The sequence below is a fragment of the Rhinopithecus roxellana genome, chromosome 1 (assembly GCF_007565055.1).
Source record: "Rhinopithecus roxellana isolate Shanxi Qingling chromosome 1, ASM756505v1, whole genome shotgun sequence".
NCBI lineage: Eukaryota > Metazoa > Chordata > Mammalia > Primates > Cercopithecidae > Rhinopithecus > Rhinopithecus roxellana.
The window spans coordinates 18,918,953-18,991,041 of record NC_044549.1 but is presented as its reverse complement, the minus strand read 5'-3'; the positions used below and the strand labels follow the sequence as shown (position 1 = coordinate 18,991,041).

Genomic DNA, 72,089 nt, shown 5'->3' with positions numbered 1-72,089 from the left:
CATAGAACGATTTAGGGAGGATTCCCTCTGTCTCCATCTTTAGGAGTAGTTTCTGTAGGATTGGTACCAATCATTCTTTGATTGCTTGGTAGAATTCAGCTGTGAATCCATCTGATTCTTGAATTTTTTTTTGTTAGCATTTTTTTAAGTACTGAGTCAATCTTGCTGCTTGTTGTTGATATGTTCAGGGTTTCTATTTCTTCCTAATTTAATTAGGAGGGTTGTATGTTTCCAGGAATTTATTCTGTAGTACTGGTTGTAATGTTTCTAGTTTCATTTCTAATTGAGCTTATTTGGATCTTCTCTCTTCTTGGTTAATTTGGCCAATTGTCTATCTGTAAATTTTTATTTCATTTATCTTTTGTACTTTTTTGTTTCAATTCCATTTAGTTCCGCTCTGAACTTTGTGAGTTTCTTCCTTTGCCTTTGGGTTTAATTTGTTCTCCACTTCCTTGAGGTGTGACATTAGGTTGTCAATTAATGCTCTTAAAGACTCTTTGAAGTAGGCATTTAATTCTATGAACTTTCCTCTTAGCACTGCTTTCGCTGTATCCCAGAGGTTTTGATAACTTTTGTCACTATTATTATTTAGTTTAAATAATTTAAAATTTCCATCTTGATTTCATTGTTGATCCAAAAATCATTCAGGAGAAAATTATTTAGTTTCCAAATATTTGTACAGTTTTGACTATTTCTTTGGGAGTTGATTTCTAGTTTTATTCCCCTGTAATCTGAGAAGATGCTTGGTATAATTTCAGTTCTCTTAAATGTATTAGACTTGTTTTGTGCCTATTGTATGATCTCTTTTGGAGAATGTTCCATGTGCTTATGAGAAGAATATATATTCTGCAGTTGTTGGGTAGAATGTTCTGTAAATACCTGTTAAGTCCACCTATTCTAGAGTGTAGTTGAAGTCCACTGTTTCTTTTTTCTTTTTCTTTTTTTTTTTTGAGATGGAGTCTCACTCTGTCTCCCAGGTTGGAGTGCAGTGGCACGATATCAGCTCACTACAACCTCTACCTCCCAGGTTCAAGTGATTCTCCTGCCTCAGCCTCCCAACTAGCTGGGATTACAGGCACCCGCTACCACATCCAGCTAATTTTTGTATTATTAGTAGAGGCAGGGTTTCACCATGTTGCCCAGGCTGATCTCGAACTCCTGACCTTAGGTGATCTGCCTCTCTCAGCCTCCCAAAGTGCTGGGATTATAAGTGTGAGCCACCATGCCCAGCCTAAGTCCATTGTTTCTTTGTTGACTTTCTAAAATCTCAATGATATGTCTAGTGCTGTCAGTGGAATAGTAAAGTCCCACACTATTATTTTGTTGCTGACAATCTCATGTCTTAGGTCTAGTAGTAATTGTTTTATACATCTTGGAGCTCCAGTATTAGGTGCATGTAAATTTATGATTGTAATATCTTCTTGTTGGATTGATCTTTTTATCATTATAAAATAACCTTCTTTGCTTTTTTTTTTTTTTTTTTTTTTTTTTTTTTTTTTACTGTTGTTGCTGTGAATTCTGTTTTGTTTGATATAAGAATAGCTACTCCTGCTCTCTTTTGGTTTTTATTTGCATGGAATATCTTTTTCCACCCCTTTACTTTGAGTTTATATGAATCCTTATGTGTTAGGTGAGCCTCTGGAAGACAGCAGATATTTGGTTTGTGATTTTATATACATTCTGCCATTCTGTTATCTTTTAAGTGGAGCATTTAGGCCATTTATATTTAATGTTAATATTGAGATGTGAGGTACTGATCTATTCATCATGTTCATTGTTACCTACATACTTTTTTTTTTTTTTCTGAGTTTTATGCTTTCAAGAGGTTCTATTTTGGTGCATATCAAGCTTTTGTTTCAGGATTTAGAACTCCTTTTAGCATTTATTGTAGTTCTGATTTGGTAATAGCAAATTCCCTCAGCATTTGTTTGAAAAATAACTATTTTTCTTTCATTTATGGAACTAACTTAGTTTTGTTGGATTCAAAAATTCTTAGCTGACAGTTATTCTGTATAAGGAGACTAAAGATAGAACCCCAATACCTTTTAGCTTGTAAGGTTTCTGCTGAGAAGTCTGCTGTTAGTTTGATAGATTTTCCTCTATAAGTTACCTGATGCTTTTGTCTCTCAGCTCTTAGTATACTTTCCTTCATGTTGACTTTAGATAGCACAATGACTATGTGCCTTGGTGACAATCTTTTTGCAATTAATTTCCCAGGACTTCTTTGAGCTTGTTGTATTTGGATATTTAAACCTCCAGCAAGGCCAGGGACGTTTCCTCAAAAATTTCCTCAAATAAGTTTTCTAAATTTTAAGCCTTCTCTTTTCCCTCAGGGACAATGATTATTCTTAGGGTTAGCTATTTTACATATTCCCACATTTCTTTGAGACTTTGTTAATTTCTTTTGTTTCATTTTCCTTACAGATTGGGTTAATTCAAAATCTTTTTATTTCAGCTTTGAAATTCTTTCTTCCACTTGTTCTAGTCTATAGTTGAAACCTTCCACTGCATTTTGTAATTCCCTAAATGAGTCTTTCATTTTCAGAAGTTCTGACTGGCTTTTCTTTATACCTATTTCTCCAGAAATTTTTTATTTGTATCCTGAATTTTTAAAATTTTCTTTATGTTGGTCTTCACTAGTCTGTAGTATCTCCTTGAGTAGCTTAATAATTGGCCTTCTGATTTCTTTATCTGGTATTTCAACAATTTCATTTTGGTTTGGATTCATTGCTGGGAGGATCTTTTCAGAATGTTATAGAACCTTGTTTTGTCATATTTATTACCAGAATTATTCCTCTCATTCTTCTTATTTCAGTAGACTATTTCTTCTAAGTGTTCTTGAATTTGTTTTTGATTTGGCTTTTTCTAAAATTTCATTTTTTCTCCCATAAGGATGTGACTTTAATGTTTATAGATTTTTTATGCTAATTCGGTTCTTGGTGGTGCTTTTAAGGGTGACTCTGAGTTCCTTGATTATAGTCTTTATACGATGGCTTCCTCAGATATTAGTTGTAGTAGCAATGTACTTGGTGTGTGGGCAAGTTTACTATCTCCTATAGAATTGGAATGGAGAGGTCTGCTGAAGCTTATCTCATTCCCCCATGGTATGTACTTTCTAATTTATTTAATTTACCCCCAGTATTTTATTTACTTAATTGATGGTTCAGGCTTCAGGCCAGTAGGGGAAGTGTCCCTGGGTAGGAACTGGTTGTAGCTAAAGCATGTGGGTAAATGCAATACCCAATGGTGTGCAAAAGTCCTAGCCTTGATGAAGGTGGCTGGAGGAGCTCTCAATTAGACACACTGAGGTCTTATCAGGGGGAAGGATGGGAGTCAATTCAGTTCTTCCACCAGGCCAGCGGTAAAGTTATCCACCTCCAAGACTCACTTGTGTCCCAAGAGAGGCACCTCTTTTCATCTGTAAGGATGTTGATATTCCAAATAGAGAGAAATTGTGACTCTGACTCTCATTCAAACCTGAACCTTGGGAGTGCTCCTTCTGTGGGAATGCAGTACCCTGAAGTGTTCTAGGAAGACTTTCTATAGGTGCACCCATGCTGAGCTCCCATGGGAGAAGCCCCAGCTGTGTCTGCAGTGGTGGACAAGGAAGGAAAGAATTCCCCTTCTCTGAGATCTTTCATGAGCACCAAGGCTACCTGACTGTTGGAGTAGAGTTGCAGAATTTCCCTCTTGAGCCCTGCACCGCAATTGTGTCTCTGCTGAAAGAAACTTCCCACCAGTGGAAAAATCTTGGATTTAAGGCCTGCCATCCAGATTCTTTTGTCTCAGGTATTTTAATAACTCAAGTTAAGGAAATAATAGGATTTTTATAGAGATGCTCCTGATTCCATTGAGAACTTTGTTTTCTTTGCTTCAGGATCCTTCATGGTAGGTAGGGACTTCTTTATTATGAACCTAGACAATCAGTTCAAAAGTAAGTGTGGGCCGTCTTGGCATTGCGTGATTCCAATATGCACAGATTTCATACTAGTTGAACATAGATGAAATTACAGAAAAAAATAGCTGACCAGGGAAATGTTGACGTGGTTGCCTTTTGATTTAGATATTCACCCAGAAGAACTGGATTCTTTTGTCCCATGGGGTGTTCCATTGATATGGTGCTGTCTCCCGTACCCTACGAGTATGAGTTCCTGAAAGCCAGACTGTAGTGACTGTTCTTCTGGGTCTAACCACTCAGTGGGGCTGCTACACTCCAGGCTGGCTTTGGGGAAAGTCTGTAAGGCTTCTGGTGATGTTACCTTTCCTCAAAACCACAGCAGTTGGCACCAGCACCGGCTGTGATGGGAGCAGCAGGGGAGTGATGTAGACTCTGTGAGATTCTTTGATTATACATAGCCTTAGTGTGTTGTTTTTCTTGAATGTTGATTATGATGGTAGTGAACTGGGCATGTGGACAGACTCAGACCTCCTGGTTAGCCAGTGTGTTGCAGGCAATGGTGGTAGCTAAGGTCAGATACCAGTTTTCTCATTTCCGGGCACAGTCTTATTCTATCTAGAGATGCTGTAATGGACTGTGTTGGCTGGCCTCCAGCCAGGAGGTGGCACGTGCAAAAGAGTACCTGCTCCTGTAATAGTAGAAGGATTTGAACTTGCCCTGCTTTGCCCAGAGGAGATATTCTGGTTTCTCATGTGATAGGCAGGGCCACAAAGCTCCTAAATGTTTCTGTCATTTGTGTTACACTACCAGGGAGGGTGGAGGGGCACAGCCAGGTTGGGGCTGTGCTCTGACTCCACATGAGTGGCAAGCTGCAGCCTCTCTGAGGGTCAGAGGGCATTTATCAGGCTGCTGGGGTAATGCTCCAGAGGGGAGTGTAACTGCCTCTGTTGCACAGAAGAGAGTTTGCACAGGGAGTGGAAAGTAGCAGGTGGCAGTAAGCCTCACCCAGATCCCACACAGTTGGCAAAGTTGTTCTGACTCCTGAAGTGTTCTGCTAGCAGCACTGAGCTAAGCTCCAGGAAGCCTTGGCAGCCTGGCTCCTGCACTCATGACTGCAGTGTACTTCCCACTTGCCCCCTGGGTTCTGGCCAAGGGAGTTTGCTCCCACTCAATATTATCTTCCAAAATTCAACTGGGGTTTTCTTTCAACCTGTGACCACTGCCTGAACTACTTGGCTGACTTCCCTGAGTCCCTGTGAGATATAATAAGGAATGAATGGTTTCCCTCAGTCCATGATAGAGATTGGGAATGCCTGCAAGGTAATTTCCACTACTGCCTCTACTTTTATATTTCTCACTATTCCCTGAATTAGTCCCAGCTCTGGGTCGGGTTAAGGCCTTCCCTGGTGGCCTGGATTTCAGGTTCCCTGCTGGGGATGTGTATCCTGGAGGCAGTCTCTCCCCTTCTCACACTTTGGGGACTTAGAGTTTTTTGGCTGTTTCACAGTGTAGGCTGTAGCCTGCCGCTTTTCTCGAACAGCCTGTGCTTCTTTCAGTTTTCTTGTTAAGTTCCTGTGTTGCTTCTTGAAAAAAGTTCACAGTGTAAATCTCTACATGCTATTCTGTCCTTTCAAGTGGGAGAGGTGTGCTAACACTGCTTCTAATCCTCCTTCTTGGAAGAAAAAACCCAGTAGAGCAGCCTCTGGTGTTTATCATTCTGTTTTTCTTTATGGGTATCCTCTCATTAAATGTCTCATTGATCTCACAATACAATTAGCAACCTTCACCAGGTACCAGCAGATGGTTTTGCTGGTCATAAATGAACAAACTGGAGGAGAAATAAACTTAAGGGAAGAATGCCTCTTTTTCCCTTGAACAAACTATAGTCAGCCTTCTGAACCTTCTCTTAGGCTCACTTGTGTACTTTCTTGCAAAATCTACTCCTAGTAAATAATGCAGAAAGACAATTTAGCAAGAATCCCCCCATCCGCAATACCCGATGACCTTCTATATCTGATCAAAATTCTTTACTTCCCATTCTTGGTATCTGAATACTCTGGCTTGCCTTCAGCAAAAATCTTGTTAGGATTCAGGTGCTGTGGATTCAGTGGGCTATGATCATACCACTGCCCACTGCACTCCAGCATGGGTGACAAAGTGATTTATTGATCTCAAATATAAATAAATAAAAGAATAAATAAATCCTTTTAGATTGGTTCAACCAGAATTCTCCCTAGACTTGATGTCTCTTGTTAATAATTTTTCATCTGCTGGCCACATCCTGCTTCTTGGCTATAAGACCTCCCTTTTCCCTACTGCATTTGAAATGAAGCCCAGTTCTACACTGAGGTTTTTCTGCCCCTATGGCAATAGTCCTGAATAAACTTTATATTTAGCACTCTAACTTCTGTCCTGCTCTGGTTTTCTTTGACACTAGCTTAGTGCATAGCAAGATAGCAAATTCTCAGTAAATTATTTTTCATATTTGTGTATTTAATAAATAAATATTGTTTAGATGCTTAGAATCCCTATATTTTGCATCATTTATGCAAAAAATACAGCATCTTCGTGCTTTGTTATTGCTGTAAGCCCATCAGTAATTTACAATTATGCCGGGCGCAGTGGCTCAAGCCTGTAATCCCAGCACTTTGGGAGGCCGAGACGGGCGGATCACGAGGTCAGGAGATCGAGACCATCCTGGCTAACACGGTGAAACCCCGTCTCTACTAAAAATACAAAAACTAGCCGGGCGAGGTGGCGGGCGCCTGTAGTCCCAGCTACTCGGGAGGCTGAGGCAGGAGAATGGCGTAAACCCGGGAGGCGGAGCTTGCAGTGAGCTGAGATCCTGCCACTGCACTCCAGCCCGGGCGACAGAGCAAGACTCCGTCTCAAAAAAACAAAAAACAAAAAACAAACAAACAAACAAAAAATAATAATAATAATAATTCACAATTAAAGTAGTTCAGGTTGGTGGAACTGCTAATAACAAGCCAATGCCCTATTTAGATGTTTTGACTATTAAACATTGTATCTATGTATATATATATTAAGTATATGTATATATGTATTATATATATTTATGTGTATATGTATTTAAATATCCATATGGACATGTAATACGTGTACATTTGTATTACATTAATGTATGTATGCATTATAAGTATGCATATAGGTATTATATACCTATATACACATCTGGTGATAGGCAAGTATTGTAAAATGTTAACAATTGTTTGATTGTTTAATTGGCTGGCTAAAAGAAGTATATGAATATTAATCATACTTTTTTCAACTTTTCTGTAGGTTTGAAATGTTTCAAGATAAATTTGGAGATAAATGTCTTTGATCCATATCTCTTTTGAATCTCTGCCCTATTTCTCTGCCCACTTCACAGCTTAGATTTTTAAAATGTTTCCTCTCCTGATGCTTTTAGTTTGTGCTATATACAGTATGACTTAGTGGTTAAGACCACGGATTCTGGAGCCAGATAGCCTGGGTTTGGTTCCTGAGCTCTACCATTGTATTTCTGTAGACAAGAAATTTCTCTGTCTCTCAATTTTTTAAAAGTAAGGTTATTAGAAATTAAAAGAGTAATAGTAAAAAATCTAATAAATTTGGTAAACAGTAAAGTGGATACCACTGAAAAGTCTTTTGAAAACTAAAAGATCACCTGTGGATTAATTTAAAATAAAATATAAAAAGACAAATATGAGTGATAGTCAACAAGCATGAATGTATCTGTTAGTATTTATTCAGTCATGAATAAAACATCTTTGCCAAATAAGCTTAAAAGATAAGAAGGTCTACTGCATTATACAGTCAGAGGAGATGGTTTACTCCAGAGATTTTGGGTCTATTTCTGTGTGATTTCCTCAGCTACGCCCTCATTTGAGTATTGACTACATCCCAGGCTGGTTTCCTTCTTGATGGTGAAATGGAATTGGCTCTGCTAGATTTCATATCCACATACCATAACATTCAGAGAGAGAAAAACTATTTTTTGTGGATCTCTTTTAAAATAAGAAAATTCATTTTTCAGGGAAAAAAATCACCTTTTCTGTCTCACTGGCTCCATATAAGTCACAAACTCTTCCAACAGTAGATGTCTGGGATTCAGTGTTACTAAGAGTTGACAGTGAATGACACAGAAACACACTATTTATTTATTTATTTATTTATTTTGAGGCAGAGTCTCACTGTGACACCAAAGCTAGAGTGCAGTGGCCTGATCTCAGCTCACGGCAACCTCCACTTCCGGGGTTCAAGCGATTCTCCTGCTTCAGCCTCCTGGGTAGTTGAGATTACAGGGACACACCACGCCTGGCTAATTTAAAAAATATTTTTAGTAGAGATGGGGTTTCACCATGTTAGCCAGGCTTGTTTCAAACTCCTGACCTCAGGTAATCCACCTGCTTTGGCCTCTCAAAGTGCTAGGATTACAGGCACAAGCCCAGATTACCACGCCAAGCCCAGAAATACATTTTTTAAATTATGACATTACATAAAGGGAAAAGAAATCAATGCAGGTACTGTGTTTCATAGAACTTGAGAATGTAAAATGACTAATGACTAGCACTAAATATGAAAATACTATTGATTAGAGAATACATATTCTGCATAAATAATTTTTCAAGCAATCTCTTGAAAGAACTCAAAAAAAGTTAGAATCAAATTCAAACAGACAATTTACTTCTCACAGATGATTCTGCTTAAAAAGGGACTAATGTTTGAGAACTTGGAATGTGCCTGAGTTTGTAAAATTATGCTTTAGGATTCCAGAAATTTGCCAACAATAGTAAATGCACACTACCGTTATATGTACTGACATTTATTCCTAGTATTTGTTGGATTTTCTGAAAATTATAACTAATTACACTCTGACACAATCTGAGACTTCATGAACAATTTAGTTCACTTTTGATGAATGCTAGTAGCTTAGATTTTGAAATATATTTTACAGGAATTTCTCCTTTCTGAACATTTTGAACTCATATATCATTATTTTAAAATAATTTAATATTTTATATTCAAAGTGACCTTGTCCACTTCCTCACTATCCCTTGATTTAAAATAAAGTATTATCAAGTTGAAATCAGTTTTCCAGAGGGGATGACACTTGTTTCAGAATGTTACAAAATTTTCTCTTCTTCACAATTTTTTTCATAACATTTATTACTTCCTTATTTCTTAGACTATAAATAAAAGGATTTAACAAAGGAATAACTAAAGTATAAAATATAGCAACAGGTATGTCTTTATCTCCTTCATTAACTGCACCTGGTCGAGCATACATGAAGAGAAGGGAACCGTAGAATATTGACACAGAGAGAAAGTGAGATGCACAAGTAGATAAAGCTTTGCCTCTTCCCTCCTTGGATTTCATTGTAAATATTGTGAAAAGGATGTAGAAATAAGAGACTAAGACTATAGTAATAGTAAAGATTTGAATGGACCCTGCCAAGATAAATAACACCAGTTCATTGATGTAAGGGTCAACACAAGAAAGTCTATATAATGGAAGAACATCACAGAAAAAGTGATTGATTTGATGAGACCCACAGAAAGTTAACCTCAACAGAAACCCTACTTCAATCATGGGATGCAGGTTTCCAGCTATGTAGGCTCCTGCAGTCATCTGAATGCAGAGTGTCTTGGACATCATGGTGTGGTACTGCAGTGGGTTGCATATGGCCACATAGCGGTCATAGGCCATTGCCGCCAGAAGAAAGCAGTCTGTAGTTTCAGCAAGACAGAGAAAATAAAATTGTGCCATACATTCATACAGTGTAATCCTTTTGTCCTCAGAAAAGAAGTTCTCTAACATCTTGGGAGTAATAGCAGAGGAACAGCAGGAATCCATCAGAGCCAGGTTGCCCAGAAAGATGTACATTGGTGTGTGAAGACGATGCTCTATATAAATCAGTGCCACCAAACCAGTGTTCCCCACCATAGTGATCAGATAGATGGCAAAGAACACCACAAACAGAAGGGTCTTCAGCTTTGGATGATATGTAAATCCTGTGAGGATGAACTCAGCTGTCAAGGAATGATTCTTCTCATTCATCTCCACCTTGTCTGTTGAGAGATGAATGAGGGGTTATAATATTGTAATTGATTGTAATTGAGAGCATATTACTGTTCCTTCAATTTTTTTTCCCTTTTTTACAACAGGTAGAGGAATTTCTTTGTCATATTTCCCCTGCTGTTTCTAAATACATCCTCATGTACTTCTAGGGGACATTTGTTCTTTTAAAGTGTCAGTGTTGGCCGGGCGCGGTGGCTCAAGCCTGTAATCCCAGCACTTTGGGAGGCCGAGACGGGCGGATCACGAGGTCAGGAGATCGAGACCATCCTGGCTAACCCGGTGAAACCCCGTCTCTACTAAAAATACAAAAAACTAGCCGGGCGAGGTGGTGGGCGCCTGTAGTCCCAGCTACTCGGGAGGCTGAGACAGGAGAATGGCGTAAACCCGGAAGGCGGAGCTTGCAGTGAGCTGAGATCCGGCCACTGCACTCCAGCCTGGGCGACAGAGCCAGACTCCGTCTCAAAAAAAAAAAAAAAAAAAAAATACAGTGTCAGTGTCTATGACCTCAAGCTCTGACCCTTAGGATTCGCAAGGATATTTTGATAATTCCAGGGAAGATGCTTAAAGTGGAAATGGTTAATCTTTATAAATTTATGCAAGGATAGCATAAAAAATAGGGGACACATATCTGGTTCATTGTTCTCAAATAATTTTACTGTCAGTTTTGTGTTGAAGATCCTCCTTAAAACAAATTTTTGATACATATATAATATATGTCATATAATATAGAATATATATATTATATGGGACTATATATACACATGCACACACATATATATCTCCAAGAAAATAATTGTTATATATTCTTCCAGTAGACTGAATGTCATAAAACAGCATATAACAGATATGTTAAATTTATATCTTAGGAACTGCATAAAATTCGCTAAAACTGAAGAGGAAAATATTTATCTTTAAAGAAAATTATCTTGGAAATTTAAAGAAATAAACATCTACAGATTATCACTTCTCTCATCCCTTTCCCCAGTGTCACACCCATTTTCATCAACATTGACTCTGTCCATTCTATTATTCCTGTTGATTTTCTCTTAAATGCCTAAAGCCTTCCTCCTTTTGATAAGGAATACTTTTTATATAATGCTACTTAAAGATTTAACTATTGCCATAGGCCACACAGATTTCTATTTTCTGAATGGTAGAGCCTCTCTTATATACCCAACACAATTCAGAATTTCTTGCCTGTATATACATTGCTTTTTAAAAATAAAAGTCTATATAATTTTCTTATATTTTAAGCATTTTGAGATTAGTTGTGATTTACACTTCTGTGAAAAGAGCTGTAAAATACTATGGGGGAAACGGTAGTATTAATTTCAATATTAGCTCCACACTGATGACCTGGAAAGAGTAAAGTTGCTGTATGAATTCTACCAATGATCCTTAATGATTCTTTCATTTCTGCAGCCTATTAACTTTAAAGAAAAGTCTACAAAGAAATATATAAAATCATTACATAAAAATTTAGATGTCTTTTATCTAAATTGACTCTTTTCTACCATTTTTCTGTTTCTTCAGAAAATTATATAAGATTTTCTGAAGTATACTATAGCAGATTTAAAGCTACTAAGTAAAAGCAAACTTACCTTTATACTATATCTTTCTAACACTTAGGAACAAAAAGAAAATCCTTTAAATCTTAATAGGATTTTTGAAGTCAAATTTCGTTTTGCTTTGAAAGGCTATTTCCTTTCCCTACATGGTGACTCATTAGGACGTACTGACTGATAATTCAAATCAAATAAGTTCTATGGTCAAAATACACTTATATTTTTATAATCAAAATATTAAAACATTATAATGAAAATTAAAAAGCATGGGCTATTTTATTAATTTGTTTTGAAATAATAAATGTAAGCCATGTAGTCAGTTAAGTTAACAATAACTTTCAATGCACATGCCTAAATTATTTAACAGAATTTCTTCATAACTTTACCTATGTGTTTTGAAATTCTATCTTACAATCAGAAAGTCAGACAAATTGCAGTACTGTGTTTCATGCTAGTTCTTCATAGCATTCAATTTTGAAAAGCGCTAGAAAGATTAGAAAAAAGCTGAAATTTAAGAATAATGAAAGCTATTAAATAATTCAGAGGTACTAAATAATTCAGAGATGTATGGTTGCTAAAATTAGAAGTAAAAATAAGTTAGCACACTTCTCTTACCTAGATTTTCCTGAGAAGAGCTTTGTAACAGCGCATTGTTTCCTTTATGATGTAGTTTTCATAAAATTAAAGAATATAAACCTTGGCCTCTAAAACATTTGGGATTAAAAGAATGAAAATCTAGGAGACTACTAGTAGGTCAGTGTTGATAATTATATCTGTTACACTGCAAAGTTAATGTTTTCCACCAAATCCTAAAGGGATTTCTCTGCACTGACATCAGTGTATTTCTGTGGACTAAGTCCTAGAAATTAATTAAAGATGCCCTTTGAGATAATGAGGTAAAAACAAATGACCTTCACTAAAGTCTGTTTGATGATCATCTTGCTGATTCATATGAAACCGATCTCATTTTTACAATTTTATTCACTGTTCTGAACATACAAGATAAAACAGGCAGAAAATACTCTCAGGCTGGTTTGACCTGTTACTGGGGGAAGTGTGACTAATATGCTTCGTAGAAAATAATTCGTATTTAAAGAGGATCCAAGAAAGCATAGAAAGTGCAGCCGAGGTCATCAACTTCTTCACTCTGTGAGGTGAATTTGTTGCCACATCCTACAATGCCCTCAGAGAAACTTTGATATTATTATGATTTGGTTCCCCATATGAATTACTGAAATTGCTCTACTGTCTTTTCTGCTCATACCAGCTGTCCTTTACCCTGTTGTTTCCTTCTTCACACTTTACTCTTCAATATACTATGTATTTGTTAGGACATTTATAATCGGTCACTCCTGTCCCATCACTATCATTAGCATATAGGCTTAAAGGGAAGGGGTTTCTTTGATACATTCAATCCTGTATTTCAAATATCTTCAATAGTGTCTGGAATTCTTTTTTTTTTTTGAGTCTCGCTCTGTCTCCCAGGCTGGAGTGCAGTGGTGCGATCTCGGCTCACTGCCAGCTCCACCTCTCGGGTTCAAGCCATTCTCCTGCGTCAGCCTCCTGAGTAGCTGGGACTACAGGCGCCGGCCACCAAGCCCGGCTAATTTTTTGTTTTGTTAGTAGAGACAGGGTTTCACAGTGTTAGCCAGGATGGTCTTGATCTCGTGACCTCGTGATCCGCCCGCCTTGGCCTCCCAAAGTGCTGGGATTACAGGCGTGAGCCACCGTGCCTGACTGTGTCTGGCACTCTAGTGCTAATTGAGCACTTGTTGAATGAAAGGGAAAAAAAATAATACTGCACTGCTCAAGAATTTGTAAAATTCTCTATTACTTTTCAAACCAAATCAAGTTTTCTTATTTTGGTGTTCTAGATATCCCACCATTTTCTGTATCAACTTGTTTTCTCCTCCTTATCGCAGCAAACTTGGCCATGTGCTCCCTTCCCTGTTCCTTGTGCATTTGCTTCAATTAATTTGCTAGTAATGTTTCTCTTATTTAAACAGCTTCTCCCTCTTTTCCATCTCAATAGTTGAGTTCAAAGAAGATCTTGCAGCTTTCCTAATCTTTGAAATCAAATTGATTTTTCCTCTTCTTGAAATACACAATACTTACCTGCTTTACAATATATTTCTCACTTAATAAGGTGTGAGGAGTATGTCCCATGATTGTGTAAATCTTGATTAAATATCTTCAAGTCACAGACCAATTTATAAATCTTTTGGGCACTTCGTAGCAAACTGAGCTAGATCCTCATATCCTCAATTCATACTTACTACCTTGATTGCTAAACTTTCAGTTTTATTTTCCCTTTATTAAGTACTTACAACATACAGTGCACTGGAAAAAAGACAACTGGCATAGGGGGATTAGGGTGTGAACAGGGTGGGGATAAGAACTTCTTAGATAAAAATGGCTCCTGACAAGAAGCTCATAATCTAGTTGGGAAGAAAGACACATAGATTGCTAACTAGAGGATAATTCAGACTGTGATATAAAAAAGGATAAATACTTTTTTTGTTTGTTTGTTTTTATTTTTATTTTTTTGAGATGAAGCCTTGCTCTGTCTCCCAGGCTGGATTGCTGTAGTGTGATCTCAGCTCACTGCAACCTCTGCCTCCTGGGTTTAAGCAATTCTCCTGCCTCAGCCTCCCAAATAGATGGGACTACAGCCATATGCCACCACACCTAGCTAATTTTTTTGTATTTTTAGTAGAGACAGGGTTTCACCATGTTGGCTGGGCTGTTCTTGAACTCTTGACCTCAAATGATCCACCTGCCTCAGCCTCCCAAAGTGCTGGGATTACAGGTGTGAACCATCATGCCCAACCAAAAAAAGGGTAAATAAGTTTTATAAAAATACAAAGAAGAAAGTGCATAGTGACCCAAGGAATAAAGAAAGATTTCTCAATGGAAGTGTCATTTGAGATAAACTTTGCAAAATAAGTAGGATTATAATAGGCAGAGAGAATGAAGAAGAGCAGGAGGTGAGGGAATCATATCACAAAAGTCTGGAATTTTGAAAGCACAAGAGCTAATCAAAAAATGGTTTGTAAACTAGGGTGACTGAATCTTACAAGTATGTTATATAGAAGGACTCATAAGCAATACAAGGGGAATGGGGAGTTAGATTAGAAATTGTTCTACTTAGATCCCTCAAATTTATGGTTTCTGCCCTCACCATTTCACTAAATTTTTTCTCTGAGTAAGGTCGCAATGAACTCTAAATGTCACCTTCAAAGAACATCTACCTATCTTCCTAACCAAGCTGTAGTGTTTGGTGCTATTGGAAGTCCCTTCACCTCTGGCTTCTGTGATCATACTCACCGGTTCTATCTTCCTTACTTTCTCATCTCAGTCTTTGATGCTGGGCCATATTTCTCTCTTTCCCCTTAATGATACTTCTATTCCGCTCTGTTGTGTTCTTGGCCCACCTCTTTTATTCTAGAATTCTCCCTAGATTGTCTCATTTACTCTTATTTTTTAACTGTTGTGTACGCTTGTGGCTTCACTAGAGGGGGGATTTACAACCATTTTTATTGTACATTCATATCAGTAAAATCATTTGGAGTACATCTTAAATATATACATTCTTATGTAAATATTAAACAGATGTCACTGTACTAAATTATTATGTATAGTACAGCACCAAAAATAAAAATTCAGAAAGTACAAGATTAAATAAAACAATTAAATTTTAAAATTTTATTTAGTAATGATACAAAATATTGTTTAATAAACACTATTATTAAAGTAATAATTTTATATTCAGCAAAATAAGTGTGATAATATGTGGCTTATTATTCTTAAAATCTTAGTCCAAAAGTGTAATGCAGTAATTTAAGGACTTACTTAAAAATTTTCCAAAACTTTTCTTAATGTCTGACACAGTCGTAAAAATCCTACTCATAGACACATCTGTCTAAATGGGAGAATAATGACAGTTTTGAGTGGGTTCCAGGACAGAAATGGGCTCTCCACGGTTCAAGCTGTGGCTTAAGCAGTCCTTACATTTGGGCAATATGACTTAGCAGACCTATGGTAGTAGAGATATATGAGGTCAAAAGAGATGTGGAATTCATGGAAAACTTTAAAAATTTAAATTGAGTCACATTCGTCCTTTTGAGTCTATTTGAACAAATTGCAATTTATGAATCTGGCATCATTCAACCAAGGATTGTGGTTGGGGCTCTACTGGGGACGCTCAAAAGAGAAGTTTTATAGGATGAATAGAGAAGGAAAGAAAAAAAAAAAGATCAGTTTGTTACAGCAATATAATTGCCTTATTTGAATTACCTACGTGGACAATTCCTAGTTATGTAATTAGAGGTTATTTGATGGTTTCTGATTGGTTGAACTTAAGTTTTCCTTTCTCTAAGTTAGTCACTTAATGACAAACACATTCACATTAGATTTTGGTTTGCTTCCCTGAGAACCCAGGTCTCAGGGTCAACCTTAGGCTGAAGGCATCTTATTAAAATATTTTAATAAGCCCTCCCTTCTGATCAACCTCTTATTTATTAATGATTGGCAAAACTTGAGTGTGTGTGTGACTGTCACAATTGTGGCTGGTTGGCCTTTGTTTCAGCATGGAATTCATAAGTCATGATGTCAGGTTCATTGAGTAAACTTTTCTTGTGTTGTTTATCTTGTTTCTTGTTCTCACTATAACAAGATAATCCGGTATATTGTTGATGGTTATGAGCATGCATTTAATGTTCCTGAGAGGACACAGCATACCAGGGAGATTAGAATGGTTACTATTAGGAGAATAATGCACAGCAACTAAAGCATGTTTCTTAGCCAAGCCCCCAAAGAACCAAACCAACTACAATCAAATACATCAAAGAATGAACTAGTGGAGGATTTAACCTGTCTTAACTAGATGGCTTGTTTATTAATTTTTTTGTAATTGAATTTTTACAAAACCAGATGTGTTTATCCAGGTATAAAAAGAAATATTAGACATTGCAGAGACGCCTCCTTGTTTAGCCAACAAATAATCTAAAGCAATTAAAAAACAACTTGAGCTAGAGACTTTAGAGATTTTTGTTTGTCAGCTATAGCCTTCGTTGTGGAATCAGTTGTACTAGCTAATGTGAAAGACAAATTTTATTTATACTACTTGAAGCCATGGAAACACCCAGCAGGATTGATACCTGCTGATAAGTTCATTTTTTATCTGTAGGTTAAGTTTAGAGGAGTGGACCAATGCTTACTTTCTGATATGTTATGATGTGACAGTTCACTAGTCTGCATTGGTTTTTCATTCTCCATTTGTTAAGCCACGGAGTGGCCCATGCATATGATTGCTTGTTAAAACTTACACAGATAAAAATGTGTACCCTGAAAGTGCTACTAGGAATTATTTATGGAGCCATTTGTTGGAATAAAGATGTTGGCAATTTTTAACCAAGGACTGATACTGAGTTGTTACTTATTGAGAGGCTATCAAAATGCATCTCAATAGGTATTTTTGCAAAGAGTTTTATTTAAGCTTTCCTTTCTGTTGCGTATCTCCCTTAGACTATTGTCAGAGGATCCGGTATTTCAATTCTGGGTTATGACAACAAGTAAGAGTTCCTCTGGTACCAAAAACAGGCAGACACTATAAAAAAGTAGAAACGAATACCCCTGACGAAGATAGATTCAAAAATCCTCAACAAAATACTAGCATGCCAAGTCTAACAATACGTCAAAAATATAATATACCATGATTAGGTGGGCCATAGCCCAGTGATCCAAAGATGTTTAACATATGCACATCATGGAACATGATACATCATATCAACAAAATAAAAGATAAAAAACATATGATCATTTTAATAGATGCCAAAAAGCATCTGGTAAAATTCAACATTTCTTCGAGATAAAAATTCTTAGACATACAAGGGACATTACGTCAACCTAATAAAGGCCATATGTGACAAACTCACACTTAATACACAGTTAACATTATACTGAATGGGGGAAAGCTGAAAGTCTTTCCTGTAACATCTGGAAAGGATGCCCACTTACACCACCCTTATTCAAATGTTGACAAGGATGCAGAGAAAAGTGAATTCCTTTACACTGTGGTAGAATGTAAATTAGTACATTCACATGAAATGTATGTGAAAAACAGTAGGAAGGCTTCTCAGAAAACAGTATTCCTACTACTGGATATTTCTTTAAAGGAAAAGAAATCAGCATACCAAAGGGATACTTGCACCCCCATGTTTATTGCAGCACTATTCATGATAGCCAAGATATGGATTCAACCTAAATGTCCATCAAGGGATGAATGGGTAAAGCAAATGTGGTACCTATACACAATGGAATACTATTCAGCCACTAAAAAGAAGGAAATCCCATCATTTGCAGCAACATGGATGGAATCAGAGGTCATTATGTTAAGTGAAATAATCCAGGTGCAGAAAGACAAATATCACCTGTTCTCACTGATATGTAGAAGTTTAAAAACTTCATTTTCATGGAAGTAGAGAGTAGAATGATAGCCACCAGAGACTGGGAAGAGTGGGCTGGAGGATAAAGAGAGGTTGGTTAATAGATACAAACATACAGTTAGACAGAAAAAAATGTTCTAGTGTTTTTTAGCACAATAGGGTGACTATAGTTAACAATAATTTTTATATATTTCAAAATAGTTAAAAGAGAAGATGTGACATGTTTGAATACAAAGAAATGATAAATACTCAAGGTGTTGGGCACCCAAATACCCTGGATTGATCATTACACAGTCTATGTGTGTAGCAAAATATCATATGTATCACATAAATATGTACAATTATTAAGTATCAAGAAATTTTTAAAAAGACTTAATGAGTCTTGAACTCTACAAAGTAGATCAGCAGTGCAATCTAAACAGATGGTCAAATTTGGGATTCTGGTAAAATCAGTTACAGAATGGACTAGAACATTCTTTTCCTCATGTTTTGATTTGGCATGGCAAACACAACATTCAGTTAAAATCTCTGCTATAAACTATAAAATTCCAATTATAGCATTATTTTGCAATGTACACATGGAAAGAAGCGAGAAGCAAAAGAGACAAGGAGACTGAGCTTCACGAGGGGCCAGGGAAGAGGTTTTTGATCCATGATCTTTAAAAATCTGTTCACCTCAAAGATGCCATCTTCTTTCAGGTCAGTTTTACGTTGAGATCTCCAGGTGGCATACAGTTCCAACAATCTCAAGGAACCCTTTTGAGCCGAGAGACTGGAACCCAAGTCTTGAGGTTCTGAAGCTTTACCGAAGAATGAGTGATGATAAGAACTTGTTATGGTTCATTCCAATGAGACTCAAGAGCAGTCTTTATTTGGTATCATTTGTAAAAGACCCAGTCTTCAGATTCTATATTGTGGAAGGCCTGGTCATCAGTCAATGGTCACAGAAAGCTTCCTTTACTTGGTGGAAATGTTCTTGGCCATAATGCATCAAGATGTTGCAATACCTAGTCATACAGAGTTTAGAAGTATAAGAGACACATAAGGTTCTATAACTAAGGGCATAGGTCTTCCTGTTACTATTGTATAAGCTGTTAGCATGTGCTTTTCAGTACAGATCTGATTGCAACTAAGGCCAGTGGTAAAAGTTTTGGCCAAGGCAATCCAGATTATTTTGTTAGTTTAGGCAACTTAGATTTAAGATATAATTTTTTCATTCAATTTTTCCAGAAGACTAGGGATGATAAGGACAATGGTAGTGCCATCGTACTTGTAAAACTTTATTTCATTGTTTAATAATTTTTCCAGAAAAAGAGTTCCCTTATTGCTGGAAATTTCTCCAGGAATGCTCCATAAAGGCTATGTATTCCCCATAGTAATTTAATTTGCTACTGTTATGGAGCTGGTCTTTCTGCATGGAAAGGCTGCAACTCATTCTGAGAACAAAATACAATTAAAAGACTGTATTGATAAACCACTGAGAGTGTCAACTGCATGAAATCCATCTGTAGATGTTCCACTGGTCTAGTGGGTGGTGGAGATGTTCCATCTGTAACTGGACTTTGGTTATAAACCAATTTTTCAATCCAAAAGCTATTATCACCTCACCAATACTCTTTTCACAATTTGGACCATTTTCTCCACACTATGGAGAGTTAAGGAGTATAGAGATTTTAATAGCAGTAGTTTTAAAGACTTTGGGAGAACGAAGCAGTGGTTCAGGCTCTCAGTGAGTTCCTATTTAATATTTAAATTTCTTCCTTTTAAGAGCCAGTTTTGTTTGTTTTGCTGATTCAGGTTCATAGCATTGTTTATTAAAGAAATTATCATAGAATTTGGATCATTTTGTGGAGTTCATTCGAATTGCTTTTCATTCAAACATCTCAGTGGTATCAGTACTAGTTTATTTAGTATGAAAGACTTCTAGGACATTTTCTCCTTATTCAGGTTCAGTTTTATGGGTGTGGCCTTCCATTTTAATAATAGCCATTTATGAAGGCAGCAAAATAGCAGAAAGACACTGATCTACTTGCGGTGCATTTTTGATGGAGGTTCCACCAGAGGTGAGAAACCCTCTTTCTTTTCATAGTATACTAAACTTATAAACCACACCAAAATATATCTCCTATCTGTAGAAATGGTGACTGATTTGCTCTTAGATATTTGACAGGCCCAAGTGAGAACTTACAGCTCTGCTGTTTGGGCTGATTTAAAGTGGGGAGAGAGTTACATTTTCTATTAGTTCATGTTGAGTTGTCACAGCATACCCTGCTTGGTATTTTCCTTTTGCATTTTTGGCATAAGATCCATATTTTGTTTATGGATTAACGCAGGATTGTTTGATAAAATGTCTTGTAAATCAATGCAAGAGGTCAACAACTGCAATACCATATTTATACAATTATGGTCTTCATCATTGTCAGAAAAGGGTAACAGGGTAACAAGGTTAAATTGATTACAGCACTGAAACAGATAATAGAAGATGACGGGAGCAAGTTTCATAAGACGTTAGTCTGCTCATAGAAAAATGTCATAAGAGCGTTAGTAGTTAACAGTTGTCAACCGAGTCCCTTGCTGGGAAACAGCCTGAGCTGAAGAGAGCTGTCTTATCAAAGTTGTATCTCTTCCTTGGGGACAGCTTGCAACCAATGACTATTCATGGGAGGTATAAATTCCAGACTCCTACCCCTAATGCAATGGGTCTCTGAAGGGACATCCAAAATCCTCACTTCCCTGCAGTAGCGGCTAAGGCTTTTGTTGTGACTACATTGAACTATTTTTTCCTTAATAAATATAAGGCTGAGGATATTCCTCAACAAGTTTTTACATGTACATCTCCGTCTCAGAGTCTGTTTCAGAGAGTCTGCAGATTAAACAATTTGCTACACCCAAAAGAGAAAATTGCAAGATCAGAAGATGCAAATTTATAACCCTCATATATAATCCATATATTAAAATATATCAAGTCACTGTACCAGCAAAAGATACTGTCCCAAATTAATGGCTTTCAAAATATATTATTCCCTTATCCCTGATAGAATAAGCTATCACTATGATCCTAAGAAAAAAGGCATATCAAAACAAACAGAAAAATAACAGACTACATCCACACAAAAATAATATTAAAATAGAAAATGAAAATCAAAGCATTCCATTTGATAAAATTTTTTTAAAGAATCTAACCATAGAGAGAAAAACTGACACAATGCCATGACCTGAATTCATTGTACTTAAGCATGTACTTCCTGATATGTAAAATAATCTTTTATGTAAATTAAAAAATTAGAACAGAGATGGACAAGAAGAAATATATAAAGTGAGAACTGGCTAAATGTAAAGGATAAGTTGGAGAAACAGATGCAATTATTTTAAAAACTAATACTAAATTTTAAGATTTTCAAGGAGTAAGAGATTCTACAATTTATGTAAGGGTTGTTGAAGAGAGAAAATAAAACTGCTAGGGGAATAAAAATAAACACAAAAAGTAGTAAAAATAATTAAAGTCAACCTGATCAGCCTATGAGATTAGCAAAGGTAATACACAACACATAAAACTGGAGTTTCCAAAAAAGAAGAAAATGGAGAAGAAATAATATTTTAAATTGTAATCTAAGAAACTTTGGGAAATAACAGAAGACGTGAATCTGCCTATTGAAATACACTTGTCATAAATCATCCAGAACAGTGAGCTCAACTACATATCCTAACAAAAGTGTTAGACTTTGAGATAAAGAAAAATCATCTGCACCTTCACATGGAAATACAAACTCACTTCCAAGGAAAGAAAATCAAATTGGTATCCGACTTCCTAACAGTAACATGCAAAGTAAGATAACTGAGGATCAGTATTTTCAATAAACTCAAACACAATGTGTATGCCAAGAGTTTTACACCTAGCAAAGCTATGCTTTCCAATGTATACATATGGAAATGGAAAATAGCATTAGAGCATCACAGTTATAATTATTGCAAACAAGATCAGCCAGTGGAAAAAACTTTGAGAAACAGGATATCTATATAGTTTCAATGTATCTCCCCAATATGTTCATTAAATATGGATGTGCTGTTATAATTTTTTCACAAATTATTTGATAGTTCTATTTCTAGGTGATAGAGCATAGTTCCTATCTCCTTTAGTGCACCCTGGAATTAGTGTCTTATATGTAATGAATGAAGTAGCAGACCCTTCTTTAACCAAGTGATACAGGCTAACAACACTGGTAATAAATCATGTTGATATCATGTACCCTCTGATATGGTACAGTGAGAAAGACACTTCCATTCTGTGATATTCTTCCCCTAAATCCCCAGTGAAAGACTAATCATGAACAAATATCAGACAAATCAAAACTAAAGGACGTTGTATGAAATATGTAGCCAGTACTCTTCAAAAGTGTCAAAGGCATGAATGACAAGAAAAGACAGAGAAACTGTCATAGTTTGGAGGAATTCAAGAAGAGTTGACAACTTTGGCTTCCTAATAGGATCCCAAAACAGGAAAATGACATTAGTGGAAAAATCTCAAGTTCAAAATAAAGCCTGTATTTTAGTTAATGGTACTACAACAATATTAACATCTTAATTTTGATAAATGTGTCATGATTATATAAGATGTTCAAATTAAGGAACTTGGATGAAGTCTAAATAAAAGCTCTCCATACCATCTTTGTGACTCCTCTGTAAATCTTAAATCTCTGTAAGTCATTCATCATAATAAAAAAGTAAATGAAAAGTAAAAACAAAATAAAAAGAGGTAAAGAGAGGAAGCTAAAATAGAACAATCTCAGTGATTGTCATATAAGTACTAGTGGTAGTCAAAAATATTATTCAAAGCAGAGAAACCAAAAATAGCATTATAAGTGCAGACACAGAAGACTGAGTATGTAATAAAGGTGTTAATATAAAGATAACTAAAACAAAAATATCAACTGTCTGAAATACTAGTAGAAATAAAAATCATATAAAACAAGATACAAATAAACAGTAAATATAACATCATTGATAAATATTAAATGAGATAATATGATAGAATTTGGACCAAACATGTCAGTCACTGAAGTTAATAAAAATGAATTCAACTAAACTATTACAAGAAAGATATTTTCAGACTTGCTTGGAAAGAAAAAACCCAGCTGTATACTTTGTACAAGAGATGTGGCTAAAACAAAGGAGAGTCAAAAAGTTACAAATAAAGTGATGATTGAGATGTATCAGATAAAGTACTGGAAAGAACCTCTGTATCTATGGATATAAAAACACTTGAATAAATGCACAGTGGAGTACTATGTGAATGTTAAAAAGGAAAATATTAATACATACTGATATGTAACAATTTACAGGTTATGTTGTAAAGTAAAAAAATAAAATAAAAATAAAGAGCAAAAACCAAAATCAAGGCACAATATATGTTTGGATGCGTGCGCGCACACACACACACACACACACACACACACACACACACACACACACACACACACAGAGTCTTATGAGTAAGAAAGAAGGGGAAATAAGAGTGTATATATTTGTGTTTGGAATGTTTGTTTCTCTTTTAAAAAAAAGAAACAGAAATTGCAAACCAGAAAACTGTGAAAATTATTACCTATTGGCCCCTGCAAAAATATCTAATATCCCATTGTGAGGCAGAAAAAAAATACACATGAGTAGCCAAGACATTATTTCTTTTTTTTTGAGACAAAGTCTCACTTTGTCAGCCTTGACATCTGCACCAGACAACAAGAAATCTATCAGAGACTACTAAGGTCATATCAGAAGGACTGAGAAACCAACATGGTATTTCGGATTTGAGCTCCTATCGGTCAAAGAATAATAATTATAATTTATTAAGTTGATAACGTGTGTTAAAATCTATGAATTCATAGTGATAATTTTGAAAATATTAATAATCTTCATAGGCTATTAGGCAACACTTATTATTCTGAAACCTGACAGGTTTATTTATTCTGCTTTTTAATGTGGATTGTCTCTATTTGGCGCTCTCAGGTTTATATTCATTGAGAAAATAAAACTGTGAATTTGTAAAGAGTAAGAGAGAAAGACAGGAGAAAAAGAGGAAAGGAAAAGGAAAGACATGGAAAAGGAAAGAAAGAGTAAAAAAAGTAAAGACAAAACAGGAAAAAGTAGAGTTAGGCAGGGAAGGAGGACAGATGCAAGGAATCCAACACTATCTAGAAAAATTAATTTTTTAAATGCCAAAGATATTCGTTCTGAGATGCCATTAAGCCTGGGATAAAGAAAATCTCCTTAATGTTTCCAGAGAGATAATTAAGAAATGGGAATGAGAATAACATGCAATTTCTCAAAAGCAACACATCATGCTAGACTAGGAAAGTGCCTTCAGAGTGCAGAAGAAAAATTATTTCAAATTTAGATTTCCACACAAATTAAAATATAAATCGTGTGTAAACAAAGACTCCCAAAGAGCCCGTCAAGATTTCTTAGTAAAATGATGGAATGAACCATGAAGAGGAAGGTGGAGAGTTTGGGAACAGAATATCTAATGGAAATCAGCAAAAGGGAAGTCCCTGCTGGAAGGCTGAGCATTGGGTCTAGAATGCAACCTGTCTGGACTGGAGCAGGAGGACTGATAATGAAGAAGGGGAGGTAATATTGAGCACCTTTTCTTTTCTTTTTTCTCTTTTCTTTCTCTTTCCTTTCCTCCTTTCCTTTTTCTTTCCCCCTTTCTTTTCTATTCCTTTCCCCTTTCCTCCTTGCTTTCTTTCCCTTTCCCCTTCTCTTTCTTTCCTTGTCCCCTTCCCTCCCCTCTCCTCCCCTCCCCTCCCCTTCCTCTCCTCCTCTCCTCTGCTCCCTTCCTCTTCCTCTCCTCCCCTCCCCTTCCTCTCTCCTCCCCTTCCTCTGCTCCCCTCCCTTTCCTCTCCACCCCTCCTCTTCCTCTCCTCCCCCTCCCCTTCCTCTCTCCTTCCCCTCCCCTCCCCTCCCCTCCCCACGCCTCCCCTCCCCTCCCCTTCCTTTTGACCATGAGAATGCAGGTATTTCTTTACGATTTTGATTTTATTTCCTTTGAATAAATACCCAGAAGTGGGATTACTGGGTCATTCGGTGGTTCTATTTGTAATGTTGTAAGGAAATTTTTACTGTTTTACATAATGGCTGTACCGATTTTTATTTTCACTAACCCTGTGCAAAGGTTCTCCTTTCTCCTCATCTTCATCAACACTTGTTATCTTTTGTCTTTTTTATAATAGCAATTTTAACAGGTGTTAGGTGATGTCTCACTGTGGTTTTGATTTGCATTTCCTGGACAGTTAGTGATATTGACGGACCACCCTTCCCTTCCCCCTTCCCTTTCCTTTCTTTTCCCTTCCCTTCCCGTTCCCCTTTCCCTGCCTTTCCTTTTTCCTCCTTTATTCCTTTTCTTTCTTTCTTTCTTTCTTTCTTTCTTTCTTTCTTTCTTTCTTTCTTTCTTTCTTTCTTTCTTTCTTTCTTTCTTTCTTTCTTTCTTTCTTTCTTTCCTTCCTTCCTTCCTTCCTTCCTTCCTTCCTTCCTTCCTTCCTTCCTTCCTTCCTTCCTTCTTTCTTTCTTTCTTTCTTTCTTTCTTTCTTTCTTTCTTTCTTTCTCTTTCTTGTTTCTTCTTTCTTTCTCTTTCTTTCTTCTTTTTCTTTTTGAAATAGGCTCTTGCTCTGTCACCAAGGTTGGAGCAAAGTGGTGTAATTACAACTCATTGAAGCCTCAAACTCCTGGACTCAAGGGATCCTCCTGTCTCAGGCTATTGAATAGCTTGAGTAGCTGGAACTACAGGCACATCCAACCACACACACTATTTTTTAAAATGTATTGTAGAGATGGGGTCTCACCATGTTGTCCAGGATGATCTTGAACTCCTAGCCTCAAGTAATGCTCCCCACTTGACCTCCCAAAGTGTTGGGATTATAGGTGTGAGCCACCAGCCCCTACACGAGCACCTTTTCATACACCTGCTGGACATTTGTATGTCCTCTTTGGAAAAAAATCTTTGGAGGTCCTTTTCCTATTTTTAAATTGGCTTGTTTATTTTCCATTGACTCGTATGATTACATATATATTTTCGACAATCTCTTGCTGACTCATGGTAGGCAAGTATTTTCTTCCACTTGGTAGTTTGCCTTTTCATTTTGTTAATCTTTTCTTTTTCTTTTTTTTCTTTTCTTTTCTTTCTTTTTTTTTTTTTTGTGCTGTGCAGACAGTTTTTAGTTTGATGTGTTCTGTTTGTTCACTTTATTTTCTTGCTAGAGATTTTGGTGTGATTTTTAAAAATAATCAAGGAGCTTATTTGTTATGTTTAAGGAGTTTTACAGTTTCAGGTTTTACATGTAAGTCTTTAATCCATTTTGAGCTGATTTTTGTGTATGATGTAACCTAAGAGTCCAATTTTATTCTTTTGCATGTGCATATCTACTTTTCCAAGCACTGATCATTGTATAGATTATCCTTTCCCCAGTGCATATTCTTCATGCCCTTGTGAAGATTTTTGATTATATATGCATGGTTTTATCTGTAGGCTTCTATTCTTTTCCATTGGTCTATGAGTCTATTTCTTTAATAATAAAAATAATGCTAGGGGATTCACATTTCCTGATTTCAAAATGAATAAACATCTATAATAACCAAAACAGTTCGGCACTGGTGTAAGGATGGAAGTATAAATCTGTGGGGAAAGAATAGTCTCCTCAGCTAATTGTGTGGAACAGGAGGGAATGTACATGTAAAAAATGAGTTTGGACCCTTATTTGTGAACACACAAAAATCAAATTTAAAATGGAGTAAAATTCCTAAATGTAAAAGCTAAAACTATAATGTGTTAGAAGAAACACAGATATAAATATCTGTGGCCTTGGATTTTGCAACATTTTCTTAAATATGACACCAAGAGCATAAGTGACATATCAAAAATGGACTAGACTTCATCAAAATTAGAAATTTTACCTCAGAGAATGCCATCAAGAAAATAAAAGACAACCAATGGAATAGGATAAAATATATGAAAATCATATGTTTGATAAGGGAATTATACCTATAATTAATAAACAACTCTTACCACTTAATAATAAAATCACAAGTTACTCCTTTATAAAAATGTCAAAGGATCTGAGTAATTGTTTTGCCAAAGAAGAGATGTGAATAGCTACTAGTACATGACAAGATGCTCAACATTATTAGCCATCAAGGAAATGCAAATCAAAACCAAAATGAGATACCACTTACATAAACTCTAATGGCTATAATAAGAAAGACAATAACATGTCGAAGATGTGGCAAAATTGGAAGAATCATATATTGCTATTGGGAATATACAACACTGCAGCTACTTTGGAAAGCAGTCAAACATTTCCTCAAGAAGTAAACTGAGTGGACATATGACCCAGCAATTTCACTTCTAGTATATACCCAAGGGAAATGAAAACACTTGCTCATACACAAAATTCTACACAAATGTTCAGAGTAGCATTATTCATAATTAAAAATATTATTCTAAAGTTTATATGAGAAAACAAAAGACTAGCATAGCCAACACAACACTGAAGAAGAACAAGGTTGGAACACTCACACTACCTGATCTCAAGACTTCTATAGAGCTAAGGTAATCAATACAGCATGGTATTATTAAAAGAATATACACAAGTTTATGATAGCAGAATAGACAGACCATAATAGGCCCACATACTTATAGTCAACTAATCTTTGACAGACTAACAAAGGCATTTCAATAAAGGGTGATCTTTACACAAATAGTGCTGGAACACTTGGATGTTCATATTCAAATAACATAAGCCTAGACATACACCATACATATTTCACAAGTGCTGACTCAAAGTGGATTATAAGTCTAAAATGTAAAACTAGAACTATAAAACTTCCAGAAGAAAACATAGGGTAAAATTTAGGTGCCCTTCAGTATGCTCATGATTTTTAGATACAACACCAACAGCATAATCTATAAAAGAAAAAAAGAGGCCGGGTGCGGTGGCTCAAGCCTGTAATCCCAGCACTTTGGGAGGCCGAGACGGGCGGATCACAAGGTCTGGAGATCGAGACCATCCTGGTTAACCCGGTGAAACCCCATCTCTACTAAAAAATACAAAAAACTAGCCGGGCGAGGTGGCGGGCGCCTGTAGTCCCAGCTGCTCGGGAGGCTGAGACAGGAGAATGGCGTAAACCCGGGAGGCGGAGCTTGCAGTGAGCCGAGATCCGGCCACTGCACTCCAGCCTGGGTGACAGAGCGAGACTCTGTCTCAAAAAAAAAAAAAAAGAAAAAAAAAAAAAAGAAAAAAATGGGTAAGTTTAAGTTATATTAAAATTTAAAACATCTTATCTGAGAAAGACACTTTTATGAGTATCAAAAGATAAGCCACAGACTCTATGTAAACTTTAACAAACACATTTCTGATGAAGGGTTTGTATACATAACATAAAGTTCAACAATAAGCAAAGAAACAATCCAATTTAAAAAGGGGTAAAAGATCTCAACAAACATCTGACCAAAGAAGGTATAAAGAAGGTAAATAAGAACATGAAAAGATGTTCAACATTATTTTTCATTAGGTAATTGCGAATTAAAACAATAAGTAGATACTTAGAATGGTTACAATAAAAAATTAAATATCAATTATTGTCAAGAATGTGGAGCAGCAAGAAGACACATATGTTCACTCTGCCAGCTGAGAGCATCTAGGAGCAATCATACTGTAGGAGGAGTCAGCACATCTATCACCCAGATCTGGTTTCTAGTACCATCCTCCAATTACAAAAATCCAGGGCTTCTCAAAGAAATTACTGATTCTGGGAATACTGCAGGAAATATACGAGATATACCAGCAGTCAATAAAAAAGTGCTAAAAATAAATCAACAAAAACACATCCCATATACACAATTATGAGTGTTTGTCAAAAGCACACAGGAGGCGAGGGAAATAGCTTCAGTGGCCAAAGCTAGAATGATTTGAGCTACACAATCAATAAAGTAAAAGTAGAAGGAGGTAGAGCAAGATGACCAAATAGAGTCCTCCAGTGACTGTCTCTCCACACGAACACTAAATTAAACAACTATCCATACAAGGAAGTACCTTCATAGGAACAAAAAATTGAGGGAGTGACCTCAGTACCTGATTTAAACATAGTATTAAGAAAGGAGGCACTGAAGAACTTAGGAAGTAAAGACCTGCATTGTCTATACCACTCCTCCCTCAACGGCAGGCAGCATAGCATGGGAGAGAGAATCTGTGTGCTTGGGGGAGGGAGAGGGAAGTGATTGTGGAACTTTGCACTGGAACTCAGTGCTGCCCTGTCATAGTGGAACACAGCACAGGGCAGAATTCTGCCAGCTCACACAGAAGAAGCATTCTGACAAGCCCTGAACTAGAGGGAGATTCCCTGCTTCAGCGGTAAAAACTTAAGTTTGGGCTTCACCATGTGCTTGCTATGGTGGTCTGAAGTCTAGAAAAATTTGAGTGCTAGTCAGGCCACAAGATCTACAGTTTAGGGTAAGCTCTGGTGATAGACTTGTCTTGGAGGCAGTGGACATATGGTGTAACCAAGTGTGACTCTAGTTGTAGTGGTCAAGGGCTCACCTGTAGTACCTCTCCCCGACTCCAGGAAGTGCAGGTTCCAAGACAGACTCCTGCTTGGCGGATGGAGAGGAAAAGATGTGGAGGACTATGGCCTACAACATGGATAGCAGCTCAGCTCCAGTGAAATAAAGCACCAGGCAGATTCCTGAAGCCGTGAATTCTAGGTCTCTGCTCCTGAATGACATTTCTAGACCCACCCTAGGCAAGAAGAAAATTCACTGTCCTGATGGGATGAACCCAGTCCTGACGGAATTCACCACCTGCTGACTAATGTGGTCTAGAGCCTTGAATAAATATCAGCTGAAGGCAGGTAGTAGTGGCTGCAGACCCAGGTGCAACCCTGCACAGTGCCAGCTGTGCTGGCCACAAGGGTGCACCCATCACCCCTCCTCCAACTCTAGGTAGCCCAGTGTGAAGAGATACTCCTTTTGATTGCAGAAAATAGAGAGAAGAGAGCAAGAGATGTTTCCTGGTAACCCAGCGGATGCTCCCTTATCTTATCTGCAAACCCCCAAAATGTGAGACAGGTCTCAGTTAATTTGGAAAGTTTATTTTTCCAAGGTTGAGGATGCACCCGTGACACAGCCTCAGGAAATTCGGATGACATGTGCCCAAGATGGTCGGGGCACAGCTTGGTTTTATATATTTTAGGGAGACATGAGACAGCAATCAATATGTAAGAGTACATTAGTTCCATCCAGTAAGGCTGATACAGCTCAAAGCAAGCCTCCCACCCCGACCCGTGAACATTTTAGTTCTCCATAAGTCCCGACAGTTTTTCCTGTATTCTGATGTCACAATCTCCAAAGTCATCAGAAACCTGCATTTAAGAGCACCTGTTGGAGTTTTATAGCTGATTATAAAACTACCTTCTAAAGAGGACCAAAGCAAGACAATCATGTCAAGAACACTCCAAGAACAATTGTCCATGGATAAAAAAAGTTGTAAGGTAGCCATAGTCAAAAGACACTATTGACAAGGAAATTTGTTACCTTTGTAGTTCACAATAATTTTAACATAATAATTATGATTATTACTGATAATGTACACTAAGTTACATCAGAATTACAGGAGTTTCCCATAATTTTGGAACACATACTAATAACATATTTATACAAATACAGCCCAAAGAAAACCAAACACCATTTCATATTTGACAATGCTTCCTGTATAATTTTTATACCCAGTAAGCCAAACTATGTCATTTTTTTGGACTTTAAGGAACCTAATGTCTTAAAAGATTAATTAGGTTACAAAAAGACATAATTTATAATTTTATTTTGGAAAGTTTGTCAAATATAAAAGGTTTTAAACACTGGATATTACAAAATAAGATTACAGGTCATTGTAAAGTAATTTAATCAAAGTGATAATTCAAGGATTTCCAAAAAAGTGAAAACTTTCATTCTTTGAGCAAGAAGGCTTAATTTTCTAACTAAAAATTCTAATTAAAAACCGCATGAAGCCAATTACATTTGTTTTTCAAAATTTTGTAAACAATCAATAAAATTTAATTTTGATTATAAAATATAACTTCCATAAGCCTCTTATAACCTTTATTAAGGAGTTGGTTAGTGCTGCAAGAAAACCTTGTTCATCTGACACAGGAGTCCATATACTGGTTTTGCATCAGTGTGCCTTCTGTACTAATGATTGGTTTACAGAGAAATGGAACTTATTTTATCTTTCAAAATTGGTTCTTACAATCGTATGCTCCCACTTCCTCTGCAATAGTCCCTGGCCTGGGCCTTGAGGAATTAAATAGCTTAAATTATTTTGCCTTGTGTCTCAGGAATGCAGTTTATTTCGACTGGCATCTTCTACAGAGCCTGAAGATGAGGCTTTAATTGCTGTCAGTGTTTAAGATTTAGCAGGACTCTGTTTCCTTTTTAGACCCAGGAGTTAAAGCCCTGTAACTCAATGTTAAATTGGCTTAAAAGCACATGCAGGAAAATACATGGATGTAATAACCTTAATTTTAAAAATTTATCTCAGTTTTTGTTTTCCTAAGCAAAGCAAAACCGACCATACAACACTTTTTCTTATATAAAATTATTTTTCCTTAAGCATGCCTATAAGATTAAGAACATAGCCACAAAAGGGTAAATCTAAGAGTTACTGGCCTTAAAGATGATGTAGAGAGAGAGATGGGGTAGAAAGTTTATTTAAAAAATAATAGCGAGAACTTTTCAAACTTAGAGAAAGACATGAATATCTAGGTACAACAAGGTTAAGGAACCTCAAAAGATTCATCCTAAATAAGACTACCTTAAGGCAGATGACAATCAAATTCTCAAAGATCTAGGATAAAGCAAAGACCTTAAAAACAGCAAGAGAAAAGAAGCAGATAAAATATAGAAGAGCTTTGATACATCTGGCATCAAGCCTCTCATAGGAAAGCTTACAGACTAGAAAGGAGTGGGATGGAATATTTAAAGTAATGAAAAAAAATTCCAACTTAGAATATTATGTTCATTAAATTATCATTCAAACGTGAAGGAGAAATAAACCCTTTCCTAGACAAACAAAAGCTAAAATATTTTATCAATGCCAGACCTGTCCTATAAGAAATTTTAAAAGGAGTTCTTCAATCTAAACAAAAAGTACATTAACAAGCAACAATAAATCATCTGAAGGTATAAAACTCACTGGCAATAGTAACACATAGAAATACAGAATTCTCTAACACTGTAATTGTAATATGTAAAACTATACCTGTAGTGGGAAGACTAAAAGACAAATCAATTAAAAAAAAAAAAACTACAACAACTTTTAAAGAGATAGACTAGATAAAAAGATATAAATAGAGATAACAAAAAGTCAAAAGGCGGGGGAAATGGAATTTAAGACGAGTTATTTTTCTTTTTGTTTTGTGTTTGTTTGTAATCACAGTTAAGTTGTCATGAGTTTGAAATAATTGGTTATAGAATGTTATTTGCAAGCCTCCTGGTAATATCCAAAAATACCTATAAAGGATATGAAAAAAATAAAAGCAAGAAATGTAAACATGTCACCTGAGAAAAATCACTTTCACACAAAGCAAAATAAGAATAAATAAATAAAAATGAGAGGACCAAAAAAACCCCCAAAAAACAAATAATAAAATAACGGTGTAATTCTTACTATTAATAATAAAATTGAGTATAAATAGTCTAAATTCTTCCAGAAAAAGATGTGACTGAATAAATAAAAAATAAAAAAAAAAAAAAACCCAAAGCCCAACCATGTGCTGCCTATGAGAAATTCACTGCACCTATAAAGATACACATAGACTAAAATTTAAGAAATGGAAAAATATATTTTATGAAATAGGATCCAATAAAAGCAGGAGTAGCTATATTTACATCAGATAAAATACATTTGAAGGCAAAATCTATAAATAGAGACAAAGAAGGCTATTATTTAATGAGAAAAGGGTTAATTCATCAAGAGGATATAACAATTGTAAATATATATGCACCCAATGCTGGAGCATTAGAAGCAACAAAGAAGATATCATTCAAGCTAAAGACAGATATAATAATAGCTGGGACTTCAACGCCCTACCCGCAGAATTGGACACACCATCTAAACATAAAATTAGCAAAGAAGTATCAGATTCAACTGCACTGTAGATCAAAAGGACTTAATAGACATTTACAGAATATTTTATCTAACAGCTTGCAGAATACATATTCTTCTCCTCAACACATGGAACATTCTCAGCTTAGACCACATGTTAGGCCAAAAAACAAGTCTCAATTTTTTTTAAAGAAATCATATTAAGTATATATTCTGACCACAATGGAATAAGACTAGAAATCAGTAACAAGAGGAACTTTGGAAACTATACGAACAAATGAAAATGAAACAATGTGGTCCTAAACAACCATTGAGTGAATGAAGGAATTAAAAGGAAACAACTTAATGATGCATCTTAAAGACCTAGAAAAGCAACAGAAAATCAAACCAAAAATTATTAGAAGAAAAGAAATAAGATGGGAGCAAAATAAATGAATTTGACAATAAAAGAATAAAAAAGATTAATGAAACAAAAATTATCTTTTTTCTAAACTCCCAAGGATGTGAAGAAAAGGCAATATTGACTCAAAGTCTACCTCTATCCAGAAGAGCTGAATGAATTTGGACAAGATACTCAGGATTTCAAGATACGAGATTTCTGCTGAGGAAATGTGTAAGAATTAAGGCCCAATCAGTAGTTGATACATATAAAAAGTCTAGTAGTGCCTAGCAGATAGGTGTGTAAGTTAGTTTTCTTTCATGTTTGTACTCTTAAGTGATGAATAAATATTTTTGTTTAGCTATTAGGAATTTCACTACTTTCTGCCTCACTTGTGCATGACAAGCATCTCTGTCTTTCTGTGAATGTTTATGAACACAACAACATTCATTGAAATCACTGCATATTGGTAGAATTTCTAACAAATAAGACAAGAAATAATACTAGGGTGAAAAACAACTTGATTTAATCAATATAGTCAGAAAAATGCACTGTCATATATGATGAGCAATTAAGCAAACTACATGAAAAATTTAAATCCATAAGCATTTCAGTATAAATAGACTTATTTTCAACCAGAGATAGAAAAATCTCCATTGTACAGATACTCTATTTCTGAGAACTTGAGAGAAAATTTTTAAAATTTTAATTAAAACATTTAAATTTAAAAATTAAAATTTCCATCACTAAATATAAAAATTTTCTTCATTAAAACATAAAAATCCCATGTGAATTCATATTCAATATAATCTTTTAAATGAATTCAAAGGAAGTTGAGAATAATATTTAAACATATGATTTACTTCTCACAGATAGTGTTGATTTAAAAGGGATTAATAGTTTCAAACTCAGAATATGACTGATTTTGCAAGATTCCGGAAAATTTTCACAAATTTTGAATGGAATTAACTTATATATGCTGACTTCCATTCCAGTATTTGTTGAAAATTATAACTACTTACAATGTGACAACTATTTCCTAGGGTAAGTAATTGCACTCTGAATCCATTTGTAACCTCAAAGTAAGTATTTAGAAGCAAGATGGTGGAATAAGAGGCTTCCTTGATCATCATCCTTTCCCAAGGACACAAATTTAACAACTATCTAACAAAAAAGCACCTTCATTAGAACAAAAAATCAGGTGAGTATACACAGTACCTGGTTTTAACTTCATGCCACTGAAAGAGGCACTGAAGAGATAGAAAAAACACTCTTGAAGTGCCAATGCTACCCCTCCGCCCTCCACACCCCTCTCAAGGCAGTGGCCTGGTACAGAGAACATTGTTGTGTCTTGGGGAGAAGAGTGAAACTATTGGGAGGCATTGAACTCAGTGATGACCTGTTATAATAGAAAGCAAAACCAAATCAACTCAGCTGATGCCTGCCCACAGAGAGAGCATTTAAACGAGCACTAGCCAGAGGGGAGTCGCGGATCCCAGTGGTCAGAACTTGAGTTCCCACAAGCCTTGCCACTACAGGCTAAAGTGCTATGGGGACCTTAATAAACTTGAAAGGATGTCTAGGCCACAAGGACTGAAACTTGAAGGCAAGTTCTAGTGCTGAACTTGGCCCAGAGCCAGTGGAATGGGCGGGGTCACACAACCTACTCAGACACCAGTCAGGATGGATAAGGGAGTGCTGACATCATCACCCCTCCAGTAACCCCAGGCAGCACAGCTCATGGCTCTAAAAGAGATTCCTTTCTTCCACTTGAGGAGAGGAGAGGGAAGAGTAAGTGGGACTTTGTCTTGCATCTTAAATACCAATCCAGCCACAACAAGTTAGTGCACTGGTTAGAGTCATGAGACCCTTTTTCCAGGGCCTGGTTCCTGGATAACATTCCTAGACACATCCTGGGCCAGAAGGGAATCCACTGCCTTTAAAGGAAGGATCCATCCCTGGCAGCATTCATCATTAACAAACTGAAGCGCAGTTGGGCCTAAATGCCAGCAGTGATACAGAGGTACACATCAAAGGCCTTGGGTGAGACTGTGAGACTTGCAGACTTCAGGTGAGACTCAATACATTTCCAGCTGTGGCAGCTATGGTAAGAGTTTTTCTGCTTGAGAAAAGCTGAGAGAAAAGTAAGGGGATTTGTCTTGCAGCTTAAGTGCCAGCTTGGTCACAGTGGAGCAAAGCATGAAGTGGACTCTTGGGGTCCCTGATTCTAGAACTTGGTTCTTGAATGGCATTTCCGGACCTGCCCTGGGCCAGAGAGGAGCCCAATGACCAGAAGGGCGAGTCCCAGACTAAGCAGCATTTACCACAAGGTGACTTAAAAGCCCTTGGTCCTTAAGAGAATATCAACAGTAGTCTGGCAGTATTCCCCATGGGCCTGTGGTGGTGGTAGCCACAGGGTGAGGCTCCTCTGCCTTTAAAAAGGGGAGGGAAGAGTGAGAAGAACTGTATGTTGTGATCTGAGCACCAGTTTAGCATCAGAACAACAGAATACCAGGTAGACTTCTAAAGTTGTTGACTCCAGTCCCTGACCTTTGAACAGCACCTCTCAACCCTCCCAGGGCCAGCACCTCTAAAACTCTGTAAGAGCCTAGGGGAACTCATCACCCTGAAGGGAAAGACACAGGCCTGGCTGGGGCTGCCATCTGCTGATTGTAGAGCCCCAGGACCTTGAGCAAACAAAAGTGGTAGCCAAGGGGTTGTTACATCAGGCCTTGGGTGAGACCCAGGGCTGTGCCGGCTTTAGGTCTGACTCAGCACAGTTCTAGTGGTGATGGTCACAGGGGTTCTTGTGTCACCCTATCCCCAACTTCAAGTTCAGAACTGAGAAGGAGAGAGACTCCATCTGTTTGAGGAAAGCAAGGGAAGAGAACAAGAGTCTCTACCTAGTAATTCAGAGAATTCTTCTGGATATTGTCCAAGACCATCAAGGTGGTGTCTCTACAAGTCTGCAAGAACCACAGCATTAGTGGGCTTAGGGTGTCCTCTAAAGCAGATAAAACTTATATCAAAACATCCATGTCCTTGTGGATATCTGTAAAGCCTTTTCAAGGAGTACTGGTACCAAGAAGCTCAGACTTGTAAAGACTACAATATACCTAACTCTTCAATGCCCAGACACTGACAAACATCTAGTAGCATAAACACCATCTGGGAAATCATGACCCCACCAAATGAACAAAATAAGGCACCAGGGACCAATCCTGGAGAAACAGAGATATGTGACCTTTCAGATGAGAATTCAACGTAGCTGTGTTGAGGAAACACAAAGAAATGCAAGATAATGCAGAGAAGGAATTCAGAATTCTATCAGAAAAATTTAACAAACAGATTCAAATAATTTTAAAAAGCAGAAAGTCTGAAGCTGAAAAATGCAATTGGCATGCTAAAAATGCATTAGAATCCTTTAACAGCAGAATTGATCGAGCAGAAGAAAGAATTAGTGAGCTTGAAGAAAGGCCATTTAAAAATGTACAGAGGAGAGAAAAGTAAAAAAAATAAAAACAATGAAGTACACCAACAGGATCTGGAAAACAACTTCAAAAGGGCAAATCTAAGAGTTATTGACTGAAAAAGGAATAGAGAAAGAGATGGGGTAGATAGTTTATTCAAAAGGATAATAACAGAGAACATCTCAAACCTAGGGGAAAATATCAATATCTAATTACAAGAAGGTTCTAGAACACCAAGCAGATTGAAATCAAACAAGATTACCTCAAAGCACTGAATAATCACATTCCCAAAGGTCAAGGATTAAAACAAAAGATCCTTAAAAGCAGCAAGCAAAAAGAAACAATAACATACAATGGAGATCCAGTAGGTGGGGCAACAGACTTTTCAGAGGAAATCTTAGGACCAGGAGAGAGTAGCATGACATATTTGAAGTGCTGAAGAAAAAATAGTTTTACCCTGGAATAGTGTGTCCAGTAAAAATATCCTTCAAACATGAAGGAGAAATAAAAACTTTTCCAGAACACAAAAACTGAGTTCATAATGGCAACTTTTAAAGTATTAATGTTTTTACAGTCGTTAGGGAAACATTTATGATTCTGAAAACTGGTAATTTATTTATTCTCCTCCTTCTATGTAAATTGTATCTGTCTTGTACACTCAGAATTGCCTTAATTAAGGAAGTAAAGCTTTGAATTTTTAGGGAGAAAAAAAGGGAGGGAGGAAGGGAGGAAAGAAAAGAGGGAGAGAAGACAAGGCAAGGGAAATGAAAAGACAGCTAAGCAGGGAAGAACGAGTGAAACAAGACTCCACCACTATCTAGAAAAACTGATGGCAACATTGCTAAATTTTGTCATTCTGATACTTGATAAAGTCAGAGATAAGGAAAACATTCTAAATATTTCCAGGTAAACAATAGAATGGGAATCAGAATAACATGCAATTTCTCCAAAGCAACAGATCATGCTAGAATATAAAGGAAACATAACTTCAGAGTTCAGAAGAAAAAATATTTATAACTTAGAATTTTAAATAAATCAAATTATTATCATATGTGGAAAAAAATTGCCAAAGAACAGTCAGCAAAAAGAGGGAATGAACAATTAAGAGAAAGATGGAGAACTTGAATACTGAGTTATTTAACACAAGAAATCAAAAAATAAAAGTCTCAGTAGGACGGCTGAACATTGGGTCTAGAGACCAAATTGTCCAGGCTGGAGCAGGAGGGTGGAGGCTACCAGAAAAGAAGTCTCCAGGGTAAAAAAAAGAACTCATGATTATTTAATATGGTTGATCAATTTAATGGATACATAATGGATGTGAATTAGCAAATAGGAATATAAAGTTTTTATTAACTTTAAAAAAATTTACAGGTATAAAGAAAATGAAATGTGAGCATGGTAAACTAGTTCTTCTATTTGCATGTCTCTCATAAAAAGTGGTTATTGAACTATAAAAGATTTTGTTGGGGCCGGGCACAGTGGCTCACGCCTGTAATGGCACTTTGGGAGGCTGAGGCAGGCAGATCACGAGGTCAGGAGTTCAAGACCAGCTTGGTCAACATGGTGAAACTCCCATCTCTAGAAACAAACACAAAAAATTAGCTGGGCACAGTGGTGCATGCCTGTAGTCCCAGCTACTCAGGAGACTGAGGCAGGAGAATCACTTGAACCTGGGAGGCAGAGGTTGCAATGAGCCGATATCATGCCACTGCACTCCAGCCTGGCCAACAGAGTGACATTCCATCTCAAAAAAGAAAAAAAAAATTATGTTATATCATCAAGGCTAAAGAGAATGGGAGGTGTTTAATAAATAACTTAATATTCATTTATCATAATGGAAAATTGATTAATATGACTAAAACTGATACTAAGAAATATAAGGATACATGTTCAGAGAAATCATTTAAAAAATTAGAAGGTTGTTGTGGATGAAACACCTGAGTCATGGTGGGCAAGAAACTGTAGTTTCTGGAATTCACCTTTTAGTACTATTTTTAAATCGTATTATAAACATATATTAGAAAACAAATATAAAGGAGCAAAAGCACAGAGACGAGTTTGAAGCTATTGATATTGTTCAGGTGAGAGATGAAATTATGTACAGGTGGTGTAAGTGGAGAGATTTGGCACATTTAAGATACACTTCAGAGACTAAGTTGACAGATATCATGAAAGCTTGGTTGTGATAGGAGAGAGAGTTGTATGGGGTTCTCTTAATTTCTGCCTTTCCCAACTGGTTAGAGGATGTGACCATCATAATGGAGAAGACCAGGGAAGGACCACGTTTAGTGGGAAATTCAAGACTTGTGCTTTCATCATGTTGAATTTGAGATGTCTTTGCAACATTCAAGTAATTATGTGAAGTAGGCAGTTGCACATATGAGTCTGGAGAGTAGGGTGGAAATCAGAGCTGGAAATATACATTCTGAGCCATCTTCATATTGATGAAATTAAAAGCCAAAAAAAGATGAGGTCACATAGAAAGAAAAAATAGAGAGAATAGATATTTTATGTATAAGTGTTGTATAACCCTAACAATAGACTTTAGGTAGAAGCAGAGAGTCTTCCCCAAATATGGCTTATAGCTTTTTAGTTTGGTTGCCTTTAAAATGCCCATCTTCCCTCCTGAGACAGAAGTGTAGGAACTAGAACAGTCTTGTTTTTGTCGTACAAACGGGCTAGAAATAGACCTCTCTGTGTATGCATGTACAGGTGAATGTATGAATGTAACTGTACAAAAAGGAGGAATAAGGAATCAGTAAATGAAGAGTTTGTCAATAAATGCTTCTGGGACTACTGGTTAGCCATAAATCAAATTTTAATTCTCACTTTATAACATTATAAAATAAATTCCAGTTGGATACTGTATGTTAAAAATCAAACTATGAAAAATGAAGGAAATATAAATTTTGTCTATAAATATATATCTAAATGACAGGGAGATATAAATTTTAACACAAATGGAAGAGATAGTTACTCAGTTGACCCAGGGCTATTAAACAATCCTTTATTTCCTTGTTACTTGTGGTGCTCTTCTTATTTTATATAGGAGCTTACTTTTGAACAATCTGATTTGTTCTTTTGGTTTGTTTATTGATTCTTGATTTAAAACCAAACTGTTATCATTATTGGAATTTTATCATATATTTTAATATATAACACACAAAGTCTATTTTTTTATTTTCTAGAAAAATACAGAATAGGAAAAAATTTTAAATTCATTTTTCCAGGTTCCCAAAGAAGTTCTCCTGAGTGTTTATTTGAATTGAATTAGTTTGTAAATAATTTTTAGAGAAATGGCCAAATAAAGTTATACTTTTAATATGCCATATACTAAATAAATTCCAGGAAGAATCAAGAGTCAAGTTGCAAAAATTTAGAATATTAAAAAAGGAAGGAGGAGGAAAATGAGGAGGAGGAAAATGAGGAGAAGGAGAAGAAGAGAAATAAGAAAAGGAGAAAAAGAGATATTGGTTAATAGTAGACTTTGGATTAAAGAAGAAGTTCTGGATGAAATGCATGAAAGAGATCATGGAAAAAATAAGTAAATATGTGTGTATTAAATTAAAATGTTTATAAATATCAGAAACAAATACTAACACTATCAACCCACAGAGGAATTATTTGCAACAAGTAGATGTGATGTCTTTTCTCTGAAAACAATGATATAAATAAGAAATAAAACAAAGCAACAATGACAATTCATAAAAGTAAAAATGGTCAATAAACACATAAAATATTGGTACAGTTTACCATTACTCAAAAATAAAACAATGTCATTATCAACATGTTTTAAAATGTTTAATGAGTGTTTAATATGTAACCTGTGGTTTTATAATACATAGCAAAAAACATGGTTGATGCCTTCAAGAATGAAAAGGACCTTAATTATGCTTCTGGTTAAAGCAGACCTTAACCTACTCTGTCCAATTTGTTATAAGTCGCTGTTAATTATTCTGCAAAATAGAATACTTTGTGGGTGAGCCTCTTTGTGTGTGTGTATGTGTATGTCTGTGTCTGTGTATGCCTGTGCATATGTGTGTGTGTGTTCCTTTTCGTTTTATTTTTTTCATTCTTGGAATCTTATCTAAATAAAACTTCATTATCTTAAATATAAATTACTGCAGTTAGTTTGCTTCTAGTCTTTTCCACTCTAAAGTAATACATATGTGTCCGTCAGGTCAGTTTTCTGAAATAAAACTACCTTTTCACTTTTCTGCCAGGAAATTTTAAATGTTTCAAACACTCTACATATGATTGGATATAATGTCTTCCATTAACTAGGAAACATAATCAAAGAAGACTCTTCTACACATTTAAACATTTAACTTTCATGCTATGTTGATTAATTGAGGTTTAAGATAATACTCTCTGACAATTCCATGAGAGTCATGAAAGGTAGTAATAACAGTTACCAGTGAGTTTCCCCTGATTCATTCTGGTTGTGGAATTTGGATAAAGATTTGTCAAACAATTTTGAAATTCCATTGATATATTTTTTAAACAAACATAGCCTAATGATATAGAGGCTTACATTTTGTGTAAAATAACATATTAATTTTTCTGTCCCTGTTTATGAAAGCATTTTAATAAATTTAAAAATCAATTTGCTATAGAGCAAGTTTGTTCAAGAATGTTGTAATTCCTCATAATTTTTTTAAGAACGTTTACCACCTCCTTATTTCTCAGACTATAAATAAAAGGGTTTAGTAATGGGATTACTATTGTATAAAATATTGCCACTGGTATATCTTTATCTCCTTCTTCAAATGGTCGAATATACATGAGAAGACAAATGTAAAATATTGAGACAGAGAGAAAGTGGGATGCACTTGTAGAAAATGCTTTACCTCTTCCCTCCTTGGATTTCATTTTGAAAATAGTCAAAAGGATGCATAGATAAGAGATCAAGACAGTAGCAATGGTAAAGATTTGAATTGGTATTGAAAAGATATATATCATTAGTTCATTAATAGAAGGATCAGTACAGGAGAGTCTATACAGTGGAAGAATATCACAAAAAAAGTGGTCAATTTTATTAGACCTGCAGAAAGTTAACCTTGATAGAAGCCCTACATGAATCATGGAATGCAGGTTTCCAGCTATGAAGGCCCCTGTGGTCATCTGAATGCAGAGTGTCTCGGACATCATGGTGTGATACTGCAGTGGGTTGCATATGGCCACATAGCGGTCATAGGCCATTGCTGCCAGAAGAAAGCAGTCTGTGGTTTCAGCAAGACAGAGAAAATAAAATTGTGCCATACATTCATACAGGGAAATAATTCTATCCTCAGAAAAGAAATTCTCTAACATCTTGGGGGTAACAGCACAGGAACAGCAGGAATCCATCAGAGCCAGGTTGCCCAGAAAGATGTACATTGGTGAGTGAAGATGGCGCTCTACATAAATTAATGCCACCAGACCAAGATTCCCGACCATGGTGACCAGATAGATGGCAGAGAACACCACAAACAGAAGCATCTTCAGCTCCAGATAATTTGTAAATCCTATGAGGATAAACTCAGCTGCTAAGGAGTGATTTTCCTTAGCCATTCCTGGCTTCTCTGCAGAGACATAAATTGTAAAGAAATTTAATTGAGATTCTAAAGCAGAATGTTTCTAATTTTCTCCCTGTAACTTCCCTGTATAAAAAAGGGAAGAACGTCTTCTTCAAATCATCCTGTGCCATCTCCTGAACACTAGCACACTCACTGTAGGTCACATCAAGTGAGAAAAAATATATCATGGATTGTGCAAACAGGGCTTGTCTGAAAATACTGTGTGAATTCCTAGGGCAGGAAAGCTTTATCTGCATGAATTATCCTATGGTGATGTAAAAGTTATGGTCAGTACATATAATTTTCCATTTCCAAAATTAAAAGACATTTTCTTATGGTATCTTTTCCTCCAGGAAAAAAATAAACAAGCTTTAAATCATATCCTGTTGGATCAATGTGATGCTTAAAATGAATTACTCTTTAGGCATTTTAAATGTCTACATTTTAAAAACTGCACACAAACACAATGAGTTTGAAGAATGCTTTTGCTAGCTTAGTAACCCTTTCCAGATAAGGTCACCAATGTATATTTTTAGAAATATCAGGCTGGGCGTGGTGGCTTATGCCTGTAATCCCAGCACTTGGGAAGGCTGAGGCAGGAGGACCACCAGGTCAGGAGTTCGGGACAAGCCTGACCAACATGGTGAAATCCCGTCTCTATTAAAAATACAAAAATTAGCTGGGTGTGTTGGTGCCCACCTGTAAGCTCAGCTACTCACAAGGCTGATGCAGGAGAATCACTTGAACCTTGCATTCAAGGTGGAGCTTCCAGTGAGTCGAGATCTTGCCACTGCACTCCAGCCTGGGCAACAGAGCAAGACTCCGTCTCAAGAAAAAAAAAAAGAAGAAGAAGAAAAGAAAAAAAAAAGAAATATCTACTCATCCTTTTAGAGAGGATAAGAATATGAAACATCTATAGGTGTTCTTAATAATTGTATTGGATAACATTTTTATGTTCATTTCAACATATTCTAGATACTATTCCAATCTTGGTATGACAAATTTCTCAAGGAGCTATTACTCTTAATTACTCACTTATCCTAATACTTTCTGTATCTAGTTTTAAGAGTTTTACATGCATGTCTAACATTGTAAGATTTGGTTGCAAAGCCTCCACTCATAGTGTGAATATTCTTTATGGTAAATATCTATTTTGTCTTCACTCAAACATCTCTCATAGAAACTAATGTCTTCATTTTCGGTGAGTTCCATGGAGGCTCTCCATTTATTTACTTAAGCTTTAAATTTATTTAAATTTACAAACTCATTATCTACTCTTAACTGGCTATATATTTATTTGAGTTTATTGATCACCTGAATTTATTATATAGTCATTGTAATTCGGCAACTATAACATTAAAATATTTCAGTTGCAGAAAAAATATGAGTTTTAAGGAATAATAAAGTTAACTCTCTTTTCTTCTAGAAGTTTCTAAAGGTCTTTAGCCACAGCATACTCCAAATAGACAATTTTGGAGAAAAGCCTACAATAGTTAATTCAAAGTGCATTTTTTTTTTTTTTTTTTTTTTTTTTTGAGATGAAGTTTCACTCTTGTTGCCCAGGCTGGAGTGCAATGGTGCAATCTCAGCTCACTGCAACCTTCACCTCCCGGGTTCAAGCAATTCTCCTGCCTCAGGCTCCTGAGTAGTTGGGATTACAGGCCTGAGCCACCATGCCCGGTTAATTTTGTATTTTTAATAGAGACGGGGTTTCACCATGTTGGTCAGGCTGGTCTTGAACTCCTGACCTCAGGTGATCCACCCGCCTCGGCCTCCCAAAGTGTTGGGATTCCAGGCATGAGCCACTGCTCCTGGCCAATGCATTGCTTTAGAAACATATTTTGGTTAGGTTTTCTCTGTTTCTTACTTTTGCTTACACCAAATTTAGAATTCTGGTTTTCTATTCACTCACATAATATAATGAGGTTTTCTGGAGTTTCGTCACTAGAGGCTTGTAATCAAAAGAATACAATAAAATGTCCTTTATATTTTAGGTAAATAACTTTTAAAAAATCCTTCAGAATTATATTTTGAAAAAAACTTTGTAAAAATATAAAATACTGCTCTTTATCATTATTTTAGTAATACCTAATGGAAAATCAACAGAAAATATTTATCATGTGGACTATGGAAAAATGGATTTTATTATCAATAATTATTATTTTATATAGATGATATATCAGAATATAATGAGTAAAAACTCATTTTCTCTTCTCCAATGTAAAATATAATTCTCAACTGAATAAAAAATTAATTCTACTATACATCCCAGAATTATTGTACAGGTCATTGTCAGCCTTATCTGTATATTTGCTGATAAAATTATGGTACTTTGAACAAAGAATAGGTCAGACTTATCCACTTACTGTGCGTCCTTATGGCTTTCTATAATGTCTTCACTTTAGAGACAAAGAAAGTTATTAAGTGGCTAAAATTTAAAAACAATGAAAATACTGAATATACATTTTTAGAAAATGTATATTCTGCATTTTAATACTATAATGTAAGTAAGTTAGAAATCAGTCCTCGTATTTTGAGTTCACTGAGAAACATTTTATAGTAGCTGACTGGTCACCTGATGTTTTTTCTTTGTAGGGAAATTAAGAATAAAAATATTAGATTTTAAATCATTAGGGAATAAATTATAAAACTCTGGGACACTCCTACCAATAGGTCAGTGACAATAATTATGTGTCAGGCAAAGTTAAAGTTTTCTGTTCTAAAGGGAATTCCTCAGCCTTGGCATCAGCGTGTTTCAACAGCATGTAAAGATGGATGCATTTTGAGATTCGGAAGTCAATTCAAAATGGCTATCACTAAAAACAGCTTAAGGTTCATCTTGATTTTTTACATACTCGGAATCTCTTTCTTTCTCTTACACACACACACACACACACACACCTACCTTGATTACCTGAAAACTATGATGGAGAGAAAAAGATTTACATTGATCACTTGGGGTAGAAGTTAAACAGAGATTTGAAGAGAGATTTGTATTTGCGGACAAGAGGCAAAATGTGGCAGGATCATCCAGGGTTGTGTTCCTTTCTTTTGCTCCCAAAATTAATCTGGCCAAATCTTGTATATTCATCCTCTGAAATAAATCGGACATTATGTTCTTTAGTTTCACTTATGTGTCATAAGGTAACTTTAAAAAACTTCATTGAGGTATGAATAATGTACAAAAAGCTGTACACATATAATGTATACAACTAGACAAATTGGGACATAAGTATAGACCCACGAAACTATTACCAGAATCAATGCCGTCATCATAAGAACTTACTTGTTAACTGGCCTCCTAGCCCCATCTTTTCTCTAGTGTGTAGATATGCTCTTATGCATTAGAAATGTTTTTGGTTCCTCATTAGTCTTCAAACCAAGTTTTTGTCCTTTATCTTGGTACTCCAAAGGCTCCATACACAGGGCTTATATCACTTAAGACTTTATTTTCTACCATTCACCTTTAAAAATCCATCTCCAGAGACATGCCCATCACTTACTTACCTGTTCCTTGATGCGCTAGAGTTTAACCTTGACCTCAGAATATTTACTCAGAATCTACTCTTCACATGAAATGCCCTCTTTAATTTATTCTTCTATCCAAATCCTACTCAATTTTTATGAGATCTGATTCCCATTATGAAGGCATCTTCAACTTTCTGATCTGCAAGATAATGACCGTTTGCGTGATGCAAAGAGTTCTTAATTGTGGTTCACTCCTATGCTCATTCAGCTGTTTTTCATGTGCAAGTTTTGTTTATTCTCAGATAGATTAATTTTCTTTTTCTTTTTTCTTTTTTTTTTTTTTGAGATGGAGTCTCGCTCTGTCGCCCAGGCTGGAGTGCAGTGGCGCGATCTCGGCTCACTGCAAGCTCTGCATCCCGGGTTCATGCCATTCTCCTGCCTCAGCCTGCCGAGTAGCTGGGACTACAGGCGCCCACCACCTCGCCCGGCTAATTTTTTGTATTTTTAGTAGAGACGGAGTTTCACCGTGTTAGCCAGGATGGTCTCTATCTCCTGACCTCGTGATCCGCCCGCCTCAGCCTCCTAAAGTGCTGGGATTACAGGGTGAGCCAAGATTAATTTTCTTTTAGGTTTTCCACACTGCAAACCCCTCATAGTTCCAGATGATGTAGGCCCTAGGTGAATGCTTATTGAATTGCTTGCAGAAATTTCAAGTAAATTAACTTCAACATTATAGAGTGACTACAACAAAGAAGTCATGGAGTCAGACTTTGGGCAAGGAGGGGTATGTGGTAGGAGTGAGGTTGGGCAGAAACCTGAATAGATAGATAAGAAATAATCCTGCCCTCAGGGAGCTCCCAATCTAGAGGGTAAAATCACTTATACAACGATATAATACAGAAACTCAGGCTGAGTTAAGTATTACAAACTTAACTATAAACAAGGTATATGGGAACACAAAGAAGGACTTAGAGAACTAGGGGACGACCTTATACAAAAATGACATTTGTCATGATTCCTGAAGGATAAATTAAATTTCAATAGGCAAGAAGATTGTGTGGCAAAGAATTACAGGTTGAAGGAGCAGCATGATTAAAAGTAAAAGCATGGAAACTTGAAAGCACAAAGCATATTTAGTGAATGGAGAGTGAACCAGAGTAGCCAGAGTCTGGGCTCATGACAGGAAGGAGTTGGAGGTTCTCATCGCCACTCTCTCACTAGGATCACTACTCAACTCCTAATTACCACACCTAAAGCATTTTTAAAATTATTATCTTAATTAATTAATTTTATGATTTGGCACCATTGACCACACTCTGAAGCATATTTGCTTTTCAGGCTTCTGTGATTTAACACGTGTTTCTTGCCACATCTCTGGCTATTCTTTCTCCATGTTTTCTCTTAGATCCTCTTTTATTCCTTTCCTCACACACACAAATTCCTTAAAATAAAAGTACACCCTTGGGTACTTTTACAAAAGTATGGCACTTTGTTGTTGTTGTTGTTGTTGTTGTTGTTGTTGTTGTTGTTTGAGACGGAGTCTCGCTGTCACCCAGGCTGGAGTACAGTGGCCAGATCTCAGCTCACTGTAAGCTCCGCCTCCCGGGTTCACGCCATTCTCCTGCCTCAGCCTCCCGAGCAGCTGGGACTACAGGCGCCCGCCACCACGCCCAGCTAGTTTTTGTATTTTTTAGTAGAGACAGGGTTTCACCGTGTTAGCCAGGATGGTCTCGATCTCCTGACCTCGTGATCCGCCCGTCTTGGCCTCCCAAAGTGCTGGGATTACAGGCTTGAGCCACCGTGCCTCGCCGGCACTTTGTTTTAAATACTAGTCACTAATTTAGAAAAGGCTTGCCTGATGTTTAGCCAGTAAATTACCATATACTCTGATGTCAATCAGTTGTTTTGTAAGCAAATTAAAAAGTGCTGAATTTTTAAATGTGAAAAATAAGTTCAAATTTATCTTAAAATATGTGGAATATGTTTATGAAGGTGGAAACATTTTGTTTCCAAATTTTTTTAAAAATAAGCAAACATGAGAGTTTTCAGTATGTTATATAACTTTGCCCAGAGTATTATATGAGGATATATAGAAATATCCTAAACACGTTTTCAAGATTTTATCTGTGTTGCATGATTTCATATTGATAGTAGTTACAGTTCACTTAATTAAATATCAAGCTGACATTAAAGGACAAAATAAAGGTTTTAGTCATTTAAAAATATGTGTTGAATAGCTACTTATCATCAGCGAATGGATTAGCACATTTAGAAAACCGATCTTTTATTAGAAGAAAAATATATAATTCATCCTAAATCCAGCAATTCTTTTAAGTGTTGACATGATTCCCAGGGAACCTCTGTGTGGCATGTGGTCACTCACTATAAGATATCATAAAGTTTCTAGTATTTTAAAGATCCTATTTATTTTTAAAAATTAATCGTATCAGTGACATGCATTTCATACTCTCCTGGTGTCAGTTTCTTTGCTGTAATACCTTTCCTATCAATGATGAAAATAGTTATTTTCAAATGGAGTGATACCTCTACTTGTTCTATTCATTGATTCATCATGAAAGTTTTTTAATAATAAATAAACACATTTTACTTTGTTGCCACATTGCTTTTCTTCATTATTTCCACTATTTTTTAGTCCAGTGTAGGTATTTTTACCGAGTAAGGAAGAATAAGCATTTCTCCAGTGATAAACTGCTTTAATTTTCACTTTTAACTGAATAACATGAGTTGTAACCATTTTAACTTAAAAATTTTAATTGATACATAATGTTTTTACATAGTTATGGGATACATGTGATATTTTCTTACATGCATAAAAAATACTTAATGATCAAGTCAAGATTTTTAGGCTATCCATCACCCTGAACATTTATTTCAATGGGTTAAGAGCACTTCAAGTCCTCATTTCTAGCTATTTTGAAATATGTAATACATTGTTGTCAACTATAGCCACCCTATTCTACTATTGAACATTAGAACTTATTCATTCTATCTAACCATATATTAGTATCCTTTAATCAACCTCTCTTCATCCCCTGCATTCCCCAATCTTTCCAGACTCTGATGACTACCATATTCTCTAGCTTTATCATATCAATGTTTTTTAGCTCCCACATATGAATAAGCACATGCAATATTTCTTTTTCTGTGTCTGATTTATTTTACTCAACATAATGAGCTCCAGTTCCATCCGTGTTACTGCAAAGAATAGAATTTCTTTCCCTTTTATGACCAAATAGTATTCCACTGTATAAATATACCACATTTTATTTAACCATTCAGCCATTAATGGACACTTAGGTTGATTCCATAGCTATTGTTAATAGTGCTGCAGTACAAATGAGGGCATCGATATCCCTCTGATATACTGATTTTCTTTCCTTTGTAAAAATTCCCAGTAGTGGGATTCCTGGATTGTATGGTAATTATATTTTTAGTTTTTTGAGAAACCTCCATACTGTTTTCCATTATGGAAAACAGTTCTAATTTACATTCCCACTGACAGTGTATAAGACTTCCCTTTCTCTATATTTTTGCCAGTATCTGTTATTTTTGTCTTTTTGATAATGATGATTCTAGCTGGGATAAGATTATATCTCACTGTGGTTTTGATTTGAATTTCCTTGATGATCAGTGATGTTGAGTTTTTTTTTATATACCTCTTGACCATTTGTACATCTCGTTTTAAGGATGTATTCAAATTCTTTGCCCATTTTTTAATGGGATTTTTTTTTTGTAGGGTTGTTTGAGCTTCTTGAATATTCTGGATATTATTTCTTTGTTGGATAGTTTGCAAATATATTCTCCCATTCAACAGGTTATCTCTTCACTTTGTTGATTGGTTCCTTTGCTATGCAGAAGCTTTTTACTTAGATGTGACTCATTTGTCTATTTTTGATTTCGTTGTCTGTGCTTTTGGGGTTTTGGCCATAAATCTTAACGTAGACCTCTGTCCTGGAGTGTTTTTTCTTTGCTTTCTTCTATGTGTTACCTTTAAGTTTTTAATCAATTTTGAGTTGGCTTTTGTATATGATGAGAGATAGGGGTCTAGTTTCATTCCTCCGAATATGGATATCCAGTTTTCCCAGGACCGTTTATTGAAGAGGGTGTCCTTTTCCTAATGTATGTTCTTGGCACCTTTATTGAAAATCAATTGGCTCTAAATACATGAGTTTAACTCTGGTTCTCTAGTTGGTTCCATTCATCTATACATCTGTTTTTTATACCAATACCATGTTCTTTGGTTATGATAGCCTTGTAATATATTTTGAAGTCTGGTAATGTGATGCCTCCAGTTTTTACATTTTTTCCTCTCAGGATTGCTTTGGCTATTGGGGCTCTCTTTTGGTTCCATACAAACTTTAGAATTTTTTTTCTATTTTTGTGAAAAATGTCATTGGTGTTTTGATAGGAATTGCATTTAAGCTATGGATTGCTTTGGTTGTATGGTAATTGTTAACAATATTAGTTTTTTTAACCCATGAGCATGGGCGTCTTTTCATTTATTTGTGTCCTCTTTAATTTCTTTCATCAGTATTTTTTAGTTTTCTTTGTAGAAATCTTTTGCCTCCTTGGTTAAATGTATTCTAAGGTATTTTATGTTTCTTATAAGTATTGTTTATGAGATTCCCCTCTTGATTTCTTTTTCAGTTAGTTTGTTATTGGTGTATAGAAATGCTGCTAATTTTTGTCTGTTGAGTTTGTATCCTACAACTTTACCAAACTCATTGATCAGATCTAAGTGCTTTTTGGTGAAGTCTTCAGGGTTTTCTAAATATGAGATCCTGTCATCTACAAAGAAGGCCAATTTGACATCCTCTTTACAGTATGGATGCCTTTTATCTCCTTCTCTTGCCTTATTGTTCTGGCTAGGACTTCTAGTACTATGGGTTTTTAAAAATTTTTAATTTTACTTTTTATTTTAAGTTCCAGGGTTCATGTGCTGGGCTTAGTATTATGTTAAATAGGAGTGCAGAAAATGAGCATCCTTATCTTGTTGCAGTTCTTAGGGGAAAGGCTTTCAGCTTTTTCCCATTCAGTATGATGTTAGCTGTGGGCTTGTCATATATGGCCTCTCCAGACAAAGCTGTTTGACTTGCTTCCCTCTCCTTTGGTACCTCATGTGTTTCCTCCTGTCACTTCTCTGCTGAATTCCAGCATTATGTCTCAGATATACTATTTGAAATGTAATTATCTACTCGCTATTTTAGTTCTTCATTTTAAAGGAGGCTGCTGAGCGGTGCCTCCAGTCAGTCATTATGAAGTCCCTCCTGGGCTTCTTAACATTTTATCATTTAGTTAAATTAAATGTGTAAAATCATTAAATGAGTAGGGCATAATGATAATTGGCATTTATCAAACAGTTGCATTTCTCTAGGCACTCTTGTAAGAAATTAAGTTTACTAACTCATTAAACTTTATAATAGTCTGGATAGTAGGTTATATTCGAGTTCTGTAGATGAGGAAGGAAACGCACAGAGATGTTAAGAAACTACCTCAAGTTCCTTACCTACTAAGTGAAAAAAACTGTATTTGAACCCAGTGGGTTTTATTCCAGAGTCCAGAGTCTGTGCTCTTAAGCACTATAATATATTTTTTTTTGTTAAATAGAATTCTGATTCTGAACCTACAGTAACCTTTCTAGGAAACCAACCTCTTGTCTACAATAAACAGCCTAGGAAGTCACCCAGCCATAAGTCAGACTGGCAGGAAACCAGATTACCATTTTTAGTAACAATTCAGGAAGCTACACAATAACTTCTGTAACGATCAGCTGGAAATGATCAGGATTGATTAATAAATGTCAGCTTTCTAATTTTTGTTTTCACTTCCAATTTAGAATGATCCGGACAATACCAAATATGCACCCCTCATCAGTCACATTACATATGCTGTCCCAATCTAGTTAGCATGGCTACAGCTTCCCCATGGCAACAGCCTCAAATCAAGGCACATATGAAATCTTCCTTTTTCTCCACTCCTCTGTCTGCATTTGAGTCTCTAGCAAGACACAAGTGATAGTGGCTGACTCTCTTGCTATAGCAAGCTATGAATATATAGCCTTTGTCTTCCTCATTTATTCAGTTTTTTAAATTACTTCCATAGGACAATCACTAATGCTAGGAGACATCAGGAATCTACTTTGTATCTGGCCTAGGCATAACCCAGAGAATAAGTCCCATGACTAAATTTGGTTAACTAAAAATAATCAGTTGGACCTTATCTTAATTGATAGATGGTAACACTTTTCCTACATTTTCCACCTAGGCATCAATTACTGTCTTGCCTGGCCAGTAAATAGTTGAGACCTTTCTCTTATTTAGAACTCTTACAGCCAACAAAGTCATGCTAGTCTCTACGTGTGTTGCATATGTCCTGGTAAATTATCACTTCAGGCCTCAGTAAAATATGAGTAACCAGAAGATTTGTTTTATATACATGGAAAGGCCAGGCAATATCAACAAAATAAACATTTTGCACTGGAAAGCATTGAAAGGCCATCTGATTACAGAAAGATATTGTTGCGGGTGTATTCTCAGAGGATAAACAAGTAACCCTTCGGTAGCGATTGCAGTCTGAATTTAATCAGTGAGTCTGATTTCTAAAATTATGCAAAAAAAAATTGTCTCTGTTGAAGCATGTAGATGCCTTGGAGTTAATCCTTATTAGAAAGCACATGGGCTGGTAAACAAATCTGACAGATGAAAAGATTAACAGCCACGGCAAATTTTTAAGAATGCAATTAATGAGTCCAAAGAGTTTAAAGAAATAAGGCAGCTTAGGGAAGATGAAAAAGCACTAGGAATTATTTTTGAGGCTTTACCGAGTTATAATTTATGAATAGTAAATTCATCCATCTTAAAAGCACAATTTGGTAAGTTTTAGAAACTGTGCGCAGTTGTGCCACTACCATAGTCAAACTTTAGGACATTTTAATAATCTCAAAAAGTTCTCAAGTGCCTCTTCGCCGTCAATCTCTGCCCCTAAGCTGGTTCCAGGCATCCATTAATCATGTCTGTCACTATGTTTTTGCCTTTTCTAGAATTTTATAAAAATGGAAACATACGGTTTATAGTCGCTTGCATCTGGCTACTTTTATTTAGCCTAATCCTTTAAAATTCATCCATATTGCGAAATGTATCTGTAGCTTGTTGCTTTTCGTTGCCGAGTACGACTATCCTTTATCAACCATATTTGCTGGAGCTGGCCCCAGGAACACGTCTCCTTTTTTAGATGGCACCATGATAAGCTTTGTCAGTAGAGGGCGCTGGAGGACAATACAGCACAATGGGGCTTCTCTAGTTTTCTCGCACTTCCTCTTCTTTTGCTCCAGTAACCGAACTACCTGTGGCACGCACGAGGAATACTCAGTGACACTCACCCTCCAACAAATGTTGTTGCTAAAATCAACTCCAATAGGCTTACCAATTGACAATCCTGGCCCACAGCGTCTTCTTTGCTTGCCTCAGCCAGCTGCCTTTAGAAGAGCTCTGGCACAAGGGGGCCCAGCAAACTTCGCCATACAGTAATCTGCAGGACCTGCTTTCTCCAACAAGGTCTGGATCTCAACGGTGGGAAGAAAGTTTTGCTTCTAAGTTTGTCTCTTCTTTGGGCACTTTTTCTCGACCGTAGACTGTTCTTTAGCGTTCTCTTTTAACTCCGTCCTATCTCCTGACTTCTCTTGTTTTCTAGCTGAAAACTTACTGATTCAGATTTGGTGCTGGGATCCATCCAAGATGATAGACTCCTGAATATGGGATCATGGAACAGATTTGGCCCTTGGTCTAGAGCTGTGTGCTGACACTGAGATCTTTAATAATGGCTGGTTTTTGTTTTGTTTTGTTTCGTTTTGTTTTGTTTTTTGAGACAGGGCCACACTCTGTTGCCCAGGCTGGAGTGCACTGGCACAATCCTGGCTCACTGCAGCCTCCACTTCCTGGGTTCAAGCAATTCTCCTGCTTCAGCCTCCCGAGTAGCTGGGATTACAGGCATGCACCACCACACCCGGCTATTTTTTTTTTTTAACATTAATAAGGTACTTATTATTATTATTATTATTATTATTATACTTTAAGTTCTAGGGTACATGTGCACAACGTGCAGGTTTGTTACATATGTATACATGTGCCATGTTGGTGTGCTGCACCCATCAACTCGTCAGCATCCATCAACTCGTCATTTACATCGGTTATAACTCCCAATGCCGTCCCTCCCTGCTCCTCCCTCCCCATAATAGGCCCCGGTGTGTGATGTTCCCCTTTCCATGTCCAAGTGATCTCATTGTTCAATTCCCACCTATGAGTGAGAACATGAGGTGTTTGGTTTTCTGTTCTTGCGAAAGTTTGCTGAGAATGACGGTTTCCAGCTGCACCCATGTCCTTACAAAGGACACGAACTCATCCTTTTTATATGGCTGCATAGTATTCCATGGTGTATATGTGCCACATTTTCTTAATCCAGTCTGTCACTGATGGACATTTGGGCTGATTCCAAGTCTTTGCTCTTGTGAATAGTGCCACAATAAACATACGTGTGCATGTGTCTTTATAGCAGCATGATTTATAATCCTTTGGGTATATACCCAGTAATGGGATGGCTGGGTCATACGGTATTTCTAGTTCTAGATCCTTGAGGAATCGCCATACTATTTTCCACAATGGTTGAACTAGTTTACAATTCCACCAACAGTGTAAAAGTGTTCCTATTTCTCCACATCCTCTCCAGCACCTGTTGTTTCCTGACTTTTTAATGATTGCCATTCTAATTGGTGTGAGACGGTATCTCATTTTGGTTTTGATTTGCATTTCTCTGATGGCCAGTGATGACAAGCATTTTTTCATGTGTCTATTGGCTGTATGAATGTTTTCTTTTGAGAAATGTCTGTTCATATCCTTTGCCCACTTTTTGATGGGGTTGTTTGTTTTTTTCTTGTAAATTTGATTGAGTTCTATGTAGGTTCTGGATATTAGCCCTTTGTAAGATGAGTACATTGCAAAAATTTTCTCCCATTCTATAGGTTGCCTGTTCACTCTGGTGGTAGTTTCTTTTGCTGTGCAGAAGCTCTTTAGTTTAATTAGATCCCATTTGTCAATTTTGGCTTTTGTTGCGGTTGCTTTTGGTGTTTTAGACATGAAGTCCTTACCCATGCCTATGTCCTGAATGGTATTACCTAGGTTTTCTTCTAGGGTTTTTATGATATTAGGTCTAACATTTAAGTCTCTAATCCGTCTTGAATTAATTTTCATATAAGGAGTAAGAAAAGGATCCAGTTTCAGCTTTCTACTTATGGCTAGCCAATTTTCCCAGCACCATTTATTAAATAGGGAATCCTTTCCTCATTTCTTGTTTTTCTTGGGTTTGTCAAAGATCAGATGGCTGTAGATGTGTGGTATCATTTCTGAGGACTCTGTTCTGTTCCATTGGTCTATATCTCTGTTTTGGTACCAGTATCATGCTGTTTTGGTTACTGTAGCCTTGTAGGATAGTTTGAAGTCAGGTAGCGTGATGCCTCCAGCTTTGTTCTTTTGACTTAGGATTGTCTTGGCAATGCGGGCTCTTTTTTGGTTCCATATGAACTTTAAAGCAGTTTTTTCCAGTTCTGTGAAGAAAGGCATTGGTAGCTTGATGGGGATGGCATTGAATCTATAAATTACCTTGGGCAGCATGGCCGTTTTCATGATATTGATTCTTCCTATCCATGAGCATGGTATGTTCTTCCATTAGTTTGTGTCCTCTTTTATTTCACTGAGCAGTGGTTTGTAGTTCTCCTTGAAGAGGTCCTTTACATCCCTTGTAAGTTGGATTCCTAGGTATTTGATTCTCTTTGAAGCAATTGTGAATGGAAGTTCATTCATGATTTGGCTCTCTTTTTGTCTGTTACTGGTGTATAAGAATGCTTGTGATTTTTGCACATTTAATTTTGTATCCTGAGACTTTGCTGAAGTTGCTTATCAGCTTAAGGAGATTTTGGGCTGAGATGATGAGGTTTTCTAAATATACAATCATGTCATCTGCAAACAGGGACAATTTGACTTCTTCTTTTCCTAACTGAATACCCTTGATTTCTTTCTCTTGCCTGATTGCCCTAGCCAGAACTTCCAACACTATGTTGAATAGGAGTGGTGAGAGAGGGCATCCCTGTCTTGTGCCAGTTTTCAAAGGGAATGCTTCCAGTTTTTGCCCATTCAGTATGATATTGGCTGTGGGTTTGTCATAAATAGCTCTTATTATTTTGAGATACGTTCCATCAATACCGAATTTATTGAGAGTTTTTAGCATGAAGGGCTGTTGAATTTTGTCAAAGGCCTTTTCTGCATCTATTGAGATAATCACGTGGTTTTTGTCTTTGGTTCTGTTTATATGCTGGATTACGTTTATTGATTTGCATATGTTGAACCAGCCTTGCATCCCAGGGATGAAACCCACTTGATCATGGTGGATAAGCTTTTTGATGTGCTGCTGGATTTGGTTTGCCAGTATTTTACTGAGGATTTTTGCATCAATGTTCATCAGGGATATTGGTCTAAAATTCTCTTTTTTTGTTATGTCTCTGCCAGCACACCCAGCTAATTTTTGTATTTTTAGTAGAATGGAGTTTCACCATCTTGTCCAGGCTGGTCTCAAACTCTTGACCTAAGGTGATCTACCTGCTTCAGCTTCCCAAAGTGCTGGGACTACAGGCATGAGCCACCATGCCCAGCTGATAATGGTTGATAATTTATAGCACAGTAACATCACAGTTAATCAAGCTAAAACCTGTGGTAGCAATTGAAGTATGTGCCTTGGAAACCCAACTGGCCCATAATAACTTCAAGTACTGTGGTGTGGAATAGATTCTGAGTGCACTAGAGTGCTTACAGAAATAAAATGGCACATATCGGTCTTTACCTCTTAACTGAAATCACAGTCTGATGGGATGTCAGCAAGAGGGCACAATAGGAAGCCCTAGACCCTCCTCATGGACACACAGATTCAACAATACACAGACCAATTTCCTTTGTAAGAAATCCAGAGACTAGTTGAGAGGTTTCTGTAGCCTAGGCAATCATAAAACTGCCACATTGAAGCCAGTAGGAAGGTTCAAGACAACCTCTTGCCATAATCCCTGCCCCTGGCACAGCACTATGATTAGGGAGAAACCTCCAGCTCCCAGCTTCTCCCTGGGTAAGTAAGATAAGAACTCTACTACATGTTCAATTTTCTGATTTCTCTGGGGGCTGCTCGAGGCACTAACTGTTGGTTTTCTGAAAAGACAACCCAACTGATAAAACTTTAGCCAGACTTACTAAAAGAAGAAAAAGGGAGCACGAAGACAAATAAAATGTAAGTGAAAGAGGAGCTTTAAAACTGATGCCACAGAAATACAGAAAGATCATGAGACTGCTGTGAACAATTACACACCGATAAATTGGATAACTTAGAAGGAATGGATAAGTTTCAACAAACATACAACCTACCAAGAATGAGTCATGTAGAAATGAAAAGTCTGTACAGACCTATTACACATAAAGAAATTGAATCAGTAATCAAAACTGTTTTAACAACAACAACAAACAGAACCAGATGGCTTCACTGATTAATTCTGCCAACTGTTTAAAGAATAACTAATGCCAATCCTTCTCAATCTTTTCCAAAAATCAGAGGGAAGGAAACACCTCTAAACTAACATCAGGCCAGTATTACTCTAATACCAAATCCAGACAGAAACAATACAAGAAAGAAAAGCTGCAGGCCAATGTTGCTGACAAACATTGATGTAAAACTCCTCAACCATACAATAGCAAACTGAATTCAGTAACATATTTAAGGGACCATACACTGTGACCAAGTGACATTTATCCCTGGGATGCAAGGATGGTTCAACATACAAAAATCAATTAATGTGATAAACCATACCGATAGAACAAAGAAGAGAAATCACATGATCATCTCAATAGATGGAGAAAAACCATGTGACAAAAGTAAGCATTGTTTTCAGGGTAAAAACTCTCAATAAACTCAGGATAGAAGGAAATTACTTCAACAAAATAAAGAATTATAATGAAAAGTATATGAAAGATCCACAGCTAACATCATACTCAGTGGTGAAAAACTGAAAGCTATTCCTCTAATATTGGGAACAAGAAAAGGATGCCCACTCTCCTCTTCTATTCAATATAGTAGTAGAAGTCCTAGCCAGAGCAATTAGGTGAGGAAAAGAAATAAAAAGCTTCCAAATTAGAAAAGAAGTAAAATTATCTCTGTTTGCAGATGACATAATTATATAGTATAAAACGCCAAAGATTATACTGAAAACCTTTTAGAACTAATAAATGAATTCAGAAAGTTGCAAATTACAAAATCTACATAAAACATCAGCTGTATTTCTCTATACTAACAATGAACTATCTGAAAAGGAAATTAATAAAATAATCTCATTTGCTATAGCATCCAAAATAATAAGACAATTAAATATAAACCTAACTAAGAAGATAAAAGACTTGTACACTCAAAACTACAAAACATTGATAAAAGAAATTAAAGAAGACACAAATAAAAGGAATGACATCTTGTGTTCATAGATTGAATGACATGATATTTTTAAAATATCTATACTATCCACAGTTATTTACAGATTTGATACAATCTCTGTCAAAATCCTAATGGCATTTTTACAGAAATAGAAAAATTAATACTAAAATGAAAGCACAAAGGACCAAGAATAACCAAAAAATCATGAGAAAAGAGAACAAAGCTGGAGGCATCACACTTTCTGATTTCAATATATATTACAAACCTACAGCTATTAAAATAGTATGATATTGGCATTAGGAAAGACAAATAGACCAATGCAACAAAATAGAGGGCCTAGAAATGAAAGCACACATATAGGCAATGGATCTTCAACAATGGTGCCAAAATACACAACTGGCAGAGAATAGTCTGTTATACATATGGTGTTGGGAAAACTGGATATCCACATGCTTAAGAATAAAATTAAACCGTGTATGAGTGCCGTGGCGTACGCCTGTAATCCCAACAGTTTAGGAGGCCGAGGTGGGCAGATTGCTTGATCCCAGGAGTTAGAGACCAGCCTGGGCTACATAGCAAAACCCCATCTTTACCAAAAATACACAACTTAGTTGGGCATGGTGGTACGGCCTGTAGTTCCAGCTACTCAGGGGTCTGAGGTGGGAGGATCGCTTGAGCTCGGGAGGCGGAGGTTGCAGTGAGCCATGATTGCAACACTGCACACCACCCTGGGTGACAGAGGGATACTCTGTTCAAAAAGAAACTAAAATGAAAGAAAAGAAATTTAACCCTTATCTTAAACCATCCACAAAAATCAACTCAAAATGAATTAAAGACTTAGCTGTAAGACCAGAAACTGTAAAATTCCTAGAAGAAAACCTGGGAAAAGCTTCATGATATTGGTCTTGGCAATGATTTCTTGGCTATGACACCAAAAGTGCAGGCAGCTAAAGCAAAAACAAAAAAGTGAGACTACATCACACTAAAAAACAGTTCCTGCATATTAAAAAAAAAAGCAATTAACAGACTAAAAATTCAACCTACAGAATGGGAGAAAATATTTGTGAACCATATAGGAGATAAGGGATGAATATCCAAGCTATCAGTTGAAGGAATTCCTTCAATTCAAAAACAGAAAAACAAAACAAAAAAACAAAACAAAACAAAACAAAAAACAAATAACCTGTTTAAAATATTGAGAAAGAACATACTTCTCCAAAGAGGGCATACAAATGGCCAACAGGTAGATAGAAAATGTCCTCAGCTTCAGTAATTATCAAGGAAATGAAAATCAAAACTGCACTATCACCTTACACCTTTTAGGATGACTTTTTAAAAAAAATATTGGCAAGAATGTGGGGAAAAAGGGACCCCTTTTGTGCTGTTGGTGGGAATTTTAAATGGTGCAGCCCCTATGAAAAAAAGGAGGAAGATTCCTCAGAATACTAAATATATTTATTTATTACAATAAAATATAAAATGAAAGGATTTATATGAACTCACTTGGAAAGATGTATTTGATATACTGTTCAGTAAGTAAAGCAAGCTACTGAACATAGCATATGATTCAATTTGGGATTTAAAAGTTTGTGTGTAGATATAATACATATATAAATTATATAAAATTATATCTTTATCTACATAGTAAAAAACTTGGAAAAATAAAATGTTAACAGTAATTTTGTCCATGGAGTTAGAAGGAGATGGGGGGATATAAGAGGAGCTTTCTATTTTTACTCTATACCTGTTTATAAAATTTGAATTAATTTGAATATTATAAAATAAGCATGCCATGTTTTTGTATTTTTATTTTGTTTATTTTTATAATTTTAACTTTTATGTTTGATTCAGGGGATTCATGTGAAAGTTTGTTATGTGGATATACTGTCCAATGAGGAGGCCTCCAGTTACATCCATATTGCTGCAAATACTTGATTTTGTTCTTCTTTATGGCTGTGTCGTATTCCACGGTATGTATGTACCACATTTTCTTTATCAGCCCATCGTTGGTGGGTACCTAGGTTGATTCTATGCCTTCGCTATTGTGAATAGTGCTGTGATGAACATACAAGTGCATATGCCTTTTTGGTAGAACTGTTTTTTTGTTTTTCTTTTGGAGATATACCCATTTACGGGATTACTGGTCAAACAGTAGGTTCTGTTTTAAGTTGTTTGATAAATCTCCAAATTGCTTTCCACAGTAGCTGAACTAATGTATTCCCACCAACAGTGTATAAGCATTCTCTCTTCTCCACAGCCTCTTATGATTAAGCAATTCAAAGGAAGTATAGCAATGGGCTCATGACCATAAAATTAACTTGTCTTACTCCATTACCTGGAAGCAACGGGCCTACATGAAAGATTCAATTCCTTCTGAAGACTCGGTTACATAATTAATTGGAGACAACACCCTTAAAGCATGAAATTTTGTCTTACATGATTGATTATATTATTTTAATTAAATTCTGTTATATAGTGCAATTTCCCCATAGCCGGAATACACGAGTCCAGAAATAATTGGATAGAACCACAAATGGGCAGGTCCTCTCACTGTTTTCCCAAATAACCTACTCACAGAATTTTGGAGTCTTGTTCTGGCAACTAAGACTCTGGTATTTTGGAGGTCTTGGTCTCCAAGAAGGAGATGCTTCCATCAAGGATAAAATAATGGTTCCATTGAACTAGAAATTGAGACTGTCGCCTGACCATTTTGGGTTCTTCATGCTACTGAACCAACAAGTAAATTAAAGGGTTAATATACTGACTTGAGTAATTGATCCTGTTTAGTAGAGAAAATTGGATTGCTACTCCACAATGGAGACAGAGATAGCTATTTTGAAACATGGGATTCTCTGGGGCTACTCATAGCATTTCCTTCCTTTTAGCAAATTTTAGTGGAATATTACAGCCACCAAATAAATGAATGGCTATTAAAGACTCAGACCCCTCGGAAATGAAGGTTTACAACACTCCACAAGGAAAAGAATTCCAAATAGCTGAAGTTTTGTTTGATGGCAAGGGAGACTTAGAATGTGTAGTGAAAGGAAAAGGTCATAGATGTAAACTTCAGCCTCATGACCAATGACAGAAATGAAGACTGGTGTCTTTACCCATTTTCTATGTGTTGTACTAGTTCGTTTTCACGCTGGTGATAAACACGCTGCTGATAAGCCCAGAACGAGCAATTTACAAAAGAAAGAGGTTTAATTGAACTTACAGTTCCATGTGGCTGGGGAAGCCTCAAAATCATGGCAAAAGGAAAAGGAGGAAAAAGTCACATCTTACATGGATGGCGTCAGGCAAAAAATGAGAGAGCTTGTGCAGGGGAATGCCTCTCTTTAAAACCATCAGATCTCATGAGACTTATTTACTATCACGAGAACAGCATGGGAAAGACCTGCTCCCATGATTCAATTACCTCCCATCAAGTTGAACACATGGGAATTAAAGATGAGATTCAGGTGGGGACACAGCCAAACCATATCAGTGTTATACCTGTGTTTATTTGTATATGCTAACCATTTTCTTCTCTCTTTTTCTTATTAATCTTTTTTTTTTTTGCACAAACACATTTCTTTATTAACCAAGGGATGATCCTAATTAATCCAACACACTTTGAAATAGCTACATGTAAAATGTTTGTGATAAAGATAATTGAACACAGTAATGAAAAAAAAAAACAATATGGAGATTTGCTCATTGAACTGAGCTTGGTCATTCTCTTAGTTAATTCCTGTCCTAAGTGATGATGGAATTTTTATTCTACTTTTTCAAACAGTCCGTCACTAGTTTCCCATCTTTCAATTTTCTTGTTATTGTGCTTTCCTTCCCATCCCACTCCTGATGCTGAACCAATGCACCATCTGTAAAGTTGCAGACACTCTGAGTTTTTCTCCCATCAGCTGTGGTTTCTTCAGACTTCTCTCCCAGGGTACAAGAAAACTGTTGTTTTCAAAGTGCTCTCAGTTTTTATGGTGAGGTTTTCGCCATCACAAGTGATGATACAGTCTGGTTTGGCCATTGCGCCCATTTTTCGCAATGCTATTCCCACTCCTAGCTCCTTCATGTATTCATCAAAGCCTTTGCTATCCACCAGGTGCCATCTTCCTTCCAGCTGCTGAACTGTGGCCCTGGTGGGCGCGGGCGGGCTGACGTGCAGAGCGGGGTCGGCGTCGGCGTGGCAGGGTGCTGTCCTCATTAATCTTTTACATAGAAGTTGTTGAAAGAAAACTTTACCATTTAGTCTTTAGGCAAAAGAATATTCAATTGGTCCGTGACTGAATTTGAAGAGTGATTAATACAGCTGGCAACAAACACAATGACTTTTGGGATGGTACCTCTTCTCATATGTTGTCAGGCAGAGAAATAGAGTTGCTTTATTGCTGTACAGTTGTCCAAATGCGCATAGTAAGGTGCATGTGGAAGCTGAATAGCCAAAGTGATAGACTAGGCTTCTCATTTTCAAATTCTCCCTTAATTTCTCTGCTTTATGATACTAGAGCTGAACCCTGTCAACATTCCTTTCTCAGATGGCAAAATATTAAGTTTTACCAGTAAAATGCACTTTAAATATACTTTAGGAGAAAAGGACTTTTCTTACTGGATGTGATGAACTACTCCTTTTGCTCCCATGGCACACTTACCAGTGACATGCATGACAGACATGCAATGACACTCCCATCCAGTAACTTGTGTTGTCAACCTTGCCTGTGATGTCCTTCTCACAAGGTATGCTTCTCTGGTCCGCCAGCTCCCTGGAAGAAAGGTTCCTCTCATTCCTGGTCTCAGCCTGCAATTCCTGCCATGCCAGCCTTAATCAAAGGTTGCTGAGAAGCTCCGACCTACACAACCCGGCAAATTTCTTTACCATCAAGTAGGTAGCGGACATACACTTTCCAGAGACACCTGATTCACAGCCTTGAGGAAGATCCTTTCCAAGTTTGTTCCTCCCTTAGGAACTGTACTTCAGCCCTAGGGTATTTTTAGCGTTCCTTTTATCCCCTCTTAACCTTCTGTTATCAGCTGGGGATTCTTTTTAGCAAAAATTCCCTATTAAAATTACTGAGTAGTTCCTCTGTCCTGACTGGATTCTGGCTACCACAGTAATATTCCATTGTACGTGTGGCATGCTACAATTTGCTTATCCATGTACCAGTGAAAGGATATTTCGGTTGTTTTCAATTTGGGGCTATTGTGAATAAAACTACTATCTGCATACAGACGCAAGCTTTTGTGTGGAAATAATCTTTCATTTCTCTTCGTAACACACCAAGAAGTGGGATTGCTGGTTTGTGTGGTGAATGTGTATGTAGTATACATTTTAAATGGCTAGCTGTTTTACAAAGCAGCTGTCATATTTTTGCATTTTCAGAATTATGTGAAGATTCCAGTTTCTCCACATTAGTATCAGCACCTGTTATTATCAAACCTTAATTTTAGCTATTCTGGTGGGTGTACAGTGATATCTAACGGTGGCTCTAATTTTTCATAGTCCTAATGAGCAAGGGATTGAGGATCTTTTCAAGTGCGTTTTGGCTTCTCCTATATCTTCTTTTATGAAGTGTCTGTTCAACTCTTTTGCCCATGTGTTTTTGTTGATTTGGCCGTCTATTATTGCATTATAAAAATTTTCTATATATTCGGGTTACAAATTCATTGTCAGATATATGTTTTGTAATCTGTGACTTGACTTTTTATATTTTTTATATGTTTAACATAATCTTTCAACAAAAATTTTAATTTTGATGAAGTCCAATTTAACCTAACTTAACATTTTTTCTTTTATCATTTATGTTTTTATGTCATATTTAAAATATTTTCTTAATAATATTCCAAAGATATTCTACTTTATTGTCTTCTAAAAGTTTTACAATTTGGGTTCCTATATTTTTTCAATTCATCATCCATTTTTTATTTATTTTTTTACTTGACACATGGTCATTGTACATATTTATGCAGTGCATAGTGGTGTTTTGATATATACAATGTATAGTGATCAGATCAGGGTAACATTATCCATTTTGAATTCATTTTTGGTCATAAGGTGAGTAAAATTTCAAGGCAATTTTTTTTCCAGCTGAATATTCAGTTATCCCAGTACTATTTATTGGAATACATATCCTTTCTTTATTGAATTACCATGGCGCCTTTGTTAAAAATCAATTGACAATATGAATGTATATTTTTTCCAGGAAGCTATCCTATTCCATTAAAATACATGTGTGTTTTTACTTATTGCATTAGCAGTGACTATTGTAGCTGTAGAGTAAGTCTTAAAAGCAAATGGTATATAAATTTTATAATCAGTTTTTCTACTTCTGTAAAAAGCCTGTTGGGTATTTGACTAGGATGCATTGAATCTACAGATCAATTTCACAAGATCTGCCATCTCAACAATATTAAGTCTTTCAACATTTTTATTTTGATATTACTTGATTTTCCTAAGCAATTTTTGCATTTTTTAGTGTACCAGATTTTGCACATCTGTTATTAAATATACTATGTCTTCTACTTTTATATGCTATTGGGAACAGTGTTCTATTTTTAATTTCATTTTCTGTTGCTAATATGTAGAAATAGTTGATTTTTATTTATACTGTATTGTGACATTAAATTATTAGTTTTATATATTATATCTTATATAATTTCTACTTAAGCAATTATGCAATATATGAACAAAGATAGTTTTACTTCTTTCTTTCCAATCTACATTTGTTTCTCTTCCTTGCCTTATAGCACTAAGACCTTGAGTACAGTAATGAGTAAAATAATGAGAGTATTTCTGACTTCAGGTAGAAATCATTTGCTCTTTCACTATTAAGTATGGTCTTGGCTGTGTATTTTTTTAATAGGTTAACTTCTTCAGATTGAGGAAATTTTCTTCTATTCTTAGTTTGATAAGAATTTTTATTATAAATATATGTTGAATTTTGTCAAATACTCTTTAATACATCAACTAAGCTATTAATATAGTTTCTTGCCTTTTTCTATTAGTATATTATGTTAATTGATTTGATTTTCAGATATTAAATGTTCTGGCATTTCTGGGATAAGCCTCACTTCATCATGGTCCATTATACTTTAAATAGCACTGGATTTAATTAGCTAGTACTTTGTAAAAGATTTTTGTGATTATGTCCAATGTAAATATTGGTCTGTAGTTTTTCTTTCCTGTGATGCCTCTGTCTAGCTTTGGCATAAAGATAGTACTAGACTTCAAACCTCATGTATGAATTGAGTAATTGAAAATCATCTATCAATCCAGTTCAAATATAAAATCCAGCTTAATTAGTTAAGTGCTGAGATCATGAGATACATTTCAAATTCGACTATTAGCAACCTTACTGATAACAAAGAGACCATATGCTTTGTGTGACTATTTGGAATTTTGCATTAGTACATGGATATATTAATACATATGAGGTCCTTATTAGTTCAGAGACATAAAGGGAGCAAACGTAAATCTATATTTAAATTGAATACAGAACAAAAACTTGCTTTGAGAGCCTCAGAGAGGGCTGTATCTTAAGCAGTACCATAATGGCCATATGATCCTAACACAGCATGGCTTTGTAAGGAAAGTATCCCTGTACGTGCAGACTAGAGTCTTTGGCAAAAGGTTCATGCTGACTCCCAGTGCCCCCCAGCCCTCAGCATTGACTAGTGTGATTCTGCAGTCAAATGCTCTACAACTGAGCTGTACCTTTTCATCTAGTGTGATTTTGGATTAATAAGTCTACTGGAGCTAGATACAGTTCCTTCAGGGGTAAATGATTAGTCTGTTAGTGTACTTTGGTGGAGCCAGCTTTCACCACTGAAAGCAATAAAATAATTCTAATACCCCAAGTGCCTGTTTTATAATGGGTAATGCCAATGACACATTCCAGTAAGAGTAGATCACTGACAAAAGGAGAATGGTCATCTCTAGAGGAATATATTGTATCTATGAGGGGTTTGCAGCCTTGTCTTTGGGAATATCAATAGAACCTCTAAAACGGCAGTCAATACCAATTTCTGAAAGGTGTAAATTCTCATTCTCTCTCTGTCAAGGCCAAGCAAGCTGACTTAATTACTAATGCAAGTCTCTAAACTGAGGAACATGATGCCATTTAGAAGTCTACAACCTTTTCCCCATAGATCGTAAAACTAAAACTGGCAGAAAACAGAAATGCAAAAAGAGAATAGACTCCTCCAAAATTTTATGAGGTTTCCACAACCTAGTTATGAGAGAGAAAATTTACAGGAAAGTCTCATTTATGAACATATACATAAAAATACTTAAAAATCAGCAGACTGAATCTTGCATTATACAAAAACTAAAATATGACCAACATGGTTTCTTCCAAGGCTGCTTTGGTGCTTGAAAATATATTACTATACTTTGCCCCATTAATAAATTAAAAGAAAATATGCAAAAAGTATTGGACACATTTAGTAACCTTTATATGATAAAATTGTTAATAACTTCTAATAGAAAATAAGTTATTTAATAAAATTAAGTACCAAAGACTTATAGAAAATGTCACTCAGATAGTAAAACTTTGAATTTTTCCTTTTGAGATCAGGTATGACACAAGGACGCCTGCTTTTATCACTTCAGTGTTATACTAAATATTCTAGTCAATTCAAGAAGACAAAAAGAAAAGAAAAATAAGTAAAATGTGTAGGACTCAGAAATGAGGAAAGAAAAATGTAATTTTTGGCAGATGATAAGGCAAGGAATGAGGTTGCAATTTAAAAACACACACAGTTTTAGAGGGCACCAAATGTTCCATGTCTTGATATTTAAGATTATTACATAAGTTTTCACTCCCTAATAATTCATCAAGCTATGTTTTTCTTTATATAATTTTTGTATGAATTATATTTATAATTTTTATTTTTATATTAAATAGAAATTAAATTTTATTTATTGAGGGTGGCTTGGAGATGGCACTGGTATAACCCCTTTTGGATGACCTGAACCTAGGGCTCATTTAAGAATGGGTCTGTCGGCTGGGCGCGGTGGCTCATGCCTGTAGTCCCAGCACTTTGGGAGGCTGAGGCGGGCAGATTACCTGAGCTCAGGAGTTTGAGACCAGCCTGGCCAACATGGTGAAACCCCATCTCTACTGAAGATACAAAAATTAGCTGGGCGTGGTGGCACACGCCTGTAATCCCAGCTACTCGGGAGGCTGAGGCAGGAGAATTTCTTGAGCCCTAGAGACGGAGGTTGCAGTGAGCCGAGATCGTGCCACTGCACTCCAGCCTGGCTGACAGAGCAAGATTCTGTCTCAAAACAAAAACAAAAACAAAAACAAAGACAAAAACAAAAAACCATAAAGGGTCTGTCAGGTAAATGAACAAAATGCCAACCAAGTAAAAAAATACTGTCAGTGAGGAGGGAAGAAGAGGAATATGAATTGAAAAGCTAACCTATCAGGTGCTATGCTCACTACCTAGGTGACAAACCTCAGCATCACACAATATCCCCAGGTAACAAACCTGCACATGTACCCCCGTATCTAAAATAAAAACTGAAATTTTAAAAAGTGCTCCAACTTTCTAGAAAGTCATAAAAGAACCTGCTTATGCACCAGAGCATTCAATACCTATATATAATGAAAGATTCCACCACAAGTCCACATACATCTGTCATTAGCCTCTTCTCCGACCTGGAATAGGTGTGTGCTTTCAAGAAGGCTTCAGTGTTGTCAAGAATATTAGAGTGTTCTGACTAGCTTTTACTGGGCTCTATTTTCCAAACTCGACCCTAAATATCTCACAATGGTCACGCTTGTACATCTTCATAACAGAGTTCTACAGCTAATGGTATTATTCTCACCCCCTCCCCATTTACAAATGAAGAAAGAGGCACAGAGAGTTTCTGATTTAGTCAAGGTTATATGGTTAGTAAGTGGCAGAGCCAGACTTCAAAACGCAGGAGTCTAAGCCTAGAGTTTATGTACTTCAGCAGTCTCTTTTGCCATAATTGATAATTGAGGATACTGCTGCCCTGCGCATTTCTTGTATGTAATAAGTTCCGGGAGATTAGGGCATGAGGGGTGTAATTAGATATACTAATGAACTCCTGATACATGTTTCAATTAATGTAATCTGTGATCAGCTTTGGATTCAGATAAGGAAAATGAGACCACTCCTTTGGAGATTTGGTTGGATCCCCTACCGCATCTAAGGGATTTCCAGTAAGGTGTGCAATAGAGCATGGAGCTAGATATTGTGGGGGAAAAGAATAAGTGCTAAGAATTAGAATGAACAGGGTAGAGTTACAAGAAATTTCAGAGAATAGCCATTATCGCTAGCATCTTGCTCTAATGAGCTTGATAGCAGATGAGGGTGTGTGAAGGTGCAGTCAGGTTGGCCTAGTGCCCGAGCAGAGAAGAAATCCTCTTTCCTTCATGCCAAGATTGACTCTTGGGTCTCCTCAGCATTACTTAAACAGCATTCTCATTTGATGACAGCAATGCTACCTTTCCTAAGAAATCCCTACTGATTCCCTAATAATGTCTGCTGAGTATTGCATGTAAATTATGAATACATATTTACAATTATAGAAGTTTCCCAATTCCCAGTCTCTAAGCATCAAACTTTTAATAAGGTCTCTAGTGAAGACTCTCAGATTCATTATGACACTTTGAACAGAGAGTGTGAATTTTCTGTATATGTCCCGGGTTAATAAGTGAATTACAGTATTAGCCAGGATACTGTCCCCAGTGACTCTCAGGAGATGGATCATTTTTTCAGACTAATGACGATAATCTCAAAAAAAGAAATATTTCAGTTATTTCTGTTCTGAGAAATAAATGAAGATGCCCCTCCCCTTCATTTCATAATAAAATAAGAGAAGAGTCTCTGCGTCCCCTGTATCAGATTTGTTGAAGCTATTTATTTATATGTATAATACATGAAAAATCAGTATTTTATATTAGGGACTAGTCTCTAATAGCAAACTTTGAGATAATGAACAGATTGAAAGAAACTGGAAGAAGCCATTATTCTTAATTTCATGAATGAAAACCTTGATTTCTTTTCACTTTTAATGTAGCAGGGAGCTTTAGTGGGTAAAAGGCATTAGAAAGTGACTATAATTCTTTTCTTCCTTTTTAAACCCCTTCTTCCCTTTCCCAGTCTCTAGCTCTAGCACTTGTACTGAATTAAATATTTCTCTTTTCCTCATCTGTCTCTCTCCCTAGTTTTTTTCTTAGTTGCTTTTCTTAGAGCTCTCATGCTCATTCTTTTTTTTCTTCTGGCTGTCTTCAGGTGTGGGACCGAAACCAGGAAGAGTCCACCTTTTATCCTAATCTTCCCAACACGTTCGATCTTTATATTAGGTTTATGCTGGGATTTCTTTTTCTAGATGCTTTGGGTTTATCTTGGACTAGATCAGATTACTTTCAAAGGCAGATTCATCTGATTTAAATGAGAGGAGTAGAAAACTTTCATTGTTTTTCTTTAAATAAGTCCTGCAGTGAGAAAAACAGAAACTAGCTCCTCGATTACAGATTGGCAAATCTGCCATATTAATTAGTATATTCAGCTGCCTGCCGGCCGTGGTGGCTCATGCCTGTAATCCCAGCACTTTGGGAGGCCAGGACGGGTGGATCACCTGAGGTCAGGAGTTCCAGACCAGCCTGGCCAGCATGGTGCAACTCTGTCTCTACTAAAAATACAAAAAAATTAGTCAGGCGTGGTGGCAGGCCCCTGTAATCCCAGCTATTCGGGAGGCTGAGGCAGGAGAATCGCTTGAACCGGGTGAGTAGAGGTTGCAGTGAGCCGAGATCGTGCCATTGCACTGCAACCTGGGAGATAAGAGCAAAACTCCATTAAAAAAAAAATCAGGATAATGTACATTGTACCCATTAAATAATTTCTTATCATCCACCTCCCTCCCATTACCCCATACTTCTGAGTATCCTCTGTCACTTGATCTTAGCCAAAAGGCTGAGAAGCAATGAGTACCCACTGTCTATCATATCACACATTCCATGTGTGCACCTTATTTAGCTTCCACTTACCTGTGAGAACACGTAGTATTTGTATTTCTTTGTCTGAGTTCTTTCACTTAAGGTAATGGTCTCTGGTATCATCCAGATTGCTGCAAAAGACATGATGTCATGCTTTTTTTTATAGCCAAATTGTATTCCATTATATATCTACTTATCTATTTATCTACCAACAGATAGATAAATAAATAGATAGATAGGTACCACATTTTATTTATCTACTCATCTATTAATGAACACTTAAGCTGGTTCCATATCTTTGCTATTGTGAACAGTGCTGCAATAAACATACCAGTACAGGTATCTTTTTTATATAATGATTGATTTCCCTTTAGGTAGATACTCAGTAGAGAGATTGCTGGATTGAATAATAGTTCTATTTTTAGTTCCTTGAGAAATCTCCATATGATGTTCCATGAAGGTTGTACTAATTTACATTCTCACAAACAGTGTATAAGTATTCTCTTTTCTCTACATCCTCTCTAACTTGTGCTATTTCTTGTCTTTTCAGTAATAGCCCTTCTGACTGGTATTAGATGACATCTTATTGTGCATTTAATTTTCATTTCTCTGATAATCAGTGATGACAAACACCTTTTCATACGCTTGTTTGGCCATTTGTATGTCTTCTTTTGAAAAAAAAAAAATGTCCATTCATGTCCTTTGCCCACTTTTAATGAGGTTATTTAGGTTGTTTATTGAGTTGAGTTCCTTGTAAATCCTGGATATTAATCTTCTGTCAGATGCATAGTTTGCAAATATTTTCTGCCATTTTGCAGGCTGTTTAGCAACTCTGTTGATTATTTATTTTGCTGTACAGAAACTCTTCAGTTTAAGTAAGTCTCATTTGTTTATTTTTATTTTTGTTGTCTGTACTTTTGAGGCCTTAGTCATAAATTCTTTGACTAGACAAATATCCAAAAGAGTTTTTCCTAAGTTTTCTTCTAGTATTTTTATGGTTTTAGGTCTTTAATCCATCTTAAATTGATTTTTATTTATGATGAAAACTAGGGGTCCAATTTCAGGCTTCTCCATGTGATAATTCAATTTTCCTAGGCCATTTATTGGAAAGGGTGGCCTTTTCCTGTTATACGGATGATATTATGCTGATTGGTCATAGAAAACAAGAAGTGACAACTGTTCTAGACTTATTGGTAAGACATTTGTGTGCCAGAGGGTAGGATATAAATCCACCAAAAATTCAACGGCCTTGTATCTTTGTGAAATTTCTAGGTTCTTATATTCACCTGCACTGTGAGAGAAAGATGGAATCTTCCATACTTTGCTTTCAAATGTTACAAGAGTACATTCAATTAAAAGAATCTGATTCATGTATAAAACTCTAGTTATCAAATAGTCTGTATAAATAAATTTGTTAGCTTTGTAGCAACTCCTTATAGGAAAAAAGGTGAGAGGGAAGAGGGAAAGAAAAAAAGGAAGGAGAAAGAAAGAAAGAACAAACAAATACATCAGTCTACAAACTTTATTTCTTTGTTTAAAAGCACTGACTAGTAAAAAAGATAAGAGGTAGATTCCTTTGGGAGAAA

The 72,089-nt window shown here is 36.3% G+C and overlaps 2 protein-coding genes and 1 non-coding gene across 3 annotated transcripts; all 3 read right to left on the bottom strand.

Annotated features, from left to right (window-relative positions):
• Positions 1–8,990: 8,990 nt before the first annotated feature.
• LOC104654535 (olfactory receptor 5K3) lies at positions 8,991–9,962 on the bottom strand. The gene has a single exon (XM_010353737.2). It carries the CDS (start codon positions 9,960–9,962, stop codon positions 8,991–8,993), a length of 972 nt encoding a protein of 323 aa, XP_010352039.2.
• Positions 9,963–41,540: 31,578 nt separating this feature from the next.
• LOC104654536 (olfactory receptor 5K4) lies at positions 41,541–42,539 on the bottom strand. Its single transcript, XM_010353739.2, is given in 1 exon segment — positions 41,541–42,539. A coding segment is annotated over 1 exon segment (999 nt).
• Positions 42,540–70,293: 27,754 nt separating this feature from the next.
• On the bottom strand, positions 70,294–70,492 carry LOC115892298. The gene has a single exon (XR_004052192.1). It is a non-coding gene; the product is annotated as a U2 spliceosomal RNA (small nuclear RNA).
• Positions 70,493–72,089: the final 1,597 nt, after the last annotated feature.

What these genes read in the sequence shown, in the direction of transcription:
- LOC104654535 (XM_010353737.2), bottom strand. Translation starts at nt 9,962, where the DNA reads ATGAATGAGAAGAATCATTCCTTGACAGCTGAGTTCATCCTCACAGGA.